The sequence below is a fragment of the Petromyzon marinus genome, unplaced genomic scaffold (genome assembly GCF_048934315.1).
Source record: "Petromyzon marinus isolate PM22_M1 ecotype Great Lakes invasive population unplaced genomic scaffold, UKy_Petmar_22M1.pri1.0 PM_G_Scaffold_33, whole genome shotgun sequence".
NCBI classification, from domain to species: domain Eukaryota; kingdom Metazoa; phylum Chordata; class Hyperoartia; order Petromyzontiformes; family Petromyzontidae; genus Petromyzon; species Petromyzon marinus.
The window spans coordinates 2,272,472-2,330,522 of NW_027422906.1; the positions used below are offsets into that span (position 1 = coordinate 2,272,472).

The window sequence follows — 58,051 nt, forward strand, 5'->3', positions numbered from 1 at the left end:
GGCCCCACCCCGGCCACGCCTCCCTTCGAGAACCCTCTCGAAGCCCCCCTGCTGTCCACGTGCCCTCCGAGGTGCCCCCTAGGCCCCCAGCCCCCACTGGGGTCCAGTCACGTGTCCAGCCGGGGTCACAGAGAGTGCCACGGCCTCACACCACCCTCGTGGCCTCCCGGAGCCCAGAACCGGCCCTGACGTCATTCCCGCCTCCAGCCGGGATGACGTCATGCGTGTGTGTAGACCCGCGTGGTCATGACGCTCCCCCGCATAGTGACGTCACGCTTGTGCGTGTGTACACAGTAGTGATTCTACAATCACTACATATACAACAGTTCCAACCTGGACATCGATTCCCATGCTCGCTGCTACTCAACTGACATCCCTACGAGAGAGAGAGGCTCTACCTTGGTAAACAACAACAACCACCACTACCACCAGCATGAGAATTTCTCACCTCGGATTTCAGTGCAAGTGCGGATCGGCAGCCTCCTGTTACTCGCGACGTCACGCGAAAGCAGGTTGGGGGAGTGTGAATACCTTGGTGACATGACGTCACTAGCGAGGTACACCTCCCGCTGGCACTTCATGCCGATGAGGTCATGCTGAGTGGTGACGTCACAGAGCGGGGATGGAATTTAAGTTGATTTAGCTTCATTTTTCATTGCCCCCTCCCTTGGGTGCGTGAACTCAGCAACAACGTGGACATTATTGTCCACGTACGTACACACACTGTGTGTGTAGTGGGGGGCAAAGGCGGTGCATTGGCCAGTCATCTGAGTCAGTCGACCCATGGCATCTTATCATCAACTTATTTATTTAAATTTATTTTTATTTGTATAAATTTTTTTATTTTTAAAATCTTTTATTTTGTTTTCTATCTACGTGACTTTACCGAAAGAACCAGGAATATGGTAGCGTCTTCTCTATTTGTTGCAGAGGTTCAAAGTTCAAATCCGACAGGCACACCTGGCTACCCCAGTAACATTCACCACAATATGCGCTGTTCTGCTTCACGGCGGATGTCAAACAGAGTATTGTGTCATTCACAACGCACAGGTCATTGCATGTTGGTGTCACGGTCAAAATTGTGGTTAATTCCAGACATTATCCGGAAACTCCACAATGTAGATGACGCGTCAATGATCGCCCTCTACCGACAGACTCATGCCACGTGCAGGCTGGTGGAGGGCCACCTTGTACCACACAGGGGCAGCTGCCACTAGGGGGCGGCCTTCGATTGTTTGAGATGAGGTTCGATACGAAACACCGAGTTCAGTGGTTCTTAACCTTGTTGGAGGTACCGAACCCCACCAGTTTCATATGCGCATTCACCGAACCCCTCTTTAGTGAAAAATAAAATGTGATTTTTTTCAAATTCAAGACATAGATATGTTTTTTACTGGTACACAAAATGAGCCGTGCATGAACATTACCTTGTTCAAAGAATAAAACCAACACAATGCATAAACTCACAACAAATTACATACCTGGAAATCTATGTGACTTCTGCTGTTGCCTTTGAGAGATCAGTTCAGATATGCGTGGCTTCACCTTGGCAAGTGCCACTCTCATGTCATTTTCACAGCAAAGTCTGTTCCTTTTCTTCGTTTTTATGTCCAGCATCCTCGAAAAGGATTGCTCACAAAGATATGTTGTAACAAATGGTATAAAAAAAATCCAGGGCTTTCTTAGCAATAACTGGATACTTGTTCATTTGTCGACACCAAAACGTTGAGAGCGTTGTTGTTCTGAAGAGTTGCTGTTGAACCTGGCTCTGCTGAATTTCAATGATTTCGTCGAGGAATTCATCATTGACATCTGCTGTTTCAACAGCAAACGTGAACGGCTGTCTCACCCATGCTGGATATGACTCTCTTGTAGGGAAATATCCGTCGAGAGACTTTGCAAGCTCATCTAAGTGCGTGGCAATTGTTTGCTTCAGTTCCGTGGATACAGAAATATCTCCGATTCCAGACACATCTTCGATCTTACTTGCACAGTCGTCCAGAAGCGGGAAGTTTGCGAAGTTATTGTTCTCTGTTCGTCGTTTCCATAACGGTAGCTTTTTTTGAAAAGCCTTCAGGTGTTCTTCCGCTTCCATGATATTGACTCCACCACCCTGCATCTGCTGATTGAGATGATTGAGAGCTGCGAATATATCAGCCATGTACGCTAAAATGAGAATGAACTCAGGATTTTTGAAGCAATCTGCATGGCAGTGTTGGTGCTCTTGCAAAAACAGGGCTAATTCCACATGCATGGCAAAAACACGATTCAGCACCTGTCCCCGGGATAACCACCGAATATTAGAATGGAGCAGAAATACCTCAAATTCAGAGCCCATTTCTTTACACAGCTCACTGAAGATGCGGTGCCTCAGAGCACTTTTTCGCACATAGTTCACACATTCCACCACAGTTTTTAATACTTCTGTCATTTTTGGAGGTAAGGTTTTTGTTGCCAACGCATGCCTGTGCAGAATACAATGCGTCACAATGATGTGTGGTGCATCGGCCTTTACTAGCGCACCAAAACCAGACTTTCTTCCCAGCATGACTGGAGCTCCGTCCGTACAAACTGCAGAAACCATATCCCATGAAAGATTGTTGTCTCTGAAGAAGTCATCCACAAGCTTCTTCACATCGGCTGCCTTCGTTGTTGTAAGAGGCTTACAAAATAAAAACTCTTCTTTTATCATGTCGTCTTTCACATAGCGTACAAAAACAGCAAGCTGGCTTAGATCAGAAACGTCTGTGGTTTCGTCGAGTTGAAGGCTGAATTTTGCCGGGCTTGAAATCAGATCCGCGACTACTTGAGCCAAGATGTCTTTACTCATGTCTTCTATTCTGTCACTGACGGTGTCATTTGAAAGGGGAATTTGGGATAATTTACCTTCGGCCGCTGTTCCGAGTATAAGATTCGCCATCTTTAATGCAGCTGGTTTCACAAGTGTTTCACCAATGGTGTGTGGCTTGCCCTGCTTTGCGATCAGGTAAGCAACTTCGTACGATGCTGTCAGGATCGGTTTGTTAACAGGTACAAATCCAAGAGCAGGCAGAGTGGCCCTTTCATCGAATCTGGCTCTCTTCACCCTGAATTCAGCAAGTGTTGTGTTCTTGTATTCCCCGTCTCCATGCAGCTTCAAGAAGTGTTCCTTTAGTTTTGCCGGTGCAAGACTAGAGTTGCTCAACTTGGCGTTGCAAATCATGCAGATAGGACGCTCACTCCCATCACGTTCCGTGATACATGAGAATCCATGTTGTACATATTCGTCCGACCACTTTCCTCTTTTGCCCGACATAGTTAGTATGGACAAAATATTAAAGAAATCACACGACGTACGACAACAACAGTCACACGTTGACTACTGAGTACGCACTAAATTCCCCGCAGCGCTGATTGGCCAAGCAGTGTAGCATGATCATCTGCAGCCAGTGATGGCCAAGCGGGCCGTGTGTGTCATCACAAATTTACACAATAATTCAAGTGTGTCCGGACCTCCGTGGCGGGGGCTCTGCCGAACCCCTGAGATCGACTCACCGAACCCCTGGAGTTCGATCGAACCCAGGTTAAGAACCACTGACCGAGTTGCTGAGGCAATTAGGCAAGCGACTTTTGAGTGCAAATATGTTGTTTATAACGTAGTGAATGCTTGAGAGCTTAATTGTCTCTTGCTCCTGCTCACAGATTTACCCAGCCCACAGATCTTACATATGAAAAGCTAACGGTCAGTGAGGTCAGCAGCACTGTAGGTTCTGGTGTCAAGCACATGGGCCCGCATTCGCTGGTCCACTGCTATATAGTCCAGCGGATGTTCTTGCTTGGACCCGGCGTGAATCCATGATGTTGTCTGGATGCACAGATGCCAGAACAGCGTGTTGGCAATGACAAGCCCACAGGCTGCACAGAAGTCTAACAGCCTCCTACCGTTGTTATTGAGTTGATCTGGCCCATGCCTTCCAATCGCTCCAGACCAGGTGCCAGTATCATAACCAACTCGGGCATTGAAGTCACCCAACATGATGACTCTATCCCGAGGGGCCACTTTTAGCTAACACCTGTGACAGGAGGTCATAGAAGGAATCTGAATCCACGGGCTTGCTTGCATCCCTCCACTGATGTTCATCTTTGGTGGGGGCGTAAGCAGCCACCACCACCATTCTCTGCCTCCTGTTGATGGGGAGGCGAGCCCAAAGTAGCCTGGGGCTTACAGCTTCCCACACCTCGCCGCCACCTTCCCACGCCGCCTTCATTCTTTTTATCAGAATAAGAGCCACTCCTTGTTGTTTGGCAGTCTCCTGCCCCGAGTGGAGGACTCTGCACCCCTCATGATGATTGGAGTCAGAGCCGGTCCACTGGATCTCCTGAATGCCACAGAGATCCAGGCGGTACCGGTCCAGCTCTGTACAGAGTAGCAGCCTCTCCTCCACGTGGCCACTCTCAGTGGTTTTTTGCCATTTCTAGAGGAACCCCAAGGGTAAGGATTCAGGCATTGCTCCTCGCAATGTTATCGTCTGGCATCACAACCACCAACAACACACCTGTATTTGAATTGCAAGTAACTTTAATGAACACAACGCAACCCAAACAACTGTTCGTTTGAAAAACATATCCTAAAGAATCGTCACTGGGTGTTGGCTGTGAGCGGGAATCAAACTCGGGTCGTCATGTTTGTAGAGCAGCGCACTAACCGCTAGACTACACACACACACGGTACACACACACGGTACACACACACGGTACACACACACACAATACACACACATGCACAGTACACACACACAGTACACACGCACGCACAGTACACACACACAGTACACACACACGCACAGTACACACACACACGCACGGTACACACACACGCACACGGTACACACACACGCACAGTACACACGCGCAGTACACACACACGCACAGTACACACACACGGTACACACACACACGACACACGCACAATACACACACACGAACAGTACACACTAGAAACGTCATTGTCTGTCTGTCTCTGTGGACGCAACTTGCGAGGAATTGTACTCAAACACTGTGGGGTTTACGTTTCAAATAAAGTGCCCAGATACCACGCGATAAGCCCCGTGGTGAGACAGTGCTATTCCTATTTCCAATCCGTCAACATGAAAGTAGTTAAATTAACAATTTATTACTAATCTGCATATACATCAAAGGCAAAGTTGTGAATGTGTGTGTCTGTTTAAAATGTTTAGCGTACTTCCCGACACGCACCAAGCTTGAAATTTGCCATGTGGGTAATTTCCAGACTGTACACCATGCAAACATTATAAAAATAGACTTTTGTATATTTTTTTGGGGGGCCACGCAATAATGGATAAGCATGAAAACTCCACGATACATAGGACTTACTTTGATTAGAATCTTGGAATTGATTGTGTACATGTTGAAATTGGTAAATGAGCATTTTGAGCACACTACTGTTTTAATAAATGTTCATGATTCTGAGAATATAAGTGTAATTCTGAGCATCATAATGACCATATTGGAATTGTCATGAATGGGGGTTCAATTATTTTTTATAATAGGAATGCGGTTTTGAGCATGACTATTGATATTTCGGACTCATTTATGACAATAGATTGATGATTAAATTGCGATTTTGTTTTGCTCATCAATCAGGATACTGTTAATGATGCGCATGCCCATAAATTGTTGAAATTACTAGAAATGCAAGTTGTGTATACTCTCCAACCCCATTCCTCTACCTACCCATTCCCTTGACGGGCTCCGTGCCCACTTAAACCCATGACGGTGACGATTCCACCTCTCGCTGTAACAATCAAAGCACCTCCAACTTCTGAATGCAAAGGTGCTGGTTGGTGAAACGCCAAAACACATCGTCAACGCCGCTCCCAAGCCCGCCCTACGTTAGTGAAAGCGTTATGATCAACAAAATAAAAAGTTCCACAGAGGAAACTAAAATGACATTACGCAGCAATCCCCAAAGTCGCACGCGGTAGGCTACACGACTCGGAGCACAGCGTCAGACTTCAAGACTTGCATCGCCATCATCATCATCATTCTTCCTCTCCACAAGTCATCGCACGTCATTATTCAACAAGCTGCACACACGTGCAAGTAACCTCTCGACCCGCCACCTGCACAGTTAACGCGATCAGACCCGGGGGTCAAATAAAAATTGTGTCGTCTTTGGTGACGTATTGCAATCGGTGTCATTTTAATGATGTACGTACAGCAACTGCTGTACGTACATCGAATTATATCATTGACAACGGGGTCCGCTTTTGCGATATCTGCGTGCGGTCTTTTAATTATATAGATACGTAGTCAGTTAATTAGTATGGGGTTCCTCTATAAGGAATTGTAATTGTAAAATGTATTACTTAATAATACGCTTCCAGGCCGCACTTAGCTTGTAGCAGTCAAAGCAGTTAAAATGACTGTACATATGTAGGTATGAAATAAAATAGATTTAAATAAAATAAATTTTATTTATTAAAACATTTCATTTAACGTAGGTATAAAATAAATTTAAATAAAATTAATTTAATTCACTAAAAAATGAAATTTAACGTAGGTATAACATAAATTTAAATAAATGTAATTTATTAAAAATTTAAATTAACGTAGGTATAAAATAAAATAAATGTAATTTGAATAAATGTAATTCATTAACAATTAAATTAAACGTAGGTATAAAATAAATTTAAATAAATTTAAATTATTAAAAAATTCAATTTCATTTAACGTATGTATAAAATAATTTTTTTATTACAAATTTAAATTAAATTTAACGTAAGTAAAAAATAAAATTAATTAAAATTATAAAAAAATAATCATGTATAAAAAATTACGTATGTATAAAATAAATTTTTAATTAATTAACATTTTAAATTAAATTTAACGTAGGCATAAAATACATTTTAATTAAATTAATAATACAAACTTTCGCGTAGGTATAAAATAAAATGTAATTAAATTAAATAATACATTGTTTTTATTTTCTACCTCCGTGACTTTACCGAAAGACGCAAAGAGTGTGGACCCACGTGACATCAAAGCTGTCCTAGTCTAGGCAAGGCCTCAGGGCGTACCGGGCCTTTCACAACAGCAGCAGCAGCAACAACGGTTCTCTTGAGAAAATACTTAAAAAAATAAAGTCAACGTAGCTTACCTTGACACTCGCGAACTTTAATGATTAAAATAATTAAAACAAAACTAAACACTCGCACGCACATGGGCGCGCGGCGTTCAGCGTGTAGGGCATTAAAAATGGTAGCGTCCTCCCGCGATCTGATTGGTCGCCGCGTGCCAAAGTGGGGAGGGGGGGAGGGCCAGCAATCCGATTGGTCGAGAGGCAAACCTGGGCGCGTCTCCGGCGATGGTGCGCAGCGATTGGTCAACGGTTGTCCTATGCTAATTTTGGTATGCTAATTAATTTTAATCTGTATGCTAATGCGGTATATTTATCCATACTCATTAAGTTTAATGTTTATCCTAAATTAGTTAATAATGTATGCTCGTTTAGTTAACATTCTATGATAGTATCGTTATATTTTTTATGCTATAACAGCAGTGCATACTGGCTGTGGTGGTACCTATAATTACAGTAGTGCATACTGACTGTGTTGGTACCTGATATGATTACAGCAGTGCATACTGTGGTGGTACCTGCTTTCACTACAGCAGTGCATACTGACTGTGGTGGGTACCTGCTAAGGTTACAGCATTGCATACTGCTTATATGCTTCATCACGTGTCGTGAATGTGATAGTTTCATCCCAGAAATGGTGTTCTTGACCGGCCCAGAGCAGACATTTCACTTTGCCTTAGAACCTGAGGTTGGGATAGCATTAGCAATTCCAAGTTCTTTATGTGACCAATAGCAACGAATAATGTGGCAAGCATTTGAAATGAGTGGGTTAAGACTGACTGTACTTCACTCTTATCGACCATTAACATGAGTCTGTGTGACTGGTGTTGTGCTGCCTCGGCTGGTACCAACTTCTTCTTTGACCACGTGGACCACGCGGATGAATGGTCTACGCGAGTCGAGCGACCGATGGAGAAGACCTATGGGGGCACGCGGCGGGAGACTCTCAGGTGAAATCGTGGAAGTCGCATGACAGAAGCCACGAGTGGAGGATAGATGCATGCTGACGGGACGTCGTCTTCAGTTTAATTTAAGTTTCACGTGTCAGGTGTAGAGCCCTGTGAGCCGTGAGGCCCTTGACTCGGGTGCAACCGCAACAAAACAAAAACGTGAACATATTCATGTTGTGGGTCACTGTTGACGATGTGGGTCCCTACTGACGAGGTGAGTGTTCATATTCATGTTGTGGGTCACTGTTGACGTGGATCCCTACTGACGAGGTGAGTGTCCATATTCATGTTGTGGGTCGCTGTTGACAATGTGGGTCCCTAGTGACGTGGTGAGTGTCCATATTCATGTTGTGGGTCACTGTTGACGATGTGGGTCCCTAGTGGCGTGGTGAGTGTCCATATTCATGTTGTGGGTCCCTACTGACGAGGTGAGTGTCCATATTCATGTTGTGGGTCCTGATTGAAGATATGGGTCCGGATTAAAGAGGTGAGCGTCCCTTTTGATGTGGGTCTCTATTGACGAGGCGAGCATCCCTGTTGATGATGTGGGTCCCTGATCACGATTTGGGTCCGTGTTAACGATGTAAGCACTGAATTGGTCCTCGTCTAATAGCCTATATGTTCTACCATATGTAAACCCATACGACAATAAATGTTACAATACATAGCATGTATAAGAATTCATATTCATGTCAACCACCACTCACCCTCCCCTCGACTCACTCCCACGCTCAGCCCTCCACTAGGGTACCCCCCCCCCCGCCCACACCGGTGGCAGAGGGCCTTGTTGGACCCAAGACACCTCTCCTTCTTTCCACAGAGCTACAAGACAATCAGAGTCTAGTCGTCCTACACATCGTCAGCAAGACGGATGAGGTGAGCTACGTGTGGCTGTGTGTGGCGCCGAGCGTGAAGATTTTCTTCACTTCTGCGGCGTGCATCCACGTCAACTTTCACCATCAAGCGCGCCCAGACTCCTCCACGGCTCCGCTGTCTCTCCTGCCCTCGTCCTCCTGCTTCCGCTCCGTCCGATCGCCCCCCTCTCCTCCCGCCCCTTGCCGTCTCTCTTCACTCGCGCACTCCGACCTCCCTCGCCTTCCACGTCAGGAGGTACGCCCGAGATACTCGTCCTGCCCGCACCAGCGGCTCACGCATCGTCTGACCGCGTCTCCGTTCATGCAGGTAAGGGCACCATCACGGCGTAGCGGTTAGCGGCGCTGCGCCATTCTCGCTCACGGCCAATACCAGCGACAATTAGGGGCCGTCCGTGAATGACGTCACGCACCTAGGGGGGGGGGGGGGCGGGGTCAGACGTTTGTGACGATGTGTGACAAGGGGGGGGGGTTGAGAAAAGTGACGTCACATCAAATTGCGCAACTTTAAATAAATATAAACACGTTCAACTTAATTAGACTTTGTAATAAATGTTTTCTACCTACATCAGTATGCAGCGCCACATTAACTACGCACTACAGTGACAACAATAGTTTAAAGCGGTTTGAAGCATGTTTTATATTTTTTTGGGGGGGGGGGGCAGAGCTTTGTGACGTCATAATTGAGGGGGGAGGGGTCTGACTTTGTGACGTCGTGTGATGATGGGGGCGGGGTCAAAAATCCTCTAAAATCGCGTGACGTCATTTAAGGTCGGCCCCTTACCTGAAGCAGTCCTGAGCGTCACTTAGGTGGACTCAGCCATAATTAAGGAGGTGGTGAGGTGGGTGGGGGTGCTAACATCAGAATTGGAGAGACGAGCGGCCAGACGTGGTTCTGTCCACGCCAGCCCCTGGTGTTGTTCCATCACGACCCTCACCGTTGCTCGCTAACAGCGCACGCCCAGTGGGAGTCGATGAGTCCGTGGGTTTCTGTGTGAGTCCGTGGGTCCACGTGTGGGTCTGTGGATGCGTCAGTCTACATTGGGGAGCCTTTGTCTTTGCAGTTTGGGGACTAGTGCAGCACTAGTGTGTAGTAGTGTATAGTGTAGTGTATAGTAGTTTAGTGTATAGTGTAGTATATAGTGTAGTGTATAGTAGTGTATAGTAGTATAGTGTAGTGTATAGTAGTGTATAGTGTAGTGTAGTGTATAGTAGTGTATAGTAGTGTAGTGTATAGTGTAGTGTATATTGTAGTGTAGTGTATAGTGTGTAGTGTATAGTGTAGTGTATAGTATAGTGTAGTGTATAATAGTGTATTGTATAGTAGTGTATAGTGTAGTGTATAGTAGTGTATAGTGTAGTGTATAGTAGTGTATAAGTGTATAGTGTAGTGTGTAGTACTGTAGTGTATAGTGTAGTGTATAATAGTGTTTATTGTAGTTTATAGTGTAGTGTATAATAGTGTTTAGTGTAGTGTATAAAAGTGTTTAGTGTAGTGTATAGCGTAGTGTATAGTGGTGTAGTGTATAGTGTAGTGTATAGTGTAGTGTATATAAGTGTAGTGTATAATAGTGTTTATTGTAGTGTATAGTGTAGTGTATAGTTTAGCATACTAGTTATTACGTGACTAGTGTAGCTAGCCAGGTGGTGACCACACCCGTGCGTGCATGTCCACTCGTCCATGTCTGCAAGTAAGCGCTCGTGTGTGCATGTGCACCCGCGTGTTTGTTCGTGTCTGTATGTACGCACAGTTACACATGGTTCGCTCGTGTGGGTGTGTAGTGGAACGCACTGCTCATGAAAAAGTTGCCTCGTTACGCGATAAATGATGCGGCACAACAGGAGGGAACTGCAGGGATGAGGCTCTCCGCTCTTGGTGCTATGAATTAAAACAGTGCCAGAGTGGAGAATCCTGTCCCTACAGCTCGTAGATGTGACGGAGCGAGAGTGATCAACGGACAGCCACCATGGTTGCCAGGTAAGGGGAGACCTCACCTGGAACTCTCCTGCACACGTGTTCCCCGTAAACATTGTCGCAATAAACGTACGATCAGGAATCTTTAAAATATCAGACCTTTGTTGTTCCGCAAGAATATTAACGCTCAAACTCGTATCGAACTCTTCATGAATTCACTTGGTCAAACAGTTCAGGTACTCGGCAAAGCACTTCACCAACCGGTATGCAACAGTTAAACAATCTACTCCAAATCAACACCGAAATGTCAAATTATCATCCACCATTGACTTCCACATCGATGGAAGCCATTTGCCATGACGTCCAAGCCATTAAACACCGGAACAACGAACGTGCCATTCAAGTACATCTTGAAACCCATTATCTGAAGTACTTTGTATTAAACAATAACTAAATAATAGAAACACATTTACAATATTTAGCGAAGTTATAGTCACGGACTTTTTCCAACTTTAGCTCAACAGGACCACAAAAGCTCAGATATTGGTTCATAATAAATTAATCAATCTGATTGAAATCATCAACTGGCTAAACACTTTTCGATTTCAACATCACCTTATAAAAGAATAACATTTTAAATATAAGCGCACAACTTTATCTATCTGTGATGAGCGCTGCACTTTCCGTTGTTTTCATGCAGGGGGCGCTGCAAACCTACGCACCCCCTGCATGGACGACGGAGGCGCAGGGACAGACGTTCGATTACGTTGGAATCGATCTGCAGACGCCGGTCTTCTCGCACGGCCAGCAGCTCGATGTCGCCTTATCTCGATCCCGCAATCCCAAACAGGTGAAAGTCCGCATCGAACCGAACCCCCGGCAAGGCCATCGTCTAACTTAACGACGAGAGAAAATTAACGCGAAATATCGTTTTCAATGAATAAGCTTTTAATGAAGAAATACAATTATACAATTCAAGACATAATACAATTAAAAGCTGTTTCATTTTCAAACTTCAAGACGGAGCATCGGGAGCTTGCGTGGAGGCATCGTTCTTGTGCAATTTTTTTCGTGACTTTCCTGGCCCAAGGCCGCAAATGGTTGAGAGGGGCGCCGCAGGCTTGCTTCAACCCTTGGTCGTGAACATCCAGACGTGAATCAGCAAGGAGCATTTCACGTCCTAGTTCGACAAAATCTACGTCAACACGTAAGACAAAACTACAATTCGTATTGTAGAGAATGAACCTCCTCTACGTGTAACTTTTAAGCAGTATGCCTTGTAACTGATTAATGATCCGAGCGTGCTCCCTATTTCAAAGACAATGAGTTGCTGCAGAGGCCGACGCTTCGTGAAACACAAAAGTACCCTTTGACCTGTATCACAAGAACAACGTGTCTCACCTGAGTTCTCTGTACAGGTTACTTCCAAACACACACACTTTGTCCTAACATTACTTAATCAATCTAGATTTGAACACTTAATCAATGTTTGACCCTCATAGACAAAATGTTACATGTACACGCACAATCAGACAAGTATTCATTCTTAATTATTGACAGGCATATTAACAAAATTGAATTACTGCAGTGAAATATCCTGCATCAGGTTACATCGTATTAACAAGAAGCTATTTTAAAAATACGCACAATCTGCTTAACAGTGGATGTAAAACATACTATTGTGCCATTCAAAACGAATAGGCCATTACATGCTGGCGAATTCTAAACATTAGCGACAAATTACAAAACTGAGATGAAACATCAATCATCGCCCCCTACTGACAGCTTCTTGTTCACATACTCTTTGGTTCTTTCAGTAAAGCCACGTAGGTAGAACAAATAATAATAGATCACGACGTTTCGATCGTAACACAAGCGGTCGTCCTCAGGCGGAAAAAATAATAAATGCTGGCCGGTGCAGGGCCACCACCCTGTGCCACACAGGGGCAGCTGCTACTTGGGGATGCTCTTCGAGTGCTTCAGACGAAATACAAAACTCCGAGTTGCCGAGGCGATTACGCAAGCACCGTGTAAATGCAATTATTATAACATAGTGAATGCTTGGGGGCTTCTTGGCTCTCACTCCTGGTCAGAGATCTCCCCAATCCACGGGTCCAAAAAGACTGGCCGCTCGCTCTTACTCTGCAGGTTGAACCTAGGAATTGAGTGTTCAACTTCACATTCTTGTCATTAAAGGCCTGTGACAAAGGTGCATCTATTGTGGCGACATCGTCTCTGGCTTACACATCTACCGGGTCTCCACTTGACGTTGTATTGTCTAGGAGTAACTCCACCTCCACTTCCACAAACTGCCGGGAGTTGCCTCGCTCTGCCTCACAGTCAGAATTCACCCCCTGCTTGACGTTGCCTCCATCAATGTGAAGGTCCGATTTTGGAGTTGAATCTTCATCTCCACATTTCACCTTCACTTCTTCGCTATTCACCATCACTTCTTCCCTCTTCACCATCACTTCTTCCCTCTTGACCATCACCTCTTCATATTTCACCTTGATACCTTGAAAAGTGTCCAAGCTGGGATTTTCTTCCGGTTCTTGTTTCATGAGGGATGGGCTTATTGTGGCACTTTGACTTTCACAAGCTGATTTCAGACTCCACTCCTTGCAGATCTTCTGATGCTTCCATGTACTCTGGTGTACTTGAAGATTTTATGAATGTGTAAACGCCTTCCTGCAGAGTGAACCTGAAGGGTTTCTCTCCCGTGTGTGTTCTCTGGTGTGTTACAAGAGGAGATGAATGTGCAAACGCCTTCCAACACACACTGCACCTGAAAAGTTTCTCTCCCGTGTGTTCTCTGGTGCACTTTAAGATGTGGTGACTGTGTAAACGCCTTCCCGCACAGAGTGCACTTGAAGGGTTTCTCTCCCGTGTGTGTTCTCTCGTGTACTTGAAGATTTGATGAATGTGCAAACATCATCCCGCACAAAATGCACCTGAAGGGTTTCTCTCCTGTGTGTATTCTCCGGTGTTTTTTAAGAACAGATGACAGTGAAAACGCCTTCCCACACACAGTGCACTTGAATGGTTTCTCTCCTGTGTGTGTTCTCTGGTGTTTTTTAAGAACAGTTGACTGTGAAAATGCCTTCCCACACACAGTGCACTTGAAGGGTTTCTCTCCCGTGTGTGTACTCTGGTGTCTTTGCAGACTTGATGAATGTGCAAACACCTTCCCGCACATCGTGCACCTGAAGGGTTTCACTCCCGTGTGTGTTCTCTGGTGTCTTTGCAGATTTGATGAATGTGCAAATGCCTTCCCACACACAGTGCACCTGAAGGGTTTCACTCCCGTGTGTGTTCTCTGGTGTTCTTTAAGATGTGGGGACTGTGCAAACGCCATCCCACACACACTGCACTTGAAGGGTTTCTCTCCTGTGTGTGTTCTCTGGTGTTTTTTAACAACAGATGACCGTGAAAATGCCTTCCCACACACACTGCACTTGAAGGGTTTCTCTCCCGTGTGTGTTCTCTGGTGCTGTGTCAAATTTCCAGTCCGATCCGTGCTGTATGCACGCTGGTCGCATTGTTGACTTGTCATACCGAGCTGCGCTGAGTGCATTTGCTCCATCAGACCAATTCTGCGGAGGAAGCGTCAGAGGAAGCGTCAGCTGCAGACAGAAAAAAATATCCACACCATCTACACGACAGTATCGAGGCACAGAGGAATGCATATATAGTCACATGTGACTTACACGTCTATACTTATTCATATATTCATGATGTAGTAAAAACGTTTCCCAAATTCATCACAGGTCTGTGATGGCACACAATGAGAGGGCAAATGGTTATAAATATGCCTGGAAGCCCTCGTATCTTCAAAATGAATGTTCACCCATACCTCTAAGCACACAATTTCGGCAGTCTGGCTACAAAAGGAATATATATGAGAGCTAAATTCAGCTGACATAGCAAAGGGTGTTGAAAACAATACTATTTGTGTTAGGCAGAAATGCATAAATCAACGTTCAATCGCAACTTAGAGGTGTGAATCCAGGCTCAGATGTCCTTGAATGCTGGGATGAACAGTTCCGACTTCAGCTGAATGTGTGTGCTGTGTTAACTTCCTGTTTCCATTTATATGAAGAGTTCCAGAGGAAAACAAAAGTAAACTATTGTTACGCTATAACCTCCGTGTTCAACAGAGTTAATAGACGTTACTGCAAACACAAACTGTACACTGTCACTGGGTAAACAGGCGATGGCGTGTCTAGAATCACGCCTGGCCACCTTCATCTGCTTGGCATGAATGCTTCCTCACTCCACCAAGTAATTAATTGAGGATCAACGAACATATCCGAGGCTAACTGGAGTTTGCGTGTCTCTCTCCGTGGTGAGATGTTAACTACCTCACCTGGTATACAGGAAGTCGTGGGTTCGATCCCGACCCTGACACCTGCTGTATATTTGGAGTTTGCGCGTCACTCCGTTTAGCATCTTTGACCGATAGACATTGACACACATATTCTTGTTGATTTCGATAAAGTTACGTAGATAGAAAATAACAATAACAGATAATACAATTACATTAAATAAAGACTACTTGTCTTGCGATCAAAACGTGAGTTTTTTTGCTTTATTTACAATATTTTTTTATTTATTTTCATTATGTTATTTTTATTTTATTTTCTATCTACGTGACTTTACCGAAAGAACCAAGAATATTAATTCCTGCAGTCACCAAAGTTTTAAGTCAAAACATTCACACACGTTGACAAAGCCTCACCTTGTGTTGTTGTGGGCAGGTCGCTTCTGATAACAACAGCGGTATAGCAGCTCAGGCTTGGCCTGGTGAAAAAAATAAAAACTGCGTGAATATTTACAATAAAACAAAGTTACAAAGTAGCGAGACGGGTGAAGACAAATTAAACTTAAGCGAGATAATTAAAGTGAATGCAATCAGGCGAGGGCAGGAGGCAAGGCCCCGCGTGGCAGGGCCCCGTGTTGTAAAGTTCCAACCTGGACATCGATTCCCATGCTCGCTGCTACTCAACTGACATCCCTACGAGAGAGAGAGGCTCTACCTTGGTAAACAACAACAACCACCACAACAACCACCACCACAACAACCAACACGATGATAATTTCTCACCTCGGATTTCAGTGCAAGAGCAAAGCGATGGCTTCCTGTTACCTCGTGACGTCACGCGGCAGTTGCATGTGACATGACGTCACGTCCGGGGTACAAGACACACCCCTCCCACGAGCGGCTCCGTAACTGAATAAAATTATGTTAATGAGCCCGGGCCATATGTCGAGGGATGGGGGCGTGGTTGCTGAACCCGTCCCAATCAACTCGCGACGGCTTTCACGAACTCATTATGTTAATGACCCGCCAGTCACTGGGCGTAGCTTTGCTCAAATAAGGATTGTACCGGAACAGATATCGGCAGTGACCAAGAAGAGGTGACGTCACGCTCAAGGGCGCGGTGGACGGGGGTGGGGTGAATACCTTGGTGACATGACGTCACTAGCGAGGCACACCTCCCCCTGGCGTTTCACAGCGATGAGGTCATACTGAGTGGTGACGTCTCAGAGCGGGAATGGAGTTTAAGTTGATTTAGATTCATTTTCCATTGCTCCATCTCTTAAACAGAGACCCCTTGCGTGCGTGAGCTCAGCAACTACAACGTGGACATTACTGTGTGTACACACTGTTTCTGTGTGTACACAGTGTGTGTACACTATGTGTATACACTGTGTATACACTGTGTGTGTGCACACTCTGTGTATATACTGTGTGTGTACACTGTGTGTGTATACACTGTGTGTGTACACTGTGTGTGTGTACACTGTGTGTGTACACTGTGTGTGTGTACACACTGTGTGTGTGCCTGAGTCTCTGTGTGTGTGCCTGTGTGTGACACCTGATAATGATTGCTTGTGTTGCAGTCGAAACGTCGTGAGAATTTAATCGTTTTATAGTTTTGTTATTTTATTGTTTCCCTTCTACGTGACTTTACCGAAAGAACAAGAATAAATATCAGCTCAATGTTTTCAAGTAAATACATTTTGGGTAGTGAATAAATTATAGTCTAAAGAAGCTACACATGACGAATTGTAGGCAATTATAGTCATAATCAAAGACATGTTTAAACAATCACGTGGTCCCTGTAGTCGCCGTTAGAGACACAAAATCTGCATAAAAACAGTTCATCAACATATATGAATACGTTGATTCGAATAAGCAGAGTTAATTTCCTATTTATGGCATGCCGGCTATGTGTCAGTTTTCGATATCAACATCACCTTATAAAAGAATAACATTTAAAATAAAAGCGCACAACTTTATCCGTGATGAACGCTGCACTTTGTCGTTTTCATGCAGTGGGCGCTGTAAACCTACACGCGCCCCCTGCATGCGAACGACGGACGCGCAGGGACAGACGCTCGATTACATTGGAATCGATCTGCAGACGGCCAGCAGCTCCCTGTCGCCTCATCTCGATCCCTCGATCCCCTACCAGGTGAAAGTCCGCATCGAACCGAACCCCCGGCAAGGCCATCGTCTACTTAACGACGAGAGAAAATTCACACGAAATGTCCTTCTCAACGAAGCCTTCCGGATGTAAATTGATACAAGCTTTTAATGAAGAAATAACAATCATCTAATTCAAAACACAACACAATTCAAAGATGTTTCATTTTAAAACTTCAAAACGGAGCACGGGGCGCTGGCGTGAATGCGTCCTTCGTGTGCCGTAAATGTTGTGACTTTCCTGGCCGAAGGCCCTAAAATGCTTGGACCCTCATTGGTGCACAGCGTCTCAACAACAGAAGTGGGGCTTGCTTCAACCAATAGATACGAACATCCAGACGCGAATCAGCAAGGTGCATTTCTAGTCCCAGTTAGACAAAATCTACGTCAACACGTAACACAAAACTATAATTCGTGTTGTAGAGAATGTACCTCCTCCTATACGTGTAACTTTTAAGTGGTATGCCTTGTAACTGATGAATGATCCGAGGGTGCTCCCTATTTCAAAGACGATGAGTTGCTCCAGACGCTTCGTGAAACACAAAAGTACCCTTTGACCTGTATCACATGGAACGTGTCTCACCCGAGATATCTATACAGGTTACTTCCAAACACACACACACACACTTTGTCCTAACATCACTTAATCAATCTCGATTTGAACACTTAATCAATGTTTGACCCTCATAGACAAAATGTTACATGTACACGCACAATCAGACAAGTATTCATTCTTAATTATTGACAGGCATATTAACAAAATTGATTTACTGCAGTGAAATATCCTGCATCAGGTTACATCGTATTAACAAGAAGCTATTTTAAAAATACGCATGGTCTGCTTAAAAGTGGATGTAAAAAATACTATTGTGTCATTCAAAACTTGTAGGCCATTGCATGCTGGCGAATTCTAAACATTAGCGACAAATTACAAAACTGAGATGAAACATCAATCATCGCCCCCTACTGACAGCCTCTTGTTCACATACTCTTTGGTTCTTTTAGTAAAGTCACGTAGGTAGACAAAATAATAATAGATCACGACGTTTCGATCGTAACACAAGCGGTCGTCGTCAGGCGGAAAAAATAATAAATGCAGGCCGGTGCAGGGCCACCACCCTGTGCCACACAGGGACCGCTGCTACTTGGGGATGCTCTTCGAGTGTTTCAGACGAGATACGAAACTCCGAGTTGCTGAGGCGATTAAGTGAGCACCGTGTAAAAGCAATTATTGTAACATAGTGAATGCTTGGGGGCTTCTTGGCTCTCGCTCCTGGTCAGAGATCTCCCCAATCCACAGGTCCACAAAGACTGGCCGCTCGCTCTTACTCTGCAGGTTGAACCTAGGAGCTGAGTGTTCAACTTCACATTCTTGTCATTAAAGGCCTGTGACAAAGGTGCATCTATTGTAGCGACATCGTCTCTGGCTTACACATCTACCGGGTCTCCACTTGACTTTGTATTGTCTAGGAGCACGTCCACCCACACCTCCACTTCCACAAACTGCTGGGAGTTGCCTCACTCTGATTCACAGTCAGAATTCTCCTCCTGCTTTACGATGTGAAGGTCCCATTTTGGAGTTGAATCGTCATCTTCACATTTTACCTTCACTTCTTCGCTCATCACTTCTTCATATTTCACCTTCACCTCTTCATATTTCACCTTTATACCTTTAAAAGTGTCCAAGCTGGGATTTTCGTCCGGTTCTTGTTTCATGATGGGCTCATTGCGGCACTTTGACTTTCACAAGCTGATTTCAGACGCCGACTCCGCTCCTTGTGATGCTTTTGTGTTCTCTGGTGTCTTCGAAGATTTGATGAATCTGCAAACGGCTTCCTGCACAGAGCACACTTGAAGGGTTTCTCTCCTGTGTGTGTTCTCTGGTGTTTTACAAGATCAGATGACTGTGCAAATGCCTTCACGCACACACTGCACTTGAAAGGTTTCTCTCCCGTGTGTGTTCTCTGGTGTTTTTTAAGAGCAAATGACTGTGAAAATGTCTTCCGACACACACTGCACCTGAAGGGTTTCTCTCCTGTGTGTGTTCTCTGGTGTCTTTTAAGAGTAGATGAATCTGAAAATGTCTTCCCACACACACTGCACTTGAAGGGTTTCTCTCCTGTGTGTGTTTTCTGGTGTGTTTTAAGAGCGGATGACCATGAAAATGTCTTCCCACACACACTGCACCTGAAGGGTTTCTCTCCCGTGTGTGTTCTCTGGTGTGTTCTAAGAGTAGATGAATCTGAAAATGTCTTCCCACACACACTGCACCTGAAGGGTTTCTCTCCGGTGTGTGTTCTCTGGTGTGTTTTAAGAGCAAATGAACCTGAAAATTTCTTCCCACACACAGTGCACTTGAAGGGTTTCTCTCCCGTGTGTGTTCTCTGGTGTGTTCTAAGAGTAGATGAATCTGAAAATGTCTTCCCACACACACTGCACCTGAAGGGTTTCTCTCCCGTGTGTGTTCTCTGGTGTGTTTTAAGAGCAAATGAACCTGAAAATTTCTTCCCACACACAGTGCACTTGAAGGGTTTCTCTCCCGTGTGTGTTCTCTGGTGTGTTTTAAGAGTAGATGAATCTGAAAATGTCTTCCCACACATACTGCACTTGAAGGGTTTCTCTCCTGTGTGACTTCTCTGGTGCTGTGTCAAATTTCCAGTCCGATCCGTGCTGTATGCACGCTGGTCACATTGTTGACTTGTCGTACCGAGATGCTGTGCTGAGGGCCTTTGCTCCATCAGACCAGCGTCAGCTGCACACAGAAAATAAGAATATCCACACCATCTACACGTCAGTATCGAGCCATGGAGGAATGAATATATACAGTCACATGTGACTTACACGTCTATATTCATTCATGTATTCATCACTAGCTGTACTACCCGGCTTCGCCCGGGACTTGGATCTACCACGTCCGGCCGCCTATATCTCCCCAGTGGCGATGTTCACACCACAACAGTTACTCGTTTGAGGCTGAGTCGACCTAGGGGAGGCCCAGAAGCGGTTCAAATAATCATCACCGGTGGTGGCCGTGAGCGGGAATCGAACTCGGGTCACCGGGTTCGTTGCGCAGCGTAGCGCTAACCGCTACACTACAATGCGTTACGCTTACACACACACACACACAGACACACACAGACACACACACAGACACAACAACAACAACCGCCATTCGCCACTAAGTGGCGGTGACGTCACCACGACGCTTGTGCCAGGCTATGTGCACCCTGAGGCCACGTGAAGTGTCGAACGCCCGCTGGCAGGAGGTCACGGGGCAGACCCAGGTGCCACGGGTCGACTGACTGAGATGACTGGCTGATGCACCACCTGTGCCCCCGACTGTGCCAACCTGCTGTGCTTTAGCCACCCGGCGCTCCGCTCGCTGTTGTGAGTGTCGCTCCTCCGCCCTCCGTTGTGGTTGGAGGGCGACTGCCTCCAACTGCCCAGTAGCATCCTTCACGAGCCTCCTCCACAGAGGCCGATCTTGACACCGCTGGTACCAGTCATCGGCAAGTCCACTCAGCTCCACGTCCTCCTGTACCACATCACTCCATCTCTTCTCTAGCCCGTGCCGCGCCCGCTTAGCCCCCTCAATCCGGCCAAACAAAAGCTGTTTCGGCATGCGGTGGCTGGGCATGCGGGCTACATGACCCAGCCATCGCAGCCTTGCCTGCCGGAGGAGCTCACCGATGGGACCCTGCCCAGATCTTTCAAGGATTTGTGAGCTCCTCACACAATCCAGTCTGGTTAAACCCAGGATGGATCGTAGGCAGGCCAGCCTAAATGTTTCTAACCGGCGAAGATGTTCCATTAGGGGGGTCCACGTTTCGCAAGCGTAGAGAAGGGAGGGAATGACCGTGGCCGAGAAGACCTGAAGCTTAGTGCGGAGCGACAGACCAGGTAGCTTCCACACAGCGTTACGCAACCGATGAAAAGATATTGCCGCTCGACTGATTCGGAGTGAGACCTCTGCTGTTAAACTGGAGCCAGTCATAAGCACACTGCCCAGGTATGGGAAACTCTCCACTCTCTCCACAACTGCCCCATCACCGATTCGGAGTTGTGGGGGTGGAGTGTCCGATGGTACAAAATACCCAGGCAGGTGCTTAGTTTTGGTGGGGCTGATGGTAAGGCCCCACCTCTTAGTGGCACGCTCCAGTCTCAGCAGCAGCGTCTCCAACTCCTCCTCTGACTGAGCAGCTATTACCAAGTCATCAGCATACATAACGTGGTTGAGCAATAGGGAGCCATCCCTTGACCGCACCCGGGCATCGATTAGCCTCCCATTATATCTGTACCATATGGAGATTCCCCCGGTACAGCTATTGAAGGCTTCACGAACTACGTGGTCAAAATAGATGTTAAATAATGTGGGAGCCAGAGGACATCCCTGTCGCACCCCAAGGTGTACAGGGAATGGCTCTGACTCCCGGCCACGTAGTTTTACCCGGGCCCGCTCACCATCATGAAGGTCCTTAATGATCGTGAGCAGAGGGTCAGGTACTCCAAAAGCACGAAGAACGACCCAGAGCCCAGGCCTACTGATGGTATCATAGGCCTTGACCAGGTCAATAAAGCAGAGATGTAGGTCTTGTTGGAATTCCCTACACCTCTGCTGTAGCAGACGGACAGAAAATATGGCATCTGTGCAGGACCGCCCTTTCCTGAAACCGCATTGGGGCTCCGCAAGCCTCTCCTCAGCGTGCCTGGCAAGGCGATGCTGAATAATCCTTGCCAGGACCTTTCCCGGCACACTGAGGAGTGAGATGCCCCTGTAGTTGTTACAGTCTGTGCGGTCCCCCTTCTTAAAAAGGGGGACCACCAGGGCATCCTTCCAATCCTGCGGAACCCGTCCAGTGGTCCAGACTGTTGTTATGATGTCATATAGGGCAGTCTGTGCACAAACGCCACCCTCCCTCAGCATTTCGCTTGGGAGATCATCTCTGCCCGCTGCCTTTCCTGGTCTCAGACTCCGGATCGCCTTCAATACTTCCTCAGCAGATGGCGCCTCAGCCAGCCACTCACAGGGGGTGACTTCATCCAATATTTGAGGCACCGCAGCCTCAGCAGGGTCATCCTCACTTTGTGCCACGATGTTTTCCTGGCTGAGGGATTTTCCCTCCCCCAGGACCTCACAGAAATGCTCAGCAAATCTGCGAACCTGTTCCTGGGGGTCGGAAATTGGATCACCGTTTTTTCCCCTAATGATGGTAATAGGTGTGGCGCTGCAGGTTACTTTTTTGATGGAGTTAAATAGAGATTTGTGATCACGGGCCACTGAGGCAGACTCCATCTCCTCAGCAACCCGCGACCACCACCCATCCTTGCAGCGCCTCACGGCTCTCCGAACCTCCGAGCGAAGGCTGCGGTAAGCCTCCTCATTCTCTGACGTGGGATTCTGTAGCCGATGACAGTGGGCCTGTCGCTTTTTCTCAACCATCGTGAACAACTCCTCTGTCATCCAGGGTGTCTGGGGAGGTCTGGACCGCGTACCCAAAGCAGCCATTGCAGCTGCATGAGTCACAGTCCTAAACCTCGCCCATTTACCCTCGACATCAGGAGGAGTCGGGGACGATGCCAATCCCAGCCGCAAGCGATGATGAAATTCTCGCTTGCAACTTTCATCAGATAACTGAGACCAGGCCACTTTAGGTTGGAATGGGGTCCTGGGTGTACACCCACCACCGGAGTGGAAGAATGGCAGGCGCATCTTACAGATGACTAGTCGATGGTCAGAGGGCAGATCAGCTCCACGGTAGGTCCTGGTGTCAAGGACATGGGCTCGCATTCGCTGGTCCGTCACTATGTAGTCCAGCAGATGTTCTTGCTTGGACCCGGCATGCATCCATGATGTTGTGTGGATGCGCCGATGCCGGAACAGCGTGTTGGTAATTACAAGCCCATGGGCTGCACAAAAATCTAGCAGCCTCCTACCGTTGTTATTGAGCTGATCTGGCCCATGCCCTCCAATCACTCCAGACCAGGTGCCAGTATCATGACCAACTCGGGCATTGAAGTCACCCAACATGACTCTATCCCGAGGGGCCACTTTAGCCAGCACCTGTGACAGGAGGTCATAGAAGGCATCTGACTCATCGGCTTTGCCTGCATCCCTCCACGGATGTTCATCTTCGGTGGGGGCATAAGTAACCACGACCACCATTCCTCGCCTCCGGTTGATGGGAAGGCGAGCCCAAAGTAGCCTGGGGCTTACAGCTTCCCACACCTCACCGCCACGCTTCCACGCCCCCTTCATTCTTTTGTTCAAAAGAAGACCCACACCCTGTTGTTTGGCAGTCTGCTGCCCCGAGTAGAGGACTGTCCACCCCTCATGGTGGCAGGAGCCAGAGCCGGTCCACCGGACCTCCTGAATGCCGCATAGATCCAGGCGGTACCGGTCCAGCTCCCGACAGAGGAGTGGCAGCCTCTCCTCTGCAGTGAGCGTTCGAACATTCCACGTGGCCAACCGTAGTGGCTTTTCGTTGTTTCTGGAGTAGCCCCGAGGGTAGTTATTCAATCTCCTGGCTCCGCCAATTGGGGTTTGGCCAGGAGACGTCATAGACGCCTGGCCCCCCGGGGCCTCCGGCACAAGCTTAGTTGTTACATATTTCAGTTTAATTCGTAGTTTCGTGGTAATTAATTGAAGGTGGAGGGGTTACCAGCCCCTCGCACCCGTCCAGAGCCCCCGTTTAGCCCCTGTGGTGGACGCATATGCCATGAGGGGAGGAGCCAATCAAAATTGGATCTCCCCCCACAGCGCTGTCCACGACAGAGTTGCCCGTCCGGCACCGCGAGGAGGTAGGGGGTTGTTTTGCCGGACACACAGACACACACACACAGACACACACACAGACACACACACACACAGATACACACACACAGACACACATACACACACGCAAACACACAGACAACGCTAACCGCTACACTACAATGCGTAACTCTTCCACATGCGAGGGTCACGTGACAGATTTGACGTCACAGCTCACTTGCCGTCCAAAAAATCTATACATTATTGAGCTCCCTTCCCCCCATGAAAACACAAAAGTGTATTTGTATAATGTTTGCACGGTGTACAGTCTGGAAAGTACCCACATGGCAAATTTCCAGTTTGTTGCATGTCGGGAAGTACGCTAAACATTTTGAACAGACAACACACACAATCACAACTTTGCCTTTTATATATATTTGGAGATGCAGTGAAAAACTTTCCCAAAATTCATCACGCGGTTTCAGTTTTTTGATTTTCAGTTTGATTTATTTTGGTTATAGTCCCGTGAGCCATTCGGCTCTTGAATCGGGTGCAACCACAACAAGCAACAAAACAAAAACACGACCAAGAAAATCATCTTACAGTGACTATGTGTGACTGTGCAAACAGCACTGTCATGGCACGCAATGAGAGGGCAAATGTCATAAATATTCCTGTAAGCCCTCGCATCTTCAACATTAATGTTGCCATAGAAACGTTGTGGGGTTTTTTGCTTCATTTAAAAAAATTAGTATCTGTTATTTTCATTTTATTTTCTATCTACGTGACTTTACCGAAAGAACCAAGAATATTAATTCCTGCAGTCACCAAAGTTTTAAGTCAAAACATTCACACACGTTGACAAAGCCTCACCTTGTGTTGTTGTGGGCAGGTCGCTTCTGATAACAAGAGCGGTATAGCAGCTCAAGCGGGCTTGGCCTGCTAACAAAAGAAAATAAAAACTGCGTGAATATTTACAATAAAACAAAGTTACAAAGTGGCGAGCCGGGTGAAGACAAATTAAACTTAAGCGAGATAAAGTGAATGCAATCAGGCGAGGGCAGGAGGCAAGGCCCCGCGTGGCTAGGCCCCGCGTTGTAAAGTTCCAACCTGGACATCGATTCCCATGCTCGCTGCTACTCAACTGACATCCCTGAGAGAGAGAGGCTCTACCTTGGTAAACAACAACAACCACCACCACAACAACCACCACAACGACCACCACTACCACCATGAGAATTTCTCACCTCGGATTTCAGTGCAAGCGTGGATCGGCAGCCTCCTGTTACCTCGCGACGTCACGCGGGTAAGCAGGTAACGTGACGTCACTTCCGGGGCAAGAGACACGCCCCTCCCATAATGAGCGGCTCTGTAACGAGTGTGAATACCTTGGTGACATGACATCACTAGCGAGGTACACCTCCCGCTGGCACTTCATGCCGATGAGGTCATGCTGAGTGGTGACGGCACAGAACGGGGATGGATTTTAAGTTGATTTAGATTCATTTTCCATTGCCCCCTCCCTTGGGTGCGTGAACTCAGCAACAACAACGTGAACATTATTGTGTGTACAGTGTGTGTGTACACCGCCTTTGCTCCCCACACACAGTGTGTATGTACACACTGTGTGTGTACGTACACACTGTGTGTGTGTGTACACTGTGTGTACGTACACACTGTGTGTGCGTGTAGTGGGGAGCAAAGGCGGTGTATTGGCCAGTCATCTCAGTCAGTCGACCCATGGCATCTTCTCATCAATTTATTTTTTAAAATGTATTTTTATTTGTTATTTGCATTACATTTTTTATTTTTTTAATATTTTATTTTGTTTATGTTTTTGTTTTCTATCTACGTGACTTTACCGAAAGAACCAGGAATATGGTAGCGCATTCTCTATTTGTTGCAGAGGTTCAAAGTTCAAATCCGACAGGCACACCTGGCTACCCCAGTAACATTCACCACAATATGCGCTGTTCTGCTTCACGGCGGATGTCAAACAGAGTATTGTGTCACTCACAACGCACAGGTCATTGCATGTTGGTGTCACGGTCAAAATTGTGGTTAATTCCAAAACATTCGGAAACTCTACAACGGAAATGACGCGTCAATGATCGCCCCCTACAGACAGAATTATGCCACGTGCAGGCCGGTGGAGGGCCACCTTGTGCTACACAGGGGCAGCTGCCACTTAGGGGCACCCTTCGATTGTTTGAAATTCAATACGAAACACCGAGTTGCTGAGGCAATTAGGCAAGCGACTTATGAGTGCAAATGTTGTTTATAACGTAGTGAATGCTTGGGAGCTTAATTGTACCTCGCTCCTCCTCACAGATTTACCCAGCCCACAGATCTTACATATGAAAAGCTAATGGTCAGTGAGGTCAGCAGCACTGTAGGTTCTGGTGTCAAGGACATGGGCCTGCATTAGCTGGTCCACTGCTATATAGTCCAGCGGATGTTCTTGCTTGGACCCGGCGTGAATCCACGATGTTGTCTGGATGCACAGATGCCAGAACAGCCTGTTGGAAATGAGAAGCCCAAAGGCTGCACAGAAGTCTAACAGCCTCCTACCATTGTTATTGAGTTGATCTGGCCCATGCCTTCCAATAGCTCCAGACCAGGTGCCAGCATCATCACCAACTCGGGCATTGAAGTCACCCAACAGGATGACTCTATCAGGAGGGGCCACTTTTAGCTAACACCTGTGACAGGAGGTCATAGAAGGAATCTGAATCCACGGGCTTGCATGCATCCCTCCACTGATGTTCATCTTCGGTGGGGGCGTAAGCAACCACCACCACCATTCTCTGCCTCCTGTTGATGGGGAGGCGAGCCCAAAGTAGCCTGGGGCTTACAGCTTCCCACACCTCGCCGCCACCTTCCCACGCCGCCTTCATTCTTTTTTTCAGAATAAGAGCCACTCCTTGTTGTTTGGCATTCTCCTGCCCTGAGTGGAGGACTCTGCACCCCTCATGATGATTGGAGTCAGAGCCAGTCCACTGGATCTCCCGAATGCCACAGAGATCCAGGCGGTACCGGTCCAGCTCTGTACAGAGTAGCAGCCTCTCCTCCACGTGGCCACTCTCAGTGGCTTTTTGCCATTTCTAGAGGAACCCCAAGGGTAAGGATTCAGGCATTGCTCATTCTGTGTAACTTCCTGGATAATTAAATTATCATCATTTACACTCCGCACCCAGTTGTTATTTTTGCTGTCATCTGATGTACCGATTTGGGGAGGCATCACGCGCGTGCAGGGGCAGAGCCACAGGGGGGGGGGGGCTGGGGGGGGGCTTAGCCCCCCCTGAAATTTTGGGAAAGTCGGTAATCGGGATAACCCGATATCTGGCTGCTGCAAAATGCTGCAGGCTGCCACCTTGTGCTGCCATCTTGTGCTGCCCTGCAGGCTGCCACCTAGTGCTGCCCTGCAGGCTACCACCTCGTGCTGCCCTGCAGGCTGCCACCTTGTGCTGCCACCCTGTGTGCTGCCCTGCAGGCTGCTTGAGCGGCAGCCTTTCGAACTTATCGGCCACGTCAGCGGCTCCGACCTAATAATAAACTCCGCGTTCAAATCCAATAAAATGTGTTTCATACATTTGTGGCGCCCATTGGAAAACATAAACTGGATATCGCAGAATGTTGAAGTCAGCAACCCCCCAAAGTCAAAATCATGGCTCCGCCCCTGCGCGTGTGGACAGATGGAGGGGAAACTCGTGAATGTTGCGCGATTCTAGTTTATCGATAATGAAACTGTTCCAGTGGGATAAGGCGTTGCTGGAGAGCGTTACGGTATCCATCATGACGCCCACTCTCCCCCCCCCCCCCCCCCCTTGGTTATCATTTGCAATCAATGCAGAACTAGTGCACCACTATACGCCATCATGAACACTACAGCCGACTTAATCGAGATCCAAAACGCACAGAAATTACAGTGATACTCTGATTTAACGTCGCTTCGCAAATTACGTGGTCACTTTATTAACCTCGCCACCCGATTTGCGTCGCCTCAACCCCCACACTCACGTCGCTGACAGCATCACCGTTCGTCCTCTCTCGTTATCCATCGCCTCTCAGCCCCTTCGCCTCCACCACCACCACCTACTACCACCATCACCACTTACTACTACCACCACTACCACCACCACCTACTACTACCACTACCACCACCACCATCACACTATCAATCGCTTCGGTATAACGCCGTTTCGATACTCAGGAACGCATCCCCGACGTCCACACACACAGATAGACACACAGAAAATTACTTTTATAGGCAAGGTTGTCTACAAGTGTAGCGTGAAGTGTATACAGTGCAACGCGGCTCAGTGAAGGGTATGACGGATGCTGCAGGGGCGGCTCCCTAAACAACTTTGTAGGGGTCACCGAACCGCACTGTGAACCCTCAGTGTGCCGAGTGAATGTTTCTAACATTTGGCAAAACGCGGCGTTAACAAGAACGGAGTTAAAAGGAACAACAAGGCCACTTAGTCACTAACCGCATTCAAGTGGTGACGGTCAAAAACAACGGTGCTTCTGCATTGTGGAAATTCACCATGTGCGGATGTTGACAAGTGTATAGTAGGGTAGTGAAGTGTAGCGTATCAACGTGTAGCGTTTGTAGTAGTGTAATGTATAGTGTGACGCGGCTCGTAGCGATGGGCATGCTGGATGCCGTGGTGCCCCAAACAAACTTCGTGGGGGTCACCAAACACCCGCAGGACCTGGGGCTGAAACCAGATGGAGTCCGATTTCAGCCGAGGCCACCCCTAGGCTGCGGCTTGAGGCTACTTGCACAAGAATTGATCGGTCCATGGGCACAGCTCGCAATCGACGTTCCAGTGGAGTTGTTCCTTGCATCCGCATTGCTTCTCCACCGTGACTAGGGGGGGGGGGGGAACAGCACGGGGCGAGAGTGCGAAACGAACGCGAGAAGCGTCGTCGTTTTGACCGCGAGATATTTTTTTTGACCGCGAGATTTTTTTCATCGCAATCTTGCGATCGCCGTTGACGCCGCCGTCTCCGTGCCGGCGTTGCTTGGGTGGCTGTCCTAGCCCAAGTTTTTGTTTCTATCCTAGCCCAAGTATTTGTTTCTATCCTAGCCCAAGCGCTGTATATGCTGGTCATAGCGAAGTACCGTAGGATATGAAAGTATGTTATCTGCACGATGCGCCCTAATAAAAAAAAGAACAAAGGCAAGTTTTCCGAGGGACATTACAGTAGTGTAGAATAGTGTAGATTGGTGTATAGTTGTATAGTGTAGCATGCAGCGTAGTGTATAGTGCAGTGGTTCTTAACCTGGGTTCGATCGAACCCCAGGGGTTCGGTGAGTCGATCTCAGGGGTTCGGCAGAGCCCCCGCCACGGAGGTCCGGACACACTTGAATTATTGTGTAAATTTGTGATGACACACACGGCCCGCTTGGCCATCACTGGCTGCAGATGATCATGCAACACTGCTTGGCCAATCAGCGCTGCGGGGAATTTAGTGCGTACTCAGTAGTCAACATGTGACTGTTGTTGTCGTACATCGTGTGATTTCTTTAATATTTTATCCATACTAACTATGTCGGGCAAAAGAAGTGGTCGGACGAATATGTACAACATGGATTCTCATGTATCACGGAACGTGATGGGAGTGAGCGTCCTATCTGCATGATTTGCAACGCCAAGTTGAGCAACTCTAGTCTTGCACCGGCAAAACTAAAGGAACACTTCTTGAAGCTGCATGGAGACGGGGAATACAAGAACACAACACTTGCTGAATTCAGGGTGAAGAGAGCCAGATTCGATGAAAGGGCCTCTCTGCCTGCTCTTGGATTTGTACCTGTTAACAAACCGATCCTGACAGCATCGTACGAAGTTGCTTACCTGATCGCAAAGCAGGGCAAGCCACACACCATTGGTGAAACACTTGTGAAACCAGCTGCATTAAAGATGGCGAATCTGATACTCGGAACAGCGGCCGAAGGTAAATTATCCCAAATTCCCCTTTCAAATGACACCATCAGTGACAGAATAGAAGACATGAGTAAAGACATCTTGGCTCAAGTAGTCGCGGATCTGATTTCAAGCCCGGCAAAATTCAGCCTTCAACTCGACGAAACCACAGACGTTTCTGATCTAAGCCAGCTTGCTGTTTTTGTACGCTATGTGAAAGACGACATGATTAAAGAAGAGTTTTTATTTTGTAAGCCTCTTACAACAACAACGAAGGCAGCCGATGTGAAGAAGCTTGTGGATGACTTCTTCAGAGACAACAATCTTTCATGGGATATGGTTTCTGCAGTTTGTACGGACGGAGCTCCAGTCATGCTGGGAAGAAAGTCTGGTTTTGGTGCGCTAGTAAAGGCCGATGCACCACACATCATTGTGACGCATTGTATTCTGCACAGGCATGCGTTGGCAACAAAAAACTTACCTCCAAAAATGGCAGAAGTATTAAAAACTGTGGTGGAATGTGTGAACTATGTGCGAAAAAGTGCTCTGAGGCACCGCATCTTCAGTGAGCTGTGTAAAGAAATGGGCTCTGAATTTGAGGTACTTCTGCTCCATTCTAATATTCGGTGGTTATCCCGGGGACAGGTGCTGAATCGTGTTTTTGCCATGCGTGTGGAATTAGCCCTGTTTTTGCAAGAGCACCAACACTGCCATGCAGATTGCTTCAAAAATCCTGAGTTCATTCTCATTTTAGCGTACATGGCTGATATATTCGCAGCTCTCAATCATCTCAATCAGCAGATGCAGGGTGGTGGAGTCAATATCATGGAAGCGGAAGAACACCTGAAGGCTTTTCAAAAAAAGCTACCGTTATGGAAACGACGAACATAGAACAATAACTTCGCAAACTTCCCGCTTCTGGACGACTGTGCAAGTAAGATCGAAGATGTGTCTGGAATCGGAGATATTTCTGTATCCACGGAACTGAAGCAAACAATTGCCACGCACTTAGATGAGCTTGCAAAGTCTCTCGACGGATATTTCCCTACAAGAGAGTCATATCCAGCATGGGTGAGACAGCCGTTCACGTTTGCTGTTGAAACAGCAGATGTCAATGATGAATTCCTCGACGAAATCATTGAAATTCAGCAGAGCCAGGTTCAACAGCAACTCTTCAGAACAACAACGCTCTCAACGTTTTGGTGTCGACAAATGAACAAGTATCCAGTTATTGCTAAGAAAGCCCTGGATTTTTTATACCATTTGTTACAACATATCTTTGTGAGCAATCCTTTTCGAGGATGCTGGACATAAAAACGAAGAAAAGGAACAGACTTTGCTGTGAAAATGACATGAGAGTGGCACTTGCCAAGGTGAAGCCACGCATATCTGAACTGATCTCTCAAAGGCAACAGCAGAAGTCACATTGATTTCCAGGTATGTAATTTGTTGTGAGTTTATGCATTGTGTTGGTTTTATTCTTTGAACAAGGTAATGTTCATGCACGGCTCATTTTGTGTACCAGTAAAAAATATATCTATGTCTTGAATTTGAAAAAAATCACATTTTATTTTTCACTAAAGAGGGGTTCGGTGAATGCGCATATGAAACTGGTGGGGTTTGGTACCTCCAACAAGGTTAAGAACCACTGGTATAGTGTGTGATGTGTAGTCGTGCATTGCAGTGTATAGTGTGCGTGCTGAACTTCTTCACACCGTACGTAGCTAACCATGCTCAGGAGGTGCGGGGGAAGGGCAAACACTAAAAGTGCTTCTAAAGAAGAGCTTTAAATCTAAGCGCCTTCTAATATCGGAAGAGCATTCCAGACGGCCACAGAAGCACATCCGAGAGCGCTGCGCAATGATGCAGTGACCACCGCCTTTGTTCGATGGCCGAGCCAAAAAGCCGTTGCTACCAAGATGACCGGAGTTTGTTCCAACGGTTCACGCTCCTGGACGAGATCATTTTTTTTACCGTGGTTTATTTGTGGAAAGCCGAGTGGCTGAGCGGAATCAAAATGGCTGACTCCGTTTCAGATCGCGGGCTCCCAATTCCGTGTTTCGGCCGTCCGTAATTTCAACAATAAATGCTGCTACGTTTGAGTTGTACATTTTTGCTCGATACCAGATTAGAAAAATTCCGAAAATGTCCTTTCACTGAAATGTGACACACATGTAGAGAGAGACATCAGAGGTTGTGGGTTCGATGCCTGCCCCTGCTGCTGCATATTTGGAGTCTGCGTCTCATCATCATCACGGTGGCTAGTAGATGTTAACTATCTCGCCTGATATGCAGGGGTCGTGGGTTCAATCCCAACTCTGACAATGACCGCTGTTGTATGTTTGGAGCGTTTCAGATCTGCCTTGTGCTCGCGGATCTGGTCAGAGACGTGATGTTTCGTTTACCCAACGTAACAATCACCACATGTGCAACTTCGTTTGTAGACTCCAGGGCATTGCAGGTCAGGAATGACATCCTTCACAGATGGGATTAGATCACGGATTTTATGTAATATGAAATAGTTGCCGCTTTTTAATGAATAGTTTTAGTTTATTTTCGGGGAGGGGAGGGGGGGTGGGTGGGGTGAGGTGTGCACCTTGAGAGGTGTCGTATCCTCTGTCACAGCACGTGACGGAGCGTCCCTCGGTGGCCCCCTCCGAGGTGATGCTGTACTGCGGCCCCACCGTGCCGGGGACGCCGTGAGTCTCGTCGCGCTCGCAATACTCCGGGCTGGCGTTCACGTGAACCAGGTCGCTCGCCGTGGGCGCCGTCAACCGCTCGTTCACCGCCTCCAGACGCCGGCGGGGCCAGCGGGCGGCGCCGCCCCTGCCGCCGTTGGCGCCTCCGGCACTGCCCCCACCGTTGTGGCTTACCAGCTGCACGGCGGAACTTCTGTCGTACTTTTCCTGCGGCAACCATAATCGTCGTCATCAGGGGATGTGGTGGTTGTTGAGTGAATGCGGGGAGCTCCCTTAGCTGTGAGGGACCCCCCCCCTCCCCCACCCCCCACCCCCGTCTGTAACCCTCCTATGGATTCATCCTCACTCTTGGTTCTTTCGGTAAAGTCACGTAGGTAAAGAAAATAAAAGATAAAAAATTGTAATCACGACGTTTCGATTGCAACACAAGCAATCATCATCAGGTGTGACAACCACAGCAAGAACATTTTACTGAAGTGGGAGAGAAACCGGAGTCAAGGGGTTTATACTGGCCATGGTAGGGGGGGGGGGGAGTGGGCGGGGCTGTAGGTGCAGGAAGAGGGGCCAGTGGGGAGAGAGCCACGCATCTACAACGATTGCCGCCAACACGGATGGTGGCACTCGCAACAAAATAGCCGCACTGCCAAGCGCTGACGATGTAATTAACTCTGTAAAATAAACTAGTATCCGGTAAATAAGAGGGAACAACTATGAACTGTTCAATTTTACTTGGTTAATAACACATTTTAATGATTGCTCAGTTTGTATCTGTCCTCTGGGTTGAAGTTATGTCTGTGTTTGTATATCTGGATGGCTTCATGAACAAATCTTTGATGGTAGCCAGACGGCTTGCAGAGCACTTTGGTCTCGGAGAAAACAATATCATGGGAGCCCACGGCGTTGTAGCAGTGATCAGCCACGGCGGAAAATTTAGTCCTGCCGTATTTCAAATCTCGCGGATACGGTCTGAGACATGACATTTCATTTCCCCAATGTAACAATCGAAACAAATGCAACTCAGTTTGTAAACTCCAGGGTATTGCATGTCAGGAATGACATCCTTCACAGATGGGATTAGATCAGGGGTTGTGTACTGTACTGAATCGGACCTGGATCTTGTGCTTGTTTTTAAGATTTTGGAAATCTTTTTGGTAACGCCTGCTATGTATGGTGACGTGATGGTTCCCCCACCCCCACCATGCCCAGTATAAACCCCTTGACTCCGGCTTCTTTCCCACTTCAGCAAAATTTCTTGCTGTGGTTGTCACACCTGATGACGATTGCTTGTGTTGCAATCGAAACGTCGTGATTTTTTAAATATTTTTATTTTTTATTTTCTTTACCTCCGTGACTTTACCGAAATATCCTTGCGGTCATGAAACTTCAAATCTAGAAGGCTTCATCCTCGTCACTCCCACCCCACACTCACCTCCTCTGGGTGCAGTCTCATCACCTGCAGCCGTGAGCTCACCTTCAGAAAGTTCCCAACGCTGCGAAAGTCGGCGAGCTGCTGCCAGCAGATTTTCAGCATGCAGGTGCCAAATAACACGTGGCACTTGCAGCCCATGTACGCCAGATTGTACACCGCCTGCAGCACCACCACCACCACCGTCATCATCGTCACCACCACCACCACCACCACACTCACCGCCACCATCATAATCGCCACTACCAACCGCCGTTCGCTAACAAGTGGCGGTGACGTCACGACGGCACCTGTGCCTGCGTCCGGGGATGGAATTCCTTTCCAGCTCAGACCCAGCGTGCCCTTCGCCACAAACATCACCTCTTGCTGTGTGTAACGGCTCTCTCGCTGCTCCAGCAGTTCAACTGCTGGGGTATGCTTTTTCGCCCTAAAGACGACCGCTTTGTGGTGTTGCGATCAAAGCAGCGTGGACGTTTTATTTTTTCTACCTCCGTGATGACTTTACCGAAAGAACCCAAAGGGGTGTGGATTCCTGCAGTCGCGAAAGCTTCAAATCAAGATTCATGCATAACAATAATCTTAAATGTAAGAACTGTATCCTGCGACCAGACGTTATTGTACTTGAAACATAAACCGGTAAAATTTTGATTTAAAGCTTTCGTGATTGCAGGGATTCATATTCTTGGTTTTTTCGGTAAAGTCACGTAGAAGGGAAAAATGAAATAATAAATAAATATATAAGCCAATTCAATTCTCACGATGTTTCGACTGCAACACAAGCAATCATCAGGTGTGAAAACCACAGCAAGAAAATTTGAAAAAAGTTGTGTTTTTTTCTTCAAATTTTGATGATGATTGTTTGTGTTGCAGTCGAAACGTCGTGAGAATTTTAATGTTCATATTTTTATTTTTTTATTATTTTATTGTTTCCCTTCTACATGACTTCACCGAAAGAACCAAGAATATAACCGGTGAAAGTTAAAGCGAGAATCATTGCATCAATCACGATTGGTAATACAACCCGAGCCGACAAAGCCGAACCTAATTTGCATTGATCGCATAAAATAACTTTTTTCCATTACATTTGTTTTTTTAATGACAATACACACACATGCACAACCCACCCGTTCACCCACTCACCAGCCGGCCGGCCTCGTTGTTGTGCAAATTCATCGCCAAAGACTCCCCTCCTTGCCCGCTGCCACGATTGTGATCGCCCGCATCCACGAACCACTTGGCGAATTGGTATCCGTATTCGACGTCGTCTCCGGAGCCGCCCCGCCGAGCATCCGGCGGTAGCTTCATGGCGTGGGGAACGACCCAGGAGCAAGCACCCTGCAGGGCCCCCTGGCGGCAGGCGCGCGCCACCACGTGGGCCACTCCGGCAGCGGTGACGGCGGAGACGAACGCGGCCTCGCGCGAGCCTGGGGAGACTCCCAGGGGGGCGTCGTGCGTGAAGCCCGCCCCGTCAGCTGGAGACGGTGTGGCCAGACCGGTGTGGGAAGGGGTTTTGGGGGAGAACACGCCAAGCAGGTGGTAGGGAAAACGTCGCCTATTTAGAGACAGACCCCTCTCACGGGATTTGCCCGGGGACCGAACAATGGGCTCCGCGGCCCTGCGAAAGGAGAGCCCCCGAATCGGCGGCGTGGGGGCGCGCAGCTCAGAAGCGGCAGCAGCACGAGCGGCTGGGGAGAGCTCCCACCCTCAAGGACCGACACGAGTGGGGACCAGGGGGATCGTCGCCGCGGGTAGGAGCCGAGCGCCGTCTCCAACTCCGCGGAATAGATCTCGGGACAGGGAAACGATCAGGTGACGGGTATTACGATCGCTGCTTTTACAGCGGCCGACCTGGGGAGCGAACTAGGGCCGGTGGGACGTCCGGGACCCCCAAGAGGCGTGCCAGGAGCGTCAGGAGCAGTGAAGCGAGCGAGCCGCAGCCTGGCACTGGCCCAGAGCGAAGGCGGTTGCCATCGGGATAACGGGGCGGCCGCTTGGGCCGCCCGCGGACATCTCCTGCTGCCCGAGGACGGGAACTCTGCGAAGCAGAGTCGCGTAGGGGAGGGGGAAACCCCTGGAGGAGGAACGCGGGAACTCCGAAGCAGAGTCGCGTAGGGGTGGGAGGTGGGCGACCCCACCCCCTTTCCCCCCCAAAAAAAGCTTCTGTGTGCGTGTCTCGGGGAAGCGGTCGGGCACCTTAGGTGCGAGTGGATGTGGCGGGCTCGCTCTGACCCCTTACCCGACTCGGCCACGAGGTCCAGTGCGTCCTCCGCGCTAGGCACGGTGCAGTTCCACCGTTTGCCCTGGAACTGGTGCCGGCACTCGGACAGCGCCAGGTGGACGCCCTCGGCCACGTGCGCCACGTGGTCCCGGTGCCGCAGGCATATTCTGCGCTGTGCGGGAGACAGCCCCGGCACCCAAATGCACAGCGGCCGATACTCGGAGGGGTCAAAGTTGGGGGCCCACAGTGCGAGCGACCTGCAGAGGGATGGGGGCGGAAGTCACGGTGGCCGGGGGATGTTGACTACCTCGCCTGGTACGCAGGCAGTTGTGGGTTCGATCCCAACCCCTTAAAAAATGCCTGCTGCTGCATGTACGTTTTGAGTTTGCATGTCTCTCCCCGTGGTTGCGTGGATTCATCTCCAGGTCCCTCTGGTTTAGAATCAACGTCTCTACGCGTTTGGAGTGATTTGGCTGCTGCTATAAATCAGCACGTGATGATGATATCGGCCACTTTCTTGAGCTATAAAGTGCGATAGCCAGGCCTCTCCTGAAAAAGTGCTACATGATAAAAAGTTAAATAGAGCAAATATCTGTGGAATTTCTACAGGTTTGTAAATTTGAATATTACACGATGTACACACACACACACGAGTTATTCTTCTCTGAAGTTGTGTAGTGACACAGCGCCGACCGCTGTCCAGCGGCGGCAACTGCTGTGGACAGCAAGTGCACTCACGCCGTCGAGAGTCTACACACGGCCGCTGCGTGCCGGCAGGGCGGAGGAACCGGGGCAAGGGTCACGGAAGACCTCACAGGGAGGGAGGCCCCTGGAACCCTCTGGTTGGTTTGAGAAGGGAGGTGGGGCCAGGGGCGGGGCCAGGGCAGGGCCAGGGGCGGGGCCAGGCCAGGCCAGGGGCCAGGGGCAATATAAAAGCAGCGGTGAGAGCGCTCCGGGCTGCCGGTACTGGGAATGGACTCTTCTTCTCATTGTCGCCTTCACCGGTAATTGTGCGGCCGGACAGCGGTTGGTCGTCTCGGTCGACGCAACGCGGTTCAGGGTCGTGTCTGGGCCGCGGCTGTACGGCAGCGTGGTCGAGAGAGAGAGGCCGGAGTTGGTGTAACGGAAATAAGAGACGGTGCCTCCTGCGACTGCATCGTCTCCGACTGTGCGTGTGCGTGCCGCACGCCGGAGGAGGACGCTACATGGGCGCAGGATGGGAAACAAGCGATTGTCTTTTAGCGCGCAAGACCCCGGCCGAGCCAAGTGACTCTTTCCTCAGCGGCGACCTGGCGATCATCACGCTGACACTTACAGCAGTAGGCAAACACTCTCAACGCGTGCTTCTAAATGTGGAGGGAATAATCGGAGGACCCCGGAATAAAAATTCTTAAGACGACCACGGGGAAAAATATAGCAACTCCAAATATACGGCATGTGTCAAGGTCGCGATTGAACCCACGACCTCCTGCATAACAGCCGAGGTCGTCAACATCTCCTAGCCACCATGGTGCCCCAATATACCGCGCTAGATACTGTATATGTGATGTATATACACGCACACGATAAAAAAAATCCCGTACAACAACCGTATTGAGTGTGCAAAATAGAGGCAAGGTAAGAAGGGTGCTCAAATCGACGTCGAAACTTGTGAGCTCTCATCGCAGCAGTGAGGACGAAGACAGCGGCAGTGGCGGCGGCTTGCGGTCACCACAAGGAGGCGCTGGCGACTGCCCACAGCTGTGCCAAGGCGCAGAGCCCCAGCGGGAACCAGTCCACACGTCGCAGGGGATCCATCGAAATCCTCGTGGTCAGCGGCGCTGCGCAGAAGAGAAGCGGCCCGGTGGTGACGATGTTAACTCCCTCGCCTGGTACACAAGAGGTCGTGGGTTCGACCCTGACGATGCCCGCTGCCGTATGTTTTGAGTTTTCACGTCTCGCTCATCATCATCATCATCACCACCATGGTGGCTGGGAGATGTTCATTACCTCGCGTGGTACGCGGGATCGAACCCACGACCGCTTGCGTACCAGGCGAGGGAGTTAACATCTCCTAGCCACAGTGATCGTGACCAACTCGACTGCCGTCACTCTGGTGGGTACGATGGAATTAAGCTGCGGTAACGACGTTAAATCTATGAATGCATGCGGGGTATATGGAGGTGCGGGCTATCTGAATTTCTGCGGGTTACATGCTTGAAACTACGGTAGTCTCAATGGAGCGTGGCTGCTGGTGGAGGGGGGTGAGGGCATGTGAGGATGATGAGTCTCCCCGGTATCGTCTGAAGAGCGCGATGGGCCGGGGAGTTTCATGCTCCCCACCGTGAAACACTTGCACACGCACACACAAAGACAAAGGTCCCCCGTGCAAGCCTTAGACCGTCGAGGCAAGTACCGTTAGCGAGTAGCGGCGCCACGCTCGGCCGCCTTTGTCTCCCCTGTGGCGAGGTCTACCCATCGCACCAGGTGTGCTCATTTGAGGCCGAGTATACCTAGGGGAGGCCCAGGACCGGTTCAGATAATCGTCACTGGCGTTGGCCGTGAGCGAGGGAACTGAAATCGGGTCAAGAATTGACTCCACCTACGTTCATCAGATTTATATTTTTAAGGCCGGAAGTTTGACCACTCGCTCGCTCCCTTCGGGGCGAAGCGGCTAAGGAGCGAAATCCTTTCGCGTGAAGACGAAAAAAAACTCGCCCGCAATGTGGCGCCATTCCGATTGCAAACGGTGCGACACTTCGGGACGTGCTCCACGGGCCGTGGACGAGTTTCCCCGTCGTCGGCAGTCTCACCTGGCAGGTGCACAGGCAGGTACACAGCCTGGCAGGCAGGTAGGTAGGCTGGCAGGCAGGAAGGCAGGGCAGGCAGGTGGGGCAGGCAGGCAGGCGGGTAGGCAGGCAGGCAGGCGGGCAGGTAGGCGGGCAGGCAGGCAGTGGAATCCACACCCCCGCAGTGTCAGCGGAGGGCCCTTTTATAGATCTTGTTGTTTGTCAAATTAGTCATCACGGCGTGCTCATCACGAGTCCACGTGCTCCCGAGATGATCTCATCCCACACACACCTGCAGCCACTTTCCACAAAGCCCTGCCCCCCTCCCCACGTGCGTCCCTCGCTCCTCATCAATCAAGAGACACCCTGCCCCCAACGCCATCACTCTGACTGCCACAGTGATAGACTTGGGGGGTGGGTTATGTCCGCAACGTTGTGTCCACGTTCACGCAGATGCGTAAACGTGGTTTTCTCGACATATTATTTATGTTGAGTTTAACACGTAGGCTTTCGCGACCAATATTATTCACAATCAAGGTTTTTGGGTTAGATCGTGTTATTTAATGTGTTTTAACTCTCCACCACCCGACACGGCCAAACAGTAAAAAAAGTGTCACGTTTAAAAAAGACAAATAGTTCACTGCTTTAGCCAATCGGTGTGTTGAAGAGTGAATCAACATCATTTAAATTTTTTGAGTAGTACGACGTTTCGCTGGTAATTACATTCAGTATCAACGGGCGATTTGCCAGAATGGTGAAGCCCTCTCCACTTGCTCCCGGTCTTAAATAGAGCAGCAGCAGGGTGACGTCATCATTTAACCCAGTCTGGTGCGGTGATTTGAGGCGGAGCGGGTATTGTAATTATATAATAGATTGGTAATCATTCAATCGTTATTCATTGGTTTTTTTCCCATGTAAGGAATTGTTTGGATTGCCACGTACGGCGCGAAAGAAGTCCAACGTCTATGTTGAGTGATCGCTGCACTCTCACGGGTCACTACGCTCTACCGTACAACACCGCGCGGTCTGTCAAAGGCCCTCCTCGCTCGTGGGTGAGTTATTCAAGGCAGAGCCATACGGTGAAGAACAGAAGTCAACGGAAGCCCGCGAATGTGTTAACAAATTCATCAATAACGGAGGTTTTTTGGGGTCAGATCGCGTAAATGTGTAAATGTTGTGTTGTTGAACCCGCCGCCACCCGAGACAGCCAACCAGTGAGGGTTGTCACGTAAACAGAACGTGGCCAATTCGTCACTGGTACAGCACGCCGGTTGTGTGTTGGAGAGCTGGCTAGCTGTCACCTGAAGCTCGTTGTGATTAATGGCGAAACGTCATGGTACTCAGTTTGTTAATGTCGTGGCTTGGCTGTCCAACACACAACCGGTGTTCTGTACTAGTATACTACACTATACACTACACTATACACTACACTATACACTACACTACTATACACTAATATACACTACACTATACACTACACTATACACTACACTATACACTAATATACACTACACTATACACTACTATACACTACACTATACACTACTATACACTACTATACACCAATATACACTACACTATACACTACACTATACACTACACTATACACTACACTATGCACTAATATACACTACACTATACACTACACTATACACTACTATACACTACACTATACACTGCACTATACACTGACATACACGACACTATACACTAATATACACTACACAATACACTACACTATACACTACTATACACTACACTATACACTACACTATACACTAATATACACTACACTATACACTAATATACACTACTATACACTACACTATACACTGCACTATTATACACTACACTATACACTACACTATACACTACACTATACACTACACTATACACTACTATACACTACACTATACACTGCGCTATACACTAGTACACACTACACTATACACTACACTATACACTAATATACACTACACTATAAACTAATATACACTACCCTATACACTACACTATACACTAATATACACTACACTATACACTACACTACACACTCGTGCTGTGCTAGTGACGAATCGGCCACGTTCTGTTCATGTGACAACCCTTACTGGTTGGCTGTGTCGGGTGGTGGCGGGTTTTAACGACACAACATTTATATTTGTACGCGATCTGACCCCACAAAAACCTCTCGTGGATGATAATGTTCGTTACAGCCTGCTACGTGTTAAACCGTTCAGAAATGCTTCGTATAATTCACAGCAGCCATTATAAACCATGATGTTGTCTTAAACAGAGACATCCTCCGACGAAAGTAAAATCATTGATCGGCCTACGCTTTAAAAGCGCTGGCATTGCAGCGGCACTGCGGTGTTACCACACAACAAATCTGCACCGCTGATTGTAGAGGCTTGGGGGGATTTGCCAAGGCCACTCCGTCATCAAGAAGGGCCCCTGGTGACTGTCGCGGTCCCCAAGTGACGAGATTCATTCCCCGGGCCGGACGAACGAACGGCCGGGGGCGGCGCAGCACGTGACGCAAGAGTCACGTCGGCTGGGGGTCTCGGTCGGTGATGCCCAGAGGGGCGGCAAGGGAAATCCGGCCAGGCCCCTCTGACGGCCGATAGCCGAGAAGCACCGAACGTTGGTGAAGCTGCTTGTTGTGATTACTGACGAAACGTCGTGTTCACGTTGTTCATGTTTGGGCTTTGCTCTCCAGCGCACCGCTGTTGCCGTGCTAGTGACGAATTGGGCCACGTTCTGTTCACGGGACAAACTAACTGGCTGCGTCGGGTGGTGGCGGGTTTAACGACACATTTATATATTTACGCGATCTAACACAAAAAACACCTCTATCACGGAGGTAATTCATGATTTGCAGCGGAATGTAGTTTGTGTGTTACAAGTCCTGCCACGCGCGACAATGGTCAGACAACATTTGTCTTTATCCTGGGACCTCCTGTTGCCAGCGCCAAAAAGTGATGGTAGGTTTGTCCACCTTTTTGTCTGGCAACGAAACAGCGGCGTCAAGATGTTAAAACGCCAAACTGAAACCTTTTACAAGGAATCACGTTGCTGCATTCACCACAATGCTTGTGGTCAAAATGCAAACAAAAAACGTACTCTGATCATATATGATGATGCATTGTCTTTGAAACTGCTTGGGTCTACACCAGAGACGCATTTTTGGCCTTTTGGCGTCCTCTGGTCTAACACCGTCTGAGACGAGGCTCCTAAGAAAGCTGTCTCTGGTGTGGGCCAATCAGTTTTCAAATACAATGCATCATCAAATATTATCAGAGTGTGTTGTTTTTGTTTGCATTCTGACCACAAGCATTGTGGTTAATGCAGCAACGTGATTCCTTGTTAAAAGGTTTCAGTTTTGGTGTTTTAACATCTTAACGCTGCTGTTTCGTTGCCAGAAGAAAAGGGGAAAACCCCTATGATCATGTATTCGTCTGTTTGGTTTTTATTTTATCCGCAAATTTCAGGACTAACTGAGCAGCACCTCAATTACTGTTTTCAAGCCGATGCGGTTGAGTTTCTAAGAGACTGACGTTGTACAATGGACTGATATCCTTTAGGCTCCTCACTGAAATCTATTTGAAACCCAATTTCATCTCAAAATGCCTTTTTTTGCTGATGGATTTCTGAGCAGCTCCAGTTGTTTATCTTGAGTGTCGTTGGGACGGACGGATGGACGGATCTGCAGCGAGGGCATTGAGCCAGAATCGCCGAGACCCTGGGTTTGAATCCAAGCAACAACCGCCTAATGTTTAAACCGTACCCTTAAATGTGTACATTTGATGTCGGCCAAATCACCAACGACTACGCTAACCATCATGCTAAAAATAGTTCTCACTTAATTTGGGCCAAGTTCCAGCTCTACACAAATAAATATTTTTTTTCTCACCATAATTCGACTCGTCCAATCAACATGCTGTTTGTTCGCCTCGTCGCAGGGCATCGACGTGAAGTGTTGTGCCCCCTCCTCCTGGTGGGTGTGTGTGTCAATCGAAGGTCATTTGAAGGGAATCTCAGAAACGCTTGCGAAATCCGCCTCGCGAGCGGGGGGAGGGGTGGTGGAGGCCGCCGCTCCGCTTCGCGAGAGTTCCAGACGGACACTTCGTCACGTGACGTCATACGGAACGCACGTTTCTGGAATAACGTTTGGGGGGAAAAAAAGATGCCAAAAACACATCTGAGCATGAATTTTGATTTGAAGCTTTCGTGACTGCAGTGATTCATATTCTTGGTTCTTTCGGTAAAGTCACCACGTAGAAGGGAAACAATCAAATAATCAAATATATAAAACAATAAATTCTCACGACGTTTCGACCGCAACACGAGCAGTCATCATCAGGTTTTCACACCTGATGATGATTGCTTGTGTTGCGGTCGAAACGTCGTGAGAATTTTATTGTTTTATATATATTCTATTATTTTATTGTTTCCCTTCAACGTGACTTTACCGAAAGAACCAATAATATATCTGAGCATAGTTAAGAGGCGTGCGTGCAACTGTCCCGATTAAGCAAATGGCGTGGTAAAGTGGGCTTGGCCTGCCTTTGTTTATCATCATGGCTCTGGAAGAAATCCCCAACCCCTCACCCGGGGTCGGTGGGGGGAGAACCCGGCCCCTCAACGTCCCGGCTCCCTGTCTCTCCCCAGCGCCGGGTGGCACCCCCAATTTGACTGTGCCCCCAACCACAGGTAAGTAGACACCGGGCAGCACGTGCTGTGTATGTCCGACGCTACATAGGGTCCTCGCGACGTGGTGATACTACGCCGTATCAACGACAATCGTACGATCCGTGATGATCGTACGATCCATCTGCTAGATACCGTCATATCCCCGTGATTGTTGTAGCTGGTTTAAATTTGTTTTATTTCCTGACCGGGAAAAACTAAAACATCAATAACAAATAGGTTCGTTAACGTCGTTAATAAATGGGCATCGTCCATTACATTAATGCTCTGCAATATTTTTCAAAATAATTGACGCCACGGTGATTGACCTGCATGATTTTCATAATGAAGATAATTACGTAATTTGTTTCAGTGGAGCTGACAGCATGTACCGAGTACGTTATAAGTGTGACAGATGGCCTTGATTATAAAATACTAGCTGTACTACCCGGCTTCGCCCAGGACTTGGATCCACAACGCCCGGCCGCCTTTGTCTCCCCAGTGGGGATGTTCACACACCACAGCAGTTACTCGTTTGAGGCTGAGACGACCTAGGGGAGGCCCAGGACCGGTTAAAATAATCGTCACCGGTGGTGGCCGTGAGCGGGAATCGAACTCGGGTCGCCGGGTTCGTAGCGCAGCGTAGCGCTAACCACTACACTACAATGTGTTACGCTTCCACACACACACAGACACACACACAGACACACACACAGACACACACACATGGACACACACAGACACACACACGGACACACACACAGACACACAGACACACACACAGACACACACAGACACGCACACATAGACACACACACAGTCACACACAGACACACATACAGACACACACACAGACACACAGACACGCACACACGCATACACACACACAGACACACACGGACACACGGACACACAGACACACACAGAGACACACACACAGACACAGACACACACACAGACACACACACACAGACACACACAGACATACACACACAGACAGTCACACACAGACACACACACAGACACACACACAGTCACACACAGTCACACACACAGACACACACACAGACACACACACACAGACAGTCACACACAGACACACACACAGACACACACACACAGACACACACACAAACACACACAGACACACACACAGACACACACACAGACACACACACACGGACACAATGTATAAACCTCCACCCACTCGTGCGAGTGATGAATATAATAGATAAGTGCCAATAATGCATTGTAAACACGCGTCTACGTCACGTGCTCTCGCAATTAACTCATTAACCCGATTGGCAATCATTGACATCCACGCGCGTGGCTTCCCAGCGTCACGTGGCCGTCAAGGCATCGGCCAATCAATTATGCAAATTAGTGTCGCAATCCCACTGATTGATGAATCAAGGCGGGCAGGCTGAAGGAGGAGTGCGCCTAGTGAATAGTTAATTGTTCACTCGGTGCGTGTGTGGAGCGGTGGCTACCGCCGGCGCTGTGGAGGGCTTGTTAATGATCGTTCACTGGACTCGACATTGGTGGTGGTGGTGATGTTGTAAGGAGTTGGGGCACAAAGTGAAGCTTCACCAGGCCAGCAGGACGGTCTGTTGTCTCGCGTTTACGTTTGTTATTCGAGCTACAAATAGCCGAGTGGGGGGTGGGGTGTGGACGCGTGGCAGACCCCCAACTCTGTGCGTTCTCTACCGTAGTCTCCAGATTCATAGACGCACTTTCTGGAGAATGTGACCATTCTTAATTTCAACAACAACAACAACAAACACCGCGTTAAGCAGTGGTAGTAGTAATAATACTGTAGCTCTTGGGTTACGTTATGCATTTCGTACAATGCCGAGCCGTTTGGATTTTTTGCGATGACCATAATATTAATGACTTAAAGCTTTCGTGACTGCAGGAATCACATTTATGTTTACTGCCTCAGCAGCTCTCCCGCTATATGATATTGTTATTATTTTTATATATATTTTTTATCTACGTGGCTTTACAGAAAGACCCAAAGAATATAACAATCATGTTTGTCAATCATCATCATCAGCTGCGATAGCATTAAGTGGCATCATCAGTTCAATCATCATCAGCAGCAGCATCATCATCGGCCCTCAACAGCAGCAGCAGCATCACCATCACTGCCCTTGTCGCTATCTGACAGCATCATCAGCACTGCCCTTGTCGCTATCTGACAGCATCATCATCGGCAACAGAGGCAGCAGCAGCAGCGTCACGACCGCCATGCAGTGCAGCGCTGCCAGCGAGACTCTTCCCAACTCCAACTCCTTAGCAGGAGGAGGAGGAGGAGAGGCCGCAGCCGCGAGCACCACGTGGCCACTCGCAGGCGCTGCGTCACGTGGTGTCGGCACCGGGCTAGTCTCACTATCGCAGGGTTACCTGCGCGTAGCTCTAGATGTGCCTTGGCCAGGTGTGTCTGTGTATCAGCCAGGTGTGTCTGTGTATCAGCCAGGTGTGTCTGTGTACCAGCCAGGTGTGCCTGTGTACCAGCCAGGTGTGTCTGTGTACCAGCCAGGTGTGCCTGTGTATCGGCCAGGTGTGGGTGAGTGACAGCCAGGTGTCCCTGTGTATCAGCCAGGTGTGTCTGTGTACCAGCCAGGTGTGGGTGAATACCAGCCAGGTGTGCCTGTGTATCAGCCAGGTGTGCCTGTGTATCAGCCAGGTGTGTCTGTGTATCGGCCATGCATGGCTGAGTATCGGCCAGGTGTGTCTGTGTATCAGCCAGGTGTGTCTGTGTATCAGCCAGGTGTGTCTGTGTATCAGCCAGGTGTGTCTGTGTATCAGCCAGGTGTGTCTGTGTATCGGCCAGGTGTAGATAAGTACCAGCCAGGTGTGGCTGTGTATCAGCCAGGTGTGGGTGAATACCAGACAGGTGTGTCTGTGTATCAGACAGGTGTGTCTGTGTATCAGCCAGGTGTGGGTGAGTACCATCCAGGTGTGGGTGAGTACCAGCCAGGTGTGTCTGTGTACCAGCCAGGTGTGGCTGAGTGCCAGCCAGGCTCTCAGAAGGGCCACGCTCGTTGGAGGTTCACGACGGGCGTGCGGCCGGTGTCGACGCCGGCGTGGGCGGCGGGCGAGCGGCGGGCGCCCCGCCCGAAGCCGGAGTCCCGTTCGCCCGGTTGGCAAGCCGGGCGGGCGGGCGGCGAGCTCGCGGGTCGCGGTGCGGGCGACGGCGAAGACGCCGCCGGGACTCGTGCGGGCGCGAGGAGCGGAGGTGACGCGGAGGCGCGGTCTGGCGCGCCCTGGTTGGACGCCAATCCGCGGGGCGCCTCTCACGCAAGTGTCGGCAGCCCAGGTGCGAGTCGCCGCACGGGTGCGCTGCGGGTAGACCCGAGTCCTCCAGGTGAGACTCGGTCCGGTGAGCCCCACCCAGGAGCTGCGAGTTGTGCAGGTGTGCCGCAGGTAGGGCGGCTTATTCCACGTGCCGGCGGAGGTGATGGCAGTGGTGGTATTGATTACGGTGGCAGTGGTGGTTATGACATTGGTGGTGATGGTAGTAGTGGTATTGATGATGGTGGTGGTGTTGGTAGTGGTGGTTGTAATATTGATGGTGGCAATGGTAGTGGAAGTGACGGTGTTGTTGGTAGTGGTAGTGCTGGTTGTAATATTGATGGTGGCAATGGTAGTGGTATTGATGGTGGTGTTGGTAGTGGTAGTGCTGGTTGTAATATTGATGGTGGCAATGGTGGTGATGGTAGTAGTGGTATTGACGGTCGTGTTGGTAGTGGTAGTGCTGGTTGTAATATTGATGGTGGCAATGGTGGTGATGGTAGTGGTGGTATTGATGGTGGTGTTGGTAGTGGTAGTGCTGGTTGTAATATTGATGGTGGCAATGGTGGTGATGGTAGTAGTGGTATTGACGGTCGTGTTGGTAGTGGTAGTGCTGGTTGTAATATTGATGGTGGCAATGGTGGTGATGGTAGTAGTGGTTATGACGGCGGCGGTGGTGGTAGCAGTGGGGTGTTATTGTGGCACGGTGTGAAAGCCCTTGGCGCTGCTGCTGCCGCTGCCGCTGTGAGCCAGGCAGGCACCAGGCGCGCCTCGCCGGCACCCCCGGCCGGGGTGATCTGCCGCGTGCCGGCGCGTGACGCCTCGCACGGCCGTGCCATCCCACAACGCTCACAGGTAACGGAGCTCCCTCGCCACCCCCCCTCCCTCCCCCCCCCGCGATGTCGTGAACGTCAACACACATTGCACAGTAGGTCCTCATTAAGACCGCACATTTATTTCACCGATCTGTAGTGCAAACGAATGAATGCACGTGTGTGTGTGTGTATGCATCTTCATTCGCGTGCGCCTATCTCCGACATTTCAGGAGATTAATGCCCGCCGCCTTTCCAGTCCTGCCAGGGTCGATAAAATAACGACCACTTTGTTGGGGGGGGGGAGGGGAGTTGAAAGGGATCGGCCCCGCCAGAGGAATATGGAATTTCCACCATCGGCTCAGGGCTGTGAAACCGGACACGAGCACCGCCGCTCACCTGAGCGGCAAATCACTTTGACCTCGACTTGACCTTCAGCAGAAACAAAATCACGTGCCTTGTGAACGCCTCTGATGCACCACAGTGCCTTGTGAACGCCTCTGATGCACCACAGAGCCTTGTGAACGCCTCTGATGCACCACAGTGCCTTGTGAACGCCTCTGATGTGCCACAGTGCCTTGTGAACGCCTCTGATGCACCACAGTGCCTTGTGAACGCCTCTGATGCACCACAGTGCCTTGTGAACGCCTCTGATGCACCACAGAGCCTTGTGAACGCCTCTGATGCACCACAGTGCCTTGTGAACGCCTCTGATGCACCACAGTGCCTTGTGAACGCCTCTGATGCACCACAGAGCCTTGTGAACGCCTCTGATGCACCACAGTGCCTTGTGAACGCCTCTGATGCACGTGACGTGCCCTGTGAACGCCTCTGATGCACGTGACGTGCCTTGTGAACGCCTCTGATGCACCACAGTGCCTTGTGAACGCCTCTGATGCACCACAGTGCCTTGTGAACGCCTCTGATGCACCACAGAGCCTTGTGAACGCCTCTGATGCACCACAGTGCCTTGTGAACGCCTCTGATGCACGTGACGTGCCCTGTGAACGCCTCTGATGCACGTGACGTGCCTTGTGAACGCCTCTGATGCGCCACAGTGCCTTGTGAACGCCTCTGATGCACCACAGAGCCTTGTGAACGCCTCTGATGCACGTGACGTGCCTTGTGAACGCCTCTGATGCACCACGGTGCCTTGTGAACGTCTCTGATGCACCACAGTGCCTTGTGAACGCCTCTGATGCACCACAGTGCCTTGTGAACGCCTCTGATGCACCACGGTGCCTTGTGAACGCGGCTTATGCACCACAGTGCCTTGTGAATGCGTCTGATGCACCACAGTGCCTTGTGAACGCCTCTGATGTACGTGACGTGCCTTGTGAACGCCGGCTCCCGGGGGTCACGTGACCCGTGGGGCCCCGTGACCCCTCTGGGACCCGTGGCCTCCGCGGACCCGGCGAGACCCCGGCAGTGGCCTCCGGGACCCGCGGGGCCTTCGGAGCCGGGCCGACCCCCGGGGCACCCCTGGCCTGGCCAGCCGGTGAGGGGCGGTGTTGGCTGTGTTGTGTTCGCTGTGTTGTGTTGGCTGTGTTGTGTTCGCTGTGTTGTGTTCGCTGTGCTGTGTTCGCTGTGTTGTGTTCGCTGTGTTGTGTTGGCTGTGTTGTGTTCGCTGTGTTGTGTTCGCTGTGCTGTGTTCGCTGTGTTGTGTTCGCTGTGTTGTGTTGGCTGTGTTGTGTTCGCTGTGCTGTGTTGGCTGTGTTGTGTTCGCTGTGTTGTGTTGGCTGTGCTGTGTTCACTGTGTTGTGTTCGCTGTGTTGTGTTGGCTGTGCTGTGTTCGCTGTGCTGTGTTGGCTGTGTTGTGTTCGCTGTGTTGTGTTGGCTGTGCTGTGTTCACTGTGTTGTGTTCGCTGTGCTGTGTTGGCTGTGTTGTGTTGGCTGTGTTGTGTTCGCTGTGTTGTGTTGGCTGTGCTGTGTTCGCTGTGCTGTGTTGGCTGTGTTGTGTTCGCTGTGTTGTGTTGGCTGTGCTGTGTTCACTGTGTTGTGTTCGCTGTGCTGTGTTGGCTGTGTTGTGTTGGCTGTGTTGTGTTCGCTGTGTTGTGTTGGCTGTGCTGTGTTCGCTGTGCTGTGTTGGCTGTGTTGTGTTCGCTGTGTTGTGTTGGCTGTGTTGTGTTCGCTGTGTTGTGTTTGTTGTGTTCGATGTGTTATGTTGGCTGTGTTCGCTGTGTTGTGTTGGCTGTGTTGTGTTCGCTGTGTTCGCTGTGTTTGCTGTGTTGTGTTGGCTGTGTTGTGTTCGATGTGTTATGTTGGCTGTGTTCGCTGTGTTGTGTTCGCTGTGTTGTGTTCGCTGTGTTCGCTGTGCTGTGTTGGCTGTGTTGTATTGGCTGTGTTGTGTTCGCTGTGTTGTGTTCTCTGTGTTGTGTTGTGTTGGCTGTGTTGTATTGGCTGTGTTGTGTTGGCTGTGTTGTGTTCGCTGTGTTCACTGTGCTGTGTTGGCTGTGTTGTGTTGGCTATGCTGTGTTTGCTATGTTGTGTTCGCTGTGCTGTGTTTGCTGTGCTGTGTTGGCTGTGTTGTGTTCGCTGTGTTGTGTTGTGTTGGCTGTGCTGTGTGTCAGTGACGTGTGGCCGTCTCTGTGGCGGTCTCTGTGGCGGTCTCTGTGGCGCGGCAGTCGAAGCCCAACGGGGCAGGTCGTGTGCGGCGGGCCGAGTCGTGGGAGGGGCCGCCGCCTCTCCCCGAGTCGTCTTGGCCAGCGTGGAAGAGCAGGCCGACAGATTTACCCCCCCCCCCCCCATCGAGATGGGGTCGCTCGCTCTCGCCCTGCGCTTCTCCTTCCGCAGCGCCGAGCGTCAGGCCCCCGGGCCGGCCCGGTGGCCCGGTGCCCCCCGGTGCCGCCCCCCCGGTTGTTCCGCACCCCGGCACCGGAGCTCTTCTCTGCCGTGCAGCGCGGCGAGCTGCGAGACGACTCCCAGCCAAGTCTCGTCGATATCGTCCTCCTGCAGCACCACCAGCACCACCAGCAGCAGCAGGTCCTCCTCCAGCAGCAGGTCCACCACCACCACCAGCAGGTCTACCACCTCCACCAGCAGCAGCAGCCACAGCAGCAGCAGCAGCAGGTCCACTACCACCACCACCAGCAGCAGGTCCACCACCTCCACCACCACCAGCAGCAGCAACAGCAGCGGGTGCTGCAAGCGGGGTCGTCCTGCGTGGTTCTCAAGGGGTCTCAGATTCCAGCTGGGCTCTGCAGGACTCTCACGGGTCCCTCCGTCAACTCCAGCACCTCCAGCACCTCCACCATCGTCTGCTCCACCACCTCCACCGCCGTCTGCTCCACCACCTCCACCGCCGTCTGCTCCAGCACCTCCACCGCCGTCTGCTCCAGCACCTCCACCGCCGTCTGCTCCACCACCTCCACCGCCGTCTGCTCCAGCACCTCCACCGCCGTCTGCTCCAGCACCTCCACCGCCATCTGCTCCACCACCTCCACCGCCGTCTGCTCCACCTCCTCCACCGCCGTCTGCTCCACCTCCTCGCGCTCCTCCCGCTGGTGCTCCTCCGCCTCCCCGAGGACAGCGGCTGCTGCCGCGTTAGCTCGGAAGAGCAAAGCGAACGCGCGCGAAAGGCTCCGGGTGAGAGGCCACGATCCCCTTAGGTTGACTCAGACTAAAATAAAACTTGGGGGGGGAGGGGGGGGAGGGGAGGGGGGGGTGATATGGCCCGGCGGTGGCATGTTCGAGATTCGGTTCGGATCTCGCAGGCCACCCCAGCGATTACGTGAAAAGAGTAGCCCATCGTGGTCCATGTGAGTGATGTTTTAAACATTGACACTGCGCCTACATCAGTTGGGACCGCACGTAGCAGCGACAGTCTCCTCCCGACTGGCCCCCACTTGCAGGCCGGGCGTCACGTGGTGCAGCACGAGGACAGCTGCCACTGGGAGAGCTGGCGGGTGCCCTTTCAAACGTCTGAGGTGTAAAACGTAAAGTCGCTCATCGTCGCGCGAAGAGATGGCCCGCGACGAGGACGCCGCGTAAAACAAATAATTTTGATTTAAAGCTTTCGCGACTGCAGTAATTCATATTCTTAGCTCTTTCGGTAAAGTCACGTTGAAGGGAAACAATAAAATAATAAAATATATAAAACAATAAAAATTCTGATGACGACTGTTTGTGTTATGGTCGAAACGTCGTGATAATTTTTATTGTTTTATATATATTTTATTATTTTATTGTTTCCCTTCAACGTGACTTTACCGAAAGAGCTAAGAATAGAAACAAATAATTATTTAACTTAAAACTCGGAACCATCCGTCCGTCCGTGTGTCCATCCTCCCGCGTGCCCGTTTCTCTCCCCGTGCTTTTGAGTGACTTCGCGTTATCGTGCAACACGGCACGGGGTGACGCGAGACGGTTTAAGTCTGGTCGAACCGAGTCCTCGCCCACGGGTGGCGGAACGAGTTAAATTCATGGGAACAAAAATCCCGTGCTGGTGGCGAGAGAAGAGCGATAGGGAGGGCGACTGACCGCCAGCGAGCGACCGGAAGCCGATCGGCGATTCACCGGATCGTCGATCGCCTTCGACGCCGCTTGGCCCTCGAGCGCTGTCGCTCAAGGGCCAAGCGGCGTCCATCCCCGGCGCTGACGGCGTGTCCGCGCGCGTCCGTCCGTCTGCGTGTCCGTGCCCTCAGGTGCGATACCTGAACCGCGCGTTCCTGCTGCTGCGTCGCCTGCTGCCGCTGGACCGCCTCCGGCCGTCGCGGGTGGTGACACTGCGTGCGACGGTTCGCTACGTCGGCCTGCTGCAGGCCGTGCTGGCGGAGACCGCCGCGGCATGCGGCTCCTCCCCGCGTGGCGCGTGACAGCGCGGGGTGTGTGTGTTTGGTGAAGGGTGTCCCGCCGACTCGGCCAGGTGCGTACACGTAGGTGCGTGTGAGTCGGAGATGCGGGAGCGGCGGGGGGGGGGGGAAGGACAAAAACAGTTCTAAGTAATCTTCTTTGGTTCTTTCGGTAAAGTCACGTAGAATGAGAATAAAATAATAAAATAACACAATAAAATTCTCACGACGTTTTGGTCACAACGCAATGCATTGTTGTGAAATGTTAAACTTTAAAAATCTTAACTATTTCTTTGTGCTTCGGAAACGTGTACGAAAAAGGGGGGGGAACCCGCCCCTCTCTCTGGACGAACAGCGTCGACAGACAGACGCCTTCGAGATGAATCGAAGCGTCTGTTTCCTTGATGGTTTATGGCTTGAGGAAGACCCGAACAGAACCAGGACACAAACACACACACGAACGCACACACACACACAGACCACGCCCCCCCCCCCCCCTTTTCCACTGCGCGAAGAGAATTGTCTTTGAATATAACGGTCAGCCGCATTTTCAAAAGTCAGTCAAGAGTGAAGCAGCGAGTCAAGACAGATCAGCGAGTCAAGACGTCCACAGGACGAGCAGTCGCATGGAGCGGCTGGCTCCGAGCCTCGCTGAGTAGTGAGGATCGCATGAGTCGCCATGTATCAACGAAAGTGAGTCATACAGCAGTGGAGAGAAACTGCTATCAGCGAATCAGCGCTGAGAGCGCTCGAGCATCTCCACAGAGAAAGCACGTGCAACGTAGCTGAACCAGCAGCGGAAAAGCTTGGACAGCCGCCAACAAATTCAGCAAACCAGCGACCAAGCGCGTGCGACTTGAGTCATACAGCAGTGGAGGAAACCTGCTGCCAGAGAGCCGCCAACAACCTCAACAAAGAGAGCACGTGCGACTCGGCTCACTCAGCAGAAGAAAACTTGACCTGTCGCCCGCGAGCGCAGCGTCAGATACTACAGCAGCGGAAAGAGCGCGGCCAGCAACGCCAAGCAAGAGCGTGCAGCAGCTCAACCAGCAGTGGAGAGAAACTACTGTCAGCGAACCAGCACGGGCGCGTTCGCGCATCTTCAAGGAGAGGGAGCGCGCGCCACCAGCGTGCCATCAGCACCAGCATCAGCACCAGCGCGTGCCAACATTAACCACCAGCGTGCCACAGCGCGCAACTTCGCATCACCAGGGCTGAGAGGGCAGCGGCCCCGCACTCAACACCCATCGGCGCGACGACGGCGAGCGTCGTGCTGACTCATCCAGCCAGCAGTGGACAGAAACTGGCAGCCGTTCGTATGCAACCCCTCCTCCACACTCCCTCCTCACTCCCCCACCGCGCCGCAACACACAGGAAACACATTTTGGACACAAGAGATGCTAACCTCGGCGTCTGCTTTACGCAAGGAATTGAACCATTGATAAAGAAGACACACGATACGCATATCGGGATAATCAAGAAGGGTGCCACTCCAAGGTGGTGCATTAAAAATCAATTCATAAAGGAAAATACTGCTGTCATTGATGAGTTGCATAATAACCAATCGTCCTACTGTTAACAACGTGATAATTGACTTGAAGGTCTATGAATGGATGTGGTACTGTGTGGGCAATGTTTAAACACGAATTTACAAATTATAAGGTTAAGGTTTTGATAGAATAGTTGCATGTTTTAATCTCTCTCTGAACAACCGATTGATTGTGTTACGCGTCGGGAATTAACCACAGGTGCCGCTATCGAGGTGAAACAACGCAATCGTGATGGTATCATGTTAACGCTGTGTTGAAATTCCAAAATCCCGAGATTGAGTTTTCATATTATCCAAAAATTAAAGTTAGCTAGAAAATAAAATTGATTAAAGCAGGTTTGTGTGTGATTCTTCCTGAAATTCTGCATATTGTTCTGCGTATGAGATCTGAATCCTGGGGACCTATCATAAGCACACTATCACCACACATAATCCATAACACACATAATTCATAATGTTCAATCGAGAGTAATCATATCCTTATCGATAATACGGAATTAAAGAGCAGAGTCGAATCGACTCTCTCTCATTCACGCTCACAAAGCCTGCGTCACTGCATACGATTAATCACGTTGTTCCAATTCATAACACAATCCTCGTCACCGAGGCTCGACTTATTATCATAACGACCTGCATTATCATAACCACGCCCACTCGCATAAATTAATACGATTATCTCTCGAATCAGCATAATTTATGCGCATAATTACACAAATTAACATAATTTCGGATAAATTATGCAAATTTCAAATTTCATTTAATTTTCATTATTTTCATCAATTTTCATAACACCTATATATACAACAGTGTGTACACTGTGTGTGTGTACACTATGTGTGTGTGTGTACACTGTGTGTACACTATGTGTGTGTGTACACTGTGTTTGTACACTGTGTACACTGTGTGTGGAAGCCAACTGTGGACCGGTTTTGGTGGACAATGTCTCAACAGCAGTGGGGCTTGCTTCAAGCCATGGTTGTGAACATCCAGACGTTAATCAGCAAGGAGCATTTCTAGTCCAAGTTCGACAAAATCTACGTCAACACGTAAGACAAAATTATAATTCGTGTTGTAGAGAATGTATCTCCGCTACGTGTAACTTTAAGGTGGTATGCCTTGTAACTGATGAATGGTCCGAGTGTGCTTCCTATTTCAAAGACAATGAGTTGCTCCAGATGCTTCGTGGAACACAAAAACACCGTTTGACCTGTATCACAAGAACAACGGGTCTCACCTGAGTTCTCTGTACAGGTTACTTACAAAACACACACACACGCACTTTGTCCTAACATCACTTATTCAATGTTTGACCTTTATAAATAAAATGTTGCATGTACACACAGGAATTTTAACAAAATTTAATTACTGCAGAGAAATATACTGCATCAGATAACATCTGATTAAGAAGCTACTTGAAAAAAAATATGCACCGTCTGCTTAACAGTGGATGTAAAACATACTATTGTGTCATTCAAAACGAGTAGGCCATTGCATGCTGGCGAATTCTAAACATTAGTGACAAATTACACAACTGAGATGAAACATCAATCATCGCCCCCTACTGACAGCCTCTTGTTCACATACTCTTTGGTTCTTTCAGTGAAGTCACGTAGGCAGAAAAAATAATAATAGATCACGACGTTTCGATCGTAACACAAGCGGTCGTCCTGAGGCGGAAAAAATAATAAATGCAGGCCGGTGCAGGGCCACCACCCTGTGCCACACAGGGGCAGCTGCTACTTGGGGATGCTCTTCGAGTGTTTCAGACGAGGTACAATACAAAACTCGGAGATGCCGAGGCGGTTAAGCAAGCGCCGAGTAAATGCAATTATTATAACATAGTGAATGCTTGGGAGCTTATTGTCTCTCGCTCCTGGTTAGAGATCTACCCAACCCACAGGTCCACAAAGACTGGCCGCCCTTACTCTGCAGGTTGAACTAGGAACTGAGTGTCCAACTTCACATTCTTGTCATTAAAGGCCTGTGACAAAGGTGCATCCATTGTAGCGACATCATCTCAAGCTTACACATCTACCGGGTCTCCACTTGACTTTGTATTGTCTAGGAGCAAGTCCACCCACACCTCCACTTCCACAAACTGCTGGGGGTTGCCTCGCTCTGCCTCAGTCAGAATTCTCCTCCTGCTTCACGATGTGAAGGTCCCATTTTGGAGTTGAATCTTCATCTTCACATTTTACCTTCACTTCTTCGCTCATCACTTCTTCACATTTCACCATCACCTCTTCATATTTCACCTTGATACCTTTAAAAGTGTCCAAGCTGGGATTTTCATCCTGTTCTTGTTTCATGAGGGATGGGCTCATTGCGGCACTTTGACTTTCACAAGCTGACTTCAGACTCCACTCCTTGTGGATCTTCTGATGCTTCTGTGTTCTCAGGTGTACTTGAAGATTTGATGAATGTGCAAATGCCTTCCCGCAAACACTGCACTTGAAGGGTTTCTCTCCCGTGTGTGTTCTCTGGTGTACTTCAAGATTTGATGAACGTGCAAACGCCTTCCCGCACAGAGTGCACCTGAAAGGTTTCTCTCCCGTGTGTGTTCTCTGGTGTTTTTTAAGAGCAGATGACCGTGAAAATGCCTTCCCACAAACACTGCACTTGAAGGGTTTCTCTCCCGTGTGTGTTCTCTGGTGTAATACGAGATTATATGACTGTGTAAACGCCATCCCGCACATCGTGCACCTGAAGGGTTTCTCTCCCGTGTGTGTTCTCTGGTGTTTTACAAGAGCAGATGAATGTGCAAATGCCTTCGCGCACACAGTGCACTTGAAGGGTTTCTCTCCCGTGTGTGTTCTCTGGTGTGTTACAAGATGACATGAATCTGAAAACGCCTTGCTGCACAAAGTACACTTTAAGGGTTTCTCTCCTGTGTGTGTTCTCTGGTGTTTTTTAAGAGAAGATGACCGTAAAAATGCCTTCCCACACACACTGCACTTGAAGGGTTTCTCTCCTGTGTGTGTTCTCTGGTGTGTTACAAGATTAGATGACTGTGCAAACGCCATCCCGCACATCGTGCACCTGAAGGGTTTCTCTCCCGTGTGTGTTCTCTGGTGGGTCTGAAAAACTGATGGCCATGCAAATGCCTTGTTACACACAGTACATTTGAAGGGTTTCTCTCCTGTGTGACTTCTCTGGTGCCGTGTCAAATTTCCAGTCCGATCCGTGCTGTATGCACGCTGGTCGCATTGTTGACTTGTCGTACCGAGCTGCTGTGCTGAGGGCCTTTGCTCCATCAGACCAGCGTCAGCTGCAGACAGAAAATAAGAATATCCACACCATCTACACGTCAGTATCGAGGCATGGAGGAATGAATATATACAGTCACACGTGACTTGCACGTCTATATTCATTCATGTATTCATGACTAGCTGTACTACCCGGCTTCGCCCGGGACTTGGATCCACCACGTCCGGCCGCCTTTGTGTCCCCAGTGGCGATGTTCACACCACAACAGTTACTCGTTTAAGGCTGAGTCTACCTAGCGGAGGCCCAGAAGCGGTTCAAATAATCGTCGCCGGTGGTGGCCGTGAGCGGGAATCGAACTCGGGTCACCGGGTTCGTAGCGCCGCGTAGCGCTAACCACTACACTACAATGAGTTACGCTTACACACACACAGACACACACACAGACACACACACAGACACACACACACGCAGACACACACACACAGACACACACAGACCCACACAGACACACAGACACACACAGACACACACACCCACAGACAACGCTAAC

At 49.3% G+C, this 58,051-nt stretch overlaps 1 protein-coding gene and 1 long non-coding RNA gene across 2 annotated transcripts; both read right to left on the reverse strand.

Annotated features, from left to right (window-relative positions):
* Nucleotides 1-14,170: 14,170 nt before the first annotated feature.
* LOC142915625 (uncharacterized) lies at nt 14,171-16,032 on the reverse strand. Its single transcript, XR_012936036.1, has 3 exons — nt 15,980-16,032; nt 15,614-15,675; nt 14,171-14,468 (listed from the first exon to the last, which is right to left on the reverse strand). It is a non-coding gene; the product is annotated as an uncharacterized LOC142915625 (long non-coding RNA).
* A 12,327-nt stretch (nt 16,033-28,359) lies between these two features.
* LOC142915656 (protein Wnt-5b-like) lies at nt 28,360-39,353 on the reverse strand. Its single transcript, XM_076061385.1, has 7 exons — nt 39,185-39,353; nt 38,104-38,212; nt 36,411-36,649; nt 35,315-35,646; nt 34,220-34,336; nt 32,646-32,955; nt 28,360-28,992 (listed from the first exon to the last, which is right to left on the reverse strand). Exons 2-7 carry the CDS (start codon nt 38,187-38,189, stop codon nt 28,898-28,900), a joined length of 1,179 nt encoding a protein of 392 aa, XP_075917500.1. The 5' UTR covers nt 38,190-38,212; nt 39,185-39,353; the 3' UTR covers nt 28,360-28,897.
* Between the last annotated feature and the right edge of the window lie 18,698 nt (nt 39,354-58,051).

What these genes read in the sequence shown, in the direction of transcription:
- LOC142915656 (XM_076061385.1), bottom strand. Translation starts at nt 38,189, where the DNA reads ATGGATCCCCTGCGACGTGTGGACTGGTTCCCGCTGGGGCTCTGCGCC. An exon ending in GTCGCCAGCGCCTCCTTGTG is followed by an intron (nt 36,650 to 38,103) that starts GTGACCGCAAGC and finishes ATCCCTCTGCAG; the next exon opens with GTCGCTCGCACTGTGGGCCC. An exon ending in GCGTTGGGAACTTTCTGAAG is followed by an intron (nt 32,956 to 34,219) that starts GTGAGCTCACGG and finishes TGGTTGCCGCAG; the next exon opens with GAAAAGTACGACAGAAGTTC.